Raw genomic sequence first — 72,089 nt, forward strand, 5'->3', positions numbered from 1 at the left:
ACTCTTGTCACCCCTCTCTCCATCTGTGTTATTTCATCATGTTTAAGTTGAGATAACTGAAAGATGACATCAAGCCTTATCTCAAATTCCCTCTCCCCTCCCTTGCTCTCTCTCTCTCAGCAGCTCCGGTCTCATAGACTAGATGTAACATAGTAAATGTGAACACTCAATTTAGTATTATATGTTACGTTTGGTATGCTTGCATAAGGCAGATGGTTACTTAAAGGTTTCGGTTTGAATCTCATCATAGACAACTTTAGCATTTTAGCTAATTAGCAACTAATTAAAGGTTTCGGTTTGAATCTCATCATAGACAACTTTAACATTTTAGCTAATTAGCAACTTCACCTACTTACTACTTTTTAGCTACTTTGCAACTACTTAACCCAACTCCTAAACTAAACTCCTAAACTTAAACAAACTCCATACTCACAAAAAGGTTATTTCTCTCAAAGTTTGTGCACAAATTTGTTTACATCTTTGTTACTGAGGGGGGATTGGCTGGGCCTGGCTGCCCACCCATGGCTGCACCCCTGCCCAGTCATGTGAAATCCATGAATATATTTAGATTGACTGATTTCCTTATATGAACTATAACTCAGTAAAATCTTTGAAATTGTTGCATATTGCGTTTATATATATTTTTCAGTATATTTAGCAGATGTTATTGTGGATGAGGCAAAATGCTTGTCATATTGTACATTTTGCAAATTCGAAACATATTATACGAATTATAATTCGTAACATATTATACGAAATGGGATGACTGCGACAATTTAATACATACCTTACGAAACGTAACATATACAAAATTGAGTGCCTCTGATTTACATAAAGAATAATACGAAATGCTCTGAGACCAGGCTCTCAGACATCGTCTCTTGGATACACAGGCTAAAACACACAATCAGGGGGGCGTTGCCTGCTCGCTTTAAATTCTCGTAGCTCTTGCGCAGTTTGATACTTCCCCATCCTGTTCTCCAACAGCACTCAGTTCGGTAAGTAACCGTTTTTCGCTTATTCTATACAGTAGCGTCCATCGTTTAACGGAGTAGGTTATCTACTGTAATAAACAGGTCTCAAGCAACTTTAATAACTGTTTCGGGTTTATATAGTGTGCCTAGCTAATGATCTGTCTCGTCAATGGCAAACAAACAGTCTTTGCTTGCTTTGATTAAAAAATCAGCTATTATATGGTTTGGTCTGCAGTTTGATGGGCCATACTATTTACTGATTGACATAATGTAGTCTATCTACACCTAAACCTTTTCATGTTTCATTTGTAGGCTATACTGTTTTTGTTTTAGAACTCTGTTAGACCTACAAACGTTTTTCTCTGCCGGTTCATGTCATTTTATAGGCATTACTCACCAATTATCATCAGCCTGATTTCTTTACACTGAACTGTTGCAAAACCAGAGGAAGTCTACACAGCTAGATATGTTGGATGTTCCCAAAAGAAAAGGGGTAGGCACTAAAAGAAAGAGGGGTTGACAGTAGAGGGAATGTGTGATAAGGGGTGGAACAACTTTACAGCAGCCAAGGAATGTGATTACAGAGCCAAAGAAGGCCAACTCCTATCCTCTCTAAAAGTGCATTGTTTGTTTGCATTAAAGACTAATTGTGGGGGTAGGCTATATTATATGTCTAATAGAGATATGAAGTAGTGATTTAATGGCACTGGCCTGAGTTGGGTTTGAACCAGCAGCCTGGCTGTTGCAGGATCTCCAATGTGTAAGTGTACTTAGATACAGGGACTACAGTAGTACACCCACCCTAAATGACATAATCTCTCTCCCGTCCTCAGTGTGTCAATATCTGCAGCCATGCCGTCTGAGTTGGAGCGTTCCATGGAGTCCCTGATCATGGTGTTCCATCGCTATGCTGAAAAGGATGGTGACGGCAACACACTGAGCAAGAAGGAGCTCAAAGAGCTGATGAAGACAGAACTGGCCAGCTTCCTGAAGGTAACACAGGCATCCCTCTCTCTCTCTTTTTATGTCCCTCTACACTTTCTCTCTGTCGCTCATCTCACCCACTTTCCCTCGTTCTGATTTCTCTCTCTCACTTTATTAAAGAGGTATCCAATCTACCCCCCCCCCCTCTCTCTCTTTTACTCATTCTTTCCATCTCTCCTTCCCTCTCAGTCCCAGAAGGATCCAGCCGCCATAGACACGATCATGAAGGATCTGGACCAGAATGGTGATGGGAAGGTGAGCTTCGAGGAGTTTGTCTCTCTGGTTGTGGGCCTCTCCATCGCCTGTGAACAGATCTACCAGCTCCACACCCAGAAGGTTGCTGCCAAGAAGTGAAGGAGGACAGGACAAGGAGAAAGAGAAGCAGAGATGGATGCTTTTCTGTATGTCATTTTGCTTCTCTATACGTCAAATAAGTCATTTTATAAGAAGTCTTACTGTTGTGAATAAACAGTGGCTTTCCCACTCTCTCTGTTTGTCACATGTGTCTGACGTGTGTCTGTCTGTTGTATTTGTCCCGTAAGTGTAAGAAAGAATAGACAGTACCAGTCACTTCTTCTTAGTTCAGTATTGACACAACTTCTTAGTAAAGCTTTGTTAACCTATTGTGCTGTGGAAAATACATGGGTAAATAGCCTAAAGTTAAGGCTTTCTTACAAACTAATATAACTGCAATGTAACAGTATTTATTTAACTTGAGTATTGAGTAACATACACATCCATGTGCACTTTGAGATCACAGTAACAATACATGTCTTATGTAATCATAGAAAGCATGCATGTTCAAGAGCATGCAGAGATCTTCACAATTACTATAATAAACTGAGCAGAATCTCAAATAGCATAAATAACATGCACTATGTACTTTAATGTAATCTCAACTGTAATCCAGGTCATTTGGTTGTGCTATTAGATTAGGCACAGTGATAACACATTAAATTGTTGTATAAATAAACAAAATATCTGACATTGTATTCCCATTTGAACTTTGCTGTGCTTTTAAATGGTTGAAAACACAATGATAACACATTTAGCTGACAACCAAAAATCAAATTGATTTTCCTAATTCATTTGGTTCTGATATTAATGGTTGAAAGCATAGTGAAAACACATTGGAAATTCAACTTCAAATACAAACAGTGCAGTTATGCCCTCCATAAGGCAATCAATCAGGCAAAACTACAGTACAGAGACGACGTGCAGTCGCAATTCAACGGCTCAGACACGAGACGTATGTGGCAGGGCCTCCAGATAGTCCTGGATTACAAACAAACCAGTGGGCACTGACGTCTTGCTCCCAGACAAGCTGGTGAAGGTAGGAAACAACACAACTATGCTGCTGGGAAAAATAACAGTACAGGTGCATCAATGCTGAGACCGAGAAACTGAAAGACAGCTTCTATCTCAAGGCAATCAGACTGTTAAATAGCCATCATTAGCCGGCTTCCACCCAGTACCCTGCCCTGAATTTAGTCACTGTCACTAGCTGGCTACCACCCGGTTACTCAACCCTGCACCTCAGAGGCTGCTGCCCCTGTACATAGTCATGGAATCACTGGTCATGTTAATACTGGAACACTGGTCACGTTAATAATGTTTACATACTGTTTTACTCATTTCATTTGTATATACTGTATTCTACTGTGTTCTGGTCAATTGCTCGTCTTAATATTTATAGATTTCTTAATTCCGTTCTTTTAATTTGAGATTTGTGTGTATTGTTGTGAATTGTTAGATACTACTGCACTGTTGGCGCTAGGAACACAATCATTCAGCTACACCTGCAATAACATCTGCTAAATATGAGCATGTGACCAACATTTTATTTTGATTTGATTTGAAACTTTTGGCTGTCTTTTTGAGTGGGTGAAAATAGGTTGTAATCTTACTGATCAACATATCAACAGAGTATTACCCAATTATCCACGTTGAAATGATGTGGTGGTAAACACAAACATAAACAAACTCATCAGGGAATCCTTAACATGACACATTGAATGTCACACATAGTCTAATCTCTTTTGGGTTTTTTCTGCTTTTTTTGGGGGGGGGGGGTATTCAGCCCGTAACTTGCAAAGAGGGAGGATGGAGCTCCTCGTACCGGTTCTCCTCCTCGTTCTAATAGTCAAGCAGCTGAATAATTACCTGTGTTAACCTAGATTACACATATCCCTTTCTTGCTTGTACTATTAACTCATGATACACAAATCTTTACTAAAAATAATTTCATTTATACTTTATTATACCTTTGTGAGTGTGACTTTGTGGATGAATGTGTGTCAGTGTGTGTGTCTGTCTGCCTGCCTGTCTGCAGGTCTGTCTGTCTGCAGCTGACTGTCTGTCTGCAGCTCCGTGGTTAACGATGTGTTGATTGTGGAGATCAAAATAATCCAAAAATCACCACTAGATGTCATGAGAACTCTTAAAGTACTGCTTGTCCTCCATCTCTCATCCCTCTCTTCCCTTCCTCACACAATGATGATATCGCTAGTTTCTGTTTGTTTGTTATTTTGGGCTATGACAGTCTATTACGAATCAGTCCGACAGTATTTTTGACAGTATTTAAATCTAAAGACATAATGGTTTGAAAGTGACTGAAATGCATCAGAAAGGTATTGGGAAGTTCCAAAGATCATTAGGCAATAATAATGTTGCATGATTTTCTGTGTAGAAAAGAACATCATTGATTATCTTTTCCCCTCAGTCTGATTTATTGCCCGGTTTGCCAACTTGGTGCTAACGACTTGTGGACATAGTAAAGGGACATTTTAGGTAGGTTACTTTTTAAATGTATTCTGTTACAGTTACAAGTTACCTGACCAAAATTGTAATCGGTAACGTAACTTCTGAATTACCCAAATTCAATAACGTAATCTGATTACATTCCGTTATTTTTAGATTACGTTCTGTTTAAGAGGCATTAGAAGAAGACAACATTTATGTTACCAATTGAACAACATCTATTGCAGGATAAATCAATGTTAAAGTTTACATAGCTGGCCAAATATGGATTTTACATTTTACTTACTTGGAAATACGTAAGTATAGATTAGCCAAATTGTTTTACCTGGGCATGACCCCCAAACTAAGGACTTATTACCCAGCCATACTCTGTTGTTTATGATTGTGTTGTCAATGAGGACTGATTGGGCTCATTGATTCAAGTTGAAAAATAAATGTGGCGCTCATGGAATGGCATGCTTTGCCAAGATGTGTGCAAAGCTGTCATCAAGGCAAAGGGTGGCTACTTTGAAGAATCTAAAATATATTTGGATTTGTTTAACAATTATTTGGTTACTACATGATTCCTTATGTGTTATTTCATAGTTCTGATGTCTTCACTATTATTCTACAGTAAATAGTAAAAATAAAGAAAAACACTTGAATGAGTAGGTGTGTCCAAACTTTTGACTGGTACTGTATATATGATTTATATCGCAACTACAGATTGTCCCTTTAAGTCTATCAAACATGTGCAAGTTTGAGCATGTGTCCATTAGGTCTATGGATGAGTTTTTTTAATGAGCATTAATTAGATTGAGCAATAAAAGCCCCACTTTTATTCCATAGGCTTGGATCTGCACTATACAGCTGTTGAAAGAGTGCATATGCATTGATAGGCAGTTTAAACTTCTTGAATTCAACCATTATTGGGTTCAAATACACATATAGATTTGTGAACAGCCATCCACAACAACCACAATCCATAAGGCGCAAATAGCTAAATGAGAGAGCAGCAGTGTGATTCACATCAATGCGCCATGTGGATATCAATAATAAGTGATATCCGTATCGCTGTAAACTACATCGCAGCTGTCATCCTTACCTTTATTCAAGTTGGATAATCTTTGGATGCCGATAGCAGCTTGAACTGGACCCTACAAAAGCCTATTCCTGTTCTTTTCCCGCAATACATCAAACACATTTGGTGTGTCATCATGGTGGTGTCTGACTTTTTTTGGTCAGACTCGCTCAGGTGGAACAAACTTAAATTTGCGCCTTTTTTCAATGCTGATTTGAAAGGCGAACATCCTTTCTGAATTTAAAAGTAACCCTCAAACTAATCATCTTGTTTTTCAAAAGTATCTGTAATCTGATTACAATATTTTAGCTGGTAATGTAACCGATTACAGTTTCCGTTTCTTGTAATCCCTTATATGTAACGGGTTACATGTAATCTGTTATTCCCCAAACCTGCCAACGTGTTCCTGAGTCTTATATTCAGTGATGGCGTCACAATACTTTGTAGCTTGAACCATTCAAAAGGTAGAGCCACACTTGAAGGAAGATGTAACCCCGGTTCCATGAACCAAGTGCACATTTTCTCCCCATTTTCAAATCAGGTGATGGGAAGCACTGCACCATGAGCTCTATTTTGGGCTGACTTTCAGTCAGTGCAGGTGTCAAACACATGCTTGGCCATTTCGACCTGTTAAAGCAGGCACTCTTCTATTTTCTAACGCTAGGATTGATAATTGACCTGTCTCATATGATTTTGCTTGCGCTGAGGTGGAAGGGTTGGCAATATCTGATGTGTGTCCTTAAACACTTTTTATTTTTTTATTTCACCTTTATTTAACCAGGTAGGCTAGTTGAGAACAAGTTCTCATTTACAACTGCGACCTGGCCAAGATAAAGCATAGCAGTGTGAGCAGACAACACAGAGTTACACATGGAGTAAACAATAAACAAGTCAATAACACAGTAGAAAAAAAGGGGAAAAAAGAGTCTACATACATTGTGTGCAAAAGGCATGAGGAGGTAGGCAATAAATAGGCCATAGGAGTGAATCATTACAATTTCGTAGATTAACACTGGAGTGATAAATGATCAGATGGTCATGTACAGGTAGAGATACTGGTGTGCAAAAGAGCAGTAAAGTAAATAAATAAAAACAGTATGGGGATGAGGTAGGTAAATTGGGTGGGCTATTTACCGATGGACTATGTACAGCTGCAGCGATCGGTTAGCTGCTCAGATAGCAGATGTTTAAAGTTGGTGAGGGAGATAAAAGTCTCAAACTTCAGCGATTTTTGCAATTCGTTCCAGTCACAGGCAGCAGAGAACTGGAAGGAAAGGCGGCCAAATGAGGTGTAGGCTTTAGGGATGATCAGTGAGATACACCTGCTGGAGCACGTGCTACGGATTGGTGTTGCCATCGTGACCAGTGAACTGAGATAAGGCGGACCTTTACCTAGCATGGACTTGTAGATGACCTGGAGCCAGTGGGTCTGGCGACGAATATGTAGCGAGGGCCAGCTGACTAGAGCATACAGGTCGCAGTGGTGGGTGGTATAAGGTGCTTTAGTAACAAAACGGATGGCACTGTGATAAACTGCATCCAGTTTGCTGAGTAGAGTATTGGAAGCTATTTTGTAGATGACATCGTCATCTAGGATCGGTAGGATAGTCAGTTTTACTAGGGTAAGTTTGGCAGCGTGAGTGAAGGAGGCTTTGTTGCGGAATAGAAAGCCGACTCTAGATTTGATTTTAGATTGGAGTTTGTTTGATATGAGTCTGGAAGGAGAGTTTACAGTCTAGTCAGACACCTAGGTACCTATAGATGTCCACATATTCTAGTCGGAACCATCCAGGGTGGTGATGCTATTCAGGCGTGCGGGTGCAGACAGCGACCGGTTGAAAAGCATGCACTTGGTATTACTAGCGTTTAAGAGCAGTTGGAGGACACGGAAGGAGTGTTATATGGCATTGAAGCTCGTTTGAAGGTTAGATAACACATTGTCCAAGGAAGGGCCAGAAGTATACAGAATGGTGTCGTCTGCGTAGAGGTGGATCAGGGAATCGCCCGCAGCAAGAGCAAATTCATTGATATATACAGAGAAAAGAGTCAGCCCGAGAATTGAACCCTGTGGCACCCCCATAGAGACTGCCAGGGGACCGGACAACATGCCCTCCGATTTGACACACTGAACTCTGTCTGCAAAGTAGTTGGTGAACCAGGCAAGGCAGTCATTAGAAAAACCGAGGCTACTGAGTCTGCCGATAAGAATATGGTGATTGACAGAGTCGAAAGCCTTGCGAAGGTCGATGAAGACGGCTGCACAGTACTGTCTTTTATCGATGGCGGTTATGATATCGTTTAGTACCTTGAGCGTGGCTGAGGTGCACCCGTGACCGGCTCGGAAACCAGATTGCACAGCGGAGAAGGTACGGTGGGATTCGAGATGGTTAATGATCTGTTTGTTGACTTGGCTTTCGAAGACCTAAGATAGGCAGGGCAGGATGGATATAGGTCTGTAACAGTTTGGGTCCAGGGTGTCTCCCTCTTTGAAGAGGGGGATGACTGCGGCAGCTTTCCAATCCTTGGGGATCTCAGACGATATGAAAGAGGTTGAACAGGCTGGTAATAGGGGTTGCAACAATGGCGGCGGATAGTTTCAGAAATAGAGGGTCCAGATTGTCAAGACCAGCTGATTTGTATGGGTCCAGGTTTTGCAGCTCTTTCAGAACATCTGCTATCTGGATTTGGGTAAAGGAGAAGCTGGGGAGCCTTGGGCAAGCAGCTGCGGGGGGGGCGGAGCTGTTGGCCGAGGTTGGAGTAGCCAGGAGGAAGGCATGGCCAGCCATTGAGAAATGCTTGTTGAAGTTTTCGATTATCATGGATTTATCTGTGGTGACCGTGTTACCTAGCCTCAGTGCAGTGGGCAGCTGGGAGGAGGTGCTCTTGTTCTCCATGGACTTTACAGTGTCCCAGAACTTTTTGGAGTTAGAGCTACAGGATGCAAATTTCTGCTTGAAAAAGCTGGCCTTAGCTTTCCTGACTGACTGCGTGTATTGGTTCCTGACTTCCCTGAACAGTTGCATATCGCGGGGACTACTCGATGCTATTGCAGTCCGCCACAGGATGTTTTTGTTCTGGTCGAGGGCAGTCAGGTCAGGAGTGAACCAAGGGCTATATCTGTTCTTAGTTCTGCATTTTTTGAACGGAGCATGCTTATCTAAGATGGTGTTGAAGTTACTGAATGACCAGGCATCCTCGACTGACGGGATCAAGGTTGATTAGAAAGGCCTGCTCGCAGAAGTGTTTTAGGGAGCGTTTGACAGTGATGAGTGGTGGCCGTTTGACTGCGGACCAGTAGCGGATACCGGCAATGAGGCAGTGATCGCTGAGATCCTGATTGAAGACAGCGGAGGTGTATTTGGAGGGCCAGTTGGTCAGGATAACGTCTATGAGGGAGCCCTTGTTTACAGATTTAGGGTTGTACCTGGTCGGTTCCTTGTGAGATTGAGGGCATCTAGCTTAGATTGTAGGACTGCCGGGGTGTTAAGCATATCCCAGTTTAGGTCACCTAACAGAACAAACTCTGAAGCTAGATGGGGGCGATCAATTCACAAATGGTGTCCAGGGCACAGCTGGGAGCTGAGGGGGGTCAGTAGCAGGCGGTAACAGTGAGAGACTTATTTCTGGAGAGAGTAATTTTAAAAATTAGTAGTTCGAACTGTTTGGGTATGGACCTGGAAAGTATGACATTACTTTGCAGGCTAACTCCTCCCCCTTTGGCAGTTCTATCTTGACGGAAAATGTTATAGTTGGGTATGGAAATCTCAGAATTTTTGGTGGCCTTCCTAAGCCGGGATTCAGACACAGCAAGGACATCAGGGTTGGCAGAGTGTGCTAAAGCAGTGAGTAAAACAAACTTAGGGAGGTGTTGACATGCATGAAACCAAGGCTTTTTTGATCACAGAAGTCAACAAATGAGCGTGCCTGGGGACATGCAGTGCCTGGGTTTACCTCCACATCACCCGCGGAACAAAGGAGGAGTAGTATGAGGGTGCGACTAAAGGCTATCAAAACTGGTCGCTTAGAGCGTTGGGGACAAAGAATAAAAGGAATAGATTTCTGGGCATGGTAGAATATATTTAGGGCATAATGCGCAGACAGGGGTACAGCGGAAGTAAGCCCAGGCACTGGGTGATGATAAGAGAGGTTGTATCTCTGGACATGCTGGTTGTAATGGGTGAGGTCACCGTATGTGTGGGAGGTGGTACAAAGGAGGTATCAGAGGTATAAAGAGTGGAACTAGGGGCTCCATTGTAAACTAAAACAATGATAACTAACCTAAACAACAGTATACAAGGCATATTGACATTTGAGAGAGACATACAGCGAGGCATAAAGTAATCGCAGGTGTTGATTGGGAGAGCTAGCTAAAACAACAGGTGAGACAACAACAGCTAATCAGCTAACACAACAACAGCAGGTAAAATGGCGATGACTAGGCAGAGAGGGTTGGATTAACTACACACAGAGCCTGAGTTCACGGCTGGGGCCGACAGATAGACATAAATAAACAGAATGGAGTACCGTGATTAATGGACAGTCCAGCAGGCATCAGCTATGTAGCCAAGTGATCATAGTGTCCAGAGGGCAGCAGTAGATGGAACAGGGGAGCCGCCACTACGCTAGCACTCGGGCGACATGGCGTTTAAAGTTAGTAGCCCTCCGACGGAGGCCGGTTGAAGGCACAGCGGATGGAGTATTCGTCGGCAGACCAGTCGTGGTGGTGCGGCGGGGGGCCGTGTCGACAGAGAATCCAAACCAGATGGCAAAAGACTTTGCGGTCCTAACTTGGTTGGTTACGGTATGGATTTTGACAGCGGTAGCGCAGCCTATCCAGCTGTGACGCGCAGTGCCTATATGCGCATTGGAACAAGAGAGATGTGTTTTTTGTGCCAGTAAACCTTGTATTTAGGAAAAACAATAACAAATCTTTTTTTGCCATTTATAGTCTCAATGAAGCCGTTTTTTTTGTCCTGCCCAATGTATTTCCAAAGTAGTCAAGACTATCGATAAAGGGCTTTGCTAATGAGACCTCTTTGAAATAAATTATTAATCACCAAAGCTTTATTAAAAAATTAAGTTTGGGAGCAGAAAAACAATGAGTGGACATCCATATTTATCAATGTATTGTACATTATTTTATCTGTGTATTGTATATTATTTATCTATGTATTCTACATTATTTATCTATGTATTCTACATTATTTATCTTTGTATTCTACATATTTATCTATGTATTGTACATTATTTTATCTATGTATTGTACATTATTTTATCTATGTATTGTACATTATTTATCTATGTATTCTACATTATTTATCTATGTATTCTACATTATTTATCTTTGTATTCTACATATTTATCTATGTATTGTACATTATTTTATCTATGTATTCTACATTATTTATCTATGTATTCTACATTATTTTATTTTATCTATGTATTCTACATTATTTTATCTATGTATTCTACATTATTATCTATGTATTCTACATTATTTATCTATGTATTCTACATTATTTTATATATGTATTGTACATTATTTTATCTATGTATTCTACATTATTATCTATGTATTCTACATGATTTAATCTAATCTAATGTATTCTACATTATTTTATCTATGTATTCTACATTATTATCTATGTATTCTACATGATTTAATCTAATCTAATGTATTCTACATTATTTTATATATGTATTGTACATTATTATCTATGTATTCTACATTATTTTATATATGTATTGTACATTATTATCTATGTATTCTACATTATTTTATATATGTATTCTAAATTATTTTATCATTTTGGATGTGCATAAAAACCCTGGTAGTGAAATGGGAAAACTGGAAGAATTTGGGTTGTAAAAAAATTATAAGATGTTTTGCCATTGCATTATTGATGTAAATGATCATAGGATTGGGTTAGGAGAGAGAAAAAACATGGGATGTTTATATATGGTCCCCATTCTGTATGGAGAGCTCTCAGCTCTGTCTATATATGGTCCCCATTCTGTATGGAGAGCTCTCAGCTCTGTCTATATATGGTCCCCATTCTGTATGGAGAGCTCTCAGCTCTGTCTATATATGGTCCCCATTCTGTATGGAGAGCTCTCAGCTCTGTCTATATATGGTCCCCATTCTGTATGGAGAGCTCTCAGCTCTGTCTATATATGGTCCCCATTCTGTATGGAGAGCTCTCAGCTCTGTCTATATATGGTCCCCATTCTGTATGGAGAGCTCTCAGCTCTGTCTATATATTCTGGTCCCCATTCTGTATGGAGAGCTCTCAGCTCTGTCTATATATGGTCCCCATTCTGTATGGAGAGCTCTCAGCTCTGTCTATATATGGTCCCCATTCTGTATGGAGAGCTCTCAGCTCTGTCTATATATGTCCCCATTCTGTATATCTCAGCTCTGTCTATATATGGTCCCCATTCTGTATGGAGAGCTCTGCTCTGTCTATGGTCCCCATTCTGTAGGAGAGCTCTCAGCTCTGTCTATATATGGTCCCCATTATGTATGGAGAGCTCTCAGCTCTGTCTATATATGGTCCCCATTCTGTATGGAGAGCTCTCAGCTCTGTCTATATATGGTCCCCATTCTGTATGGAGAGCTCTCAGCTCTGTCTATATATGGTCCCCATTCTGTATGGTCCCCATTCTGTATGGAGAGCTCTCAGCTCTGTCTATATATGGTCCCCATTCTGTATGGAGAGCTCTCAGCTCTGTCTAGATTCTATATATGGTCCCCATTCTGTATGGAGAGCTCTCAGCTCTGTGGTCCCCATTATGTTCTCAGCTCTGTCTATATATGGTCCCCTGTATTCTCAGCTCTGTCTATGGTCCCCATTCTGATGGAGAGCTCTCAGCTCTGTCTATATATGGTCCCCATTCTTATGGAGAGCTCTCAGTTCTGTCTATATATGGTCCCCATTCTGTATGGAGAGCTCTCAGCTCTGTCTATATATGGTCCCCATTTGTTACGTTCCCCAGATTATGTGTTGTAGTTTGTGTATTTGCATGTGTTTATTTCAGGAAATGGCTTCCTGAAATCCCTCAAGCAGCTGATTGGTCGACTCCAGGGCTAATTGGAGAGCTGACCCCGCCCCCTCGTCAAGACACAGCTGTCTCCAATTACCCATTCCTTCAGAAGCTATATAAAAGCCAGTGTTCTGTTCAGGAGATCTTTTTCTTTTTGTAGAGGATTTTGCTGGAGGTAGATTTGCTAGAGAGATTTGCTGGGAGGTCATTGTAGAGATTTTGCTAGAGAGAGATTTTGCTAGAGGTTGATTTTGCTGGGAGTTCATTGCTGAGAGTTGGTATGTTTTGTGAGTTTGTTGCTCAGATAGAACTTATTTGATGTCCTTTGTCTCTTAGTTTGTTTGTGAAATTGTTTAATATTCTGTTTCATTTGTTCCCAGGGGGGAAGGGGAAGGCACCTAGGGAGTGTTTAGGCAAGAGGCCCGCGGGCATACATATACCCGTAGCATATTCGCTGTCTAGGCACACTAGGTAAGACCTGGGCAGACCACCCCTTGTATTTTGGTTAGGGCACCAGGTGGTGCTAAATTAGGTAAGTAGTGGGTAGGCAGGTAAGATAGGAGAGGGGGGCTTTGAGATTTACTTTCTTTGCTTTGGTTCCGTCCAGCCCCTTTTCCCCATATTACCGTGTAAAGGAATAAAGTCCTTGTAAACGGTACCACATTCTGCTTGTTGTCATTTTTACTCGCACCTACAGTCCATACCTTTTTTTCGCTTCACAGAGAGTTTAGTTTTAGCAGGGTGTTGCGTTCCCTCTTCATAGAGGCGTGCGTAACATAATGGGGGCTCATCTGGGATCTTTCCATTAAACCCACCGGACCCTGCTGCTCTGAGCTCTCTCTGTGGTTAGTGATTGAGGTGTGATGGTAGGTTGTGAGTTTGGATGACTTGTTTAGTTAGTGTGTTCAGGAGACTGCATTGTAAAAGATGGCTGCCTCAGCCATCCAAGTTTTTTGAAGCGCCCTCTATTGATTGTTTGGTGAGGTTTCGTAAAGTAGACCTTGTAGCTATAGCTGACCATTATGGATTTGTATTCCCTGAGAAAGCCCTAAAGGCTGAGCTGTTGGTGCTAGTCAGGGAGGGTTTAGTGAGAGAACGGATTCTCTCATTGCAAGGAGAGGTGACTGGTAGACCTTCTGATGCCAAGTCAGAGGACAGGGCGGAGGAAGTGGTTCCTCGTACCCCCTTTACATTGCCCCGATTCGATCCTTTATCTTCTGCTTCGGGTCGTTCAGATGGGACTGCTAGGCTGAAGGTGAGGCTGGCTCGGTTAGAAATGGAGCAAAAAGATAAAGAGAGACAGATGAATTTTGAACTTGAAATTAGGAAAATAGAAGCTGACAAGGAGGTGAGGATCCGACAACTGGAGCTAGATGCTGGCTCCAGTGCGACTCCACAAGCTGCTCATCATCAAGCCCACTTCGATGTGAGTAAAAACATAGATTTAGTCCCTCCATTCCGAGAGTCGGAAGTTGATTCTTATTTCTCTGCGTTTGAGCGTGTGGCCGCTGCGCTGCATTGGCCACTCGAGGTTTGGCCGCTTCTGTTACAATGTAAATTGTCTGGGAAAGCCCAGGAAGTAGTAGCTGCTCTCTCCCTGGAAGACAGTTTACATTACGATACAGTTAAAACTACCGTGTTGCGGGCTTATGAGTTGGTGCCTGAAGCTTATAGGCAGCGCTTCAGGAACCACAAAAACGTCTCACCGTACATTTGTTGAATTTGCTAGGGACAAAGAGTCTCTGTTTAGTCGTTGGTGTTCAGCCAGCAAAGCTAACACCTTTGCTGATATTCGGGAGTTGATGCTGTTGGAGGACTTTAAAAGCAACCTCCCAGATAGACTTGTAGTTCATTTAAATGAACAGAAAGTGGTGACATTGGCCCAAGCAGCAGTGTTGGCAGATGAGTACGCTTTGACACACAAGACTGTCTTTGGTGCTCCATGTTTTGAAGGCCGGACGATTACGTCATCAGTTCCTCGTTCAGGTCGCTTTTCCTCTAACAACCCTAAGCCTTTTCAAGAAATCCGTGAATGTTATTACTGTCACCAAAAGGGTCACGTGATTGCGGACTGCCCAGTTTTGAAAAATAAACCGACACAGTCCCTGTCACCGTCCCCAAAAATAAAAGGTTTGGGTTTAGTCAAGTCTTTGGCTCTTCCATTGGATTGAGTTGTTGATTCAGCATTTGAGAAACCGGATCCTGTCTATGCTCCGTTTATCTCTGCCGGTTGTGTTTCCTTAACAGGAGAACCAACTGATCAAAAGCCTATCCAAATCCTACGTGACACCAGGGCGGCGCAGTCAGTAATCATTACTGATGCTTTACCCTGGTCTCCTGAAACGTATTGTGGCTCACATGTCATATTACAGGGGATAGAGACAAAAACCGTACCTGTACCATTACACTGGGTCCACTTAGTGTCAGACTTGTTATCAGGACGTTTCCGTGTTGGTGTAGTGTCTACACTGCCAGTATCAGGAGTAAAATTGCTACTAGGGAATGATATTGCTGGTGGTAATGTCACTCCTGTGTTAGAGGTAGTAGACAACCCAGAAATCAGAACTACAGATGAGAAATTGGTTCAAGCATTTCCACATGTTTTTCCTGCTTGTGTGTTAACGAGGGCACAATCTTGCAAGCTAGGAGATGTGGTGGATTTGGCTAGTTCTATTTTTGAGAATGTTGAGGTAGAAGACAATGCACTGAGTTTTCCTTCTGCATTGCCGACAGTTTTTACCCCCGTAAAAACTAAGGCAGGGGAAAACGAAATCGCGCCCCAATTACATGACATTCATTTGTCTGTCACCCCTGAGAAGGTGATTGAATGTCAAAAAGAAGACACCAGTCTTCGCAAGTGTTTTGCTTCGGTAATTTCCATTGAGGAAGCTAAAACTAGAGAGACTGTCTACTTTATGGAAGCAGGAGTTTTGATGCGTAAATGGGCATCTCATGACACCATTAATGACTGGAGTGAAGTGTGTCAAGTGGTTGTTCCTACACCGTTCCGACAGCAGGTGCTGTCACTCGCCCATGACCAGGCGTGGTCTGGACACTTGGGGATCACAAAGACCTATAACCGGGTCCTTCGTCATTTCTTCTGGCCATGTTTGAAGTCTGACGTGGTCTAATTTTGTAAAACATGTCACATATGTCAACTCACTGGGAAAGTGAATCAAACAGTTCCACGAGCGCCACTCTCCCCGATTCCTGTGGTAGGGGAACCGTTTGAAAGAGTGATAATTGATTGTGTAGGTCCATTGCCGAAAACCAGGTCAGGTAACCAGTTCCTACTAACAATAATGTGCAGTGCTACTCGATACCCAGAGGCTATTCCTCTCCGTACTATAACGGCTAAGACTGTGGTGAAGGCACTGGTGAAGTTCTTCTCTACGTTTGGACTCCCTAAAGTAATCCAAACTGATCAGGGATCCAACTTCATGTCTAAACTGTTTTCAAATGTGTTAAAGACATTGTGTATTTCCCATCAGGTCTGCAGTCCGTATCATCCAGAGAGTCAAGGGGCTCTAGAACGCTGGCATCAGACACTGAAGGCAATGCTACGCAAGTATTGTATGGATACCAGTACTGATTGGGATGAGGGGGTGCCCTTTGTCCTATTTGCTATAAGGGAAACGACACAAGAGTCCTTAGGGTTCAGCCCTGCTGACCTTGTGTTTGGACACACCCCACGGGGTCCGCTGAAAGTTTTGAAGGAGCATATCTTATCTCCTACACCCAGTAGCGCCCCTAAAAATGTGTTGGATTATGTCAGTAAGATGCGGGAGAGACTGCACGCCGCATGTGCGTTAGCCCAAAAGTCTCTCTCCTCGACTCAAAAACGCATGAAGTTGCATTACGACAAAAAGGCTGTTGGCCGTTCATTTGCACCAGGGGATCAAGTTTTAGTTTTGTTGCCAATCCCTGGCTCATCTGTCAGCACGTTTTTCTGGACCATATCTGGTGGAAAAGAAACTCAATGACACCAATTATGTGATAAAGACACCAGATCGAAGGCGTTCTTCCCGTGTGTGTCATGTTAACATGCTGAAAACATATTATGTGCGTGATTCTCCCGACAGCTCCTCAGGTAAGCCGGTCCAGCCCGCCGTCTCCAGTGTGGCTGCGGTGGTGCTGAAGCCTGGCTGGGACCTAGATGAGGATAAGGAGGACGGGTTGGAGTTACGCCATACATTACAGCAAGGTGAACGCCTATGTAATTCAGAGATGCTGAAGAAGATACCCTCTCAAATGGAACATTTGGATAATGATCAAACTAAGGATCTTATCCTATTGATAAACAGTTTTCTCAGTGTGTTTCAGGACATTCCAAGTCGCACATCCATCTTGGAACATGATGTGGATGTGGGGAACGCTGTTCCTATACGTCAGCATCCGTACCGGGTTAATGCTAAGAAAGAGGTAATGAAAAGTGAGGTAGCTTATTTATTACAGAATGACATGGCAAAACCCAGTAACAGCTCCTGGAGTTCTCCATGTATTCTTGTTCCTAAGCCTGACGGTACGTCCCGCTTATGTACGGACTTTCGTCGCGTAAATGCAGTTACAAAGTCCGATTCTTTTCCTCTACCTCGCTTAGATGACTATATTGATAGAATAGGCTCTGCTGCTTACGTTAGTAAGTTAGATTTGTTAAAAGGTTATTGGCAGGTGCCTCTGACCTCTCGAGCTTCTGACATATCGGCTTTTGTTACGCCAGATAACTTTGTACAATACACTGATGCCCTTTGGCATGTGTAATGCACCTGCTACTTTTCAGCGGCTAGTTAACATTGTGTTTGAAGATGTGCCAAATTGTACTGCGTACCTTGACGATGTGGTGATTCATTCGTCTACTTGGTCTGATCATCTCTCCACTTTGAAAAGTGTGTTTCAGCGGTTGGAGAAGGCTTCTTTAACCCTCAATTTGGCCAAGTGTGAGTTTGGGAAGGCTACAGTGACTTACTTAGGGAAACAAGTGGGACGAGGTCAAGTGCGCCCAGTAACTGGCAAAGTGGAAGCAATTGTTGCTTTTCCTGCTCCCACTACTCGCCGCCAGTTGCGCAGATTCCTAGGGATGGTAGGGTACTATCGTACATTCTGTAAGAATTTCTCGACGGTAGTTGCTCCCCTTTCATCTCTGCTTAGTCCCAAGGTACCATTCAAGTGGTCCAAGGACTGTAACTACGCTTTTGAGTCCGCTAAAGCGCTACTTTGTAGTGCCCCAGTGCTTGCCGCCCCCAACTTTGACAAACCTTTTAAGTTGGAGGTAGATGCTAGTATTATGGGGGTGGGTGCGGTTCTCTTACAGGAAGATGAAGACTGAGTGGATCGGCCCGTCAGTTTCTTCTCCCGTAAGTTCAACTCGTGTCAGTCAAGGTACTCTAAATTTCGAACAAGAGACGCTGGCTTTATTGCTTGCCTTACAGTTCTTTGAGGTATATGTGGGCTCCAGTGCCTTGCCTGTAGTGGTCTTCACAGACCATAATCCGTTGGTGTTCTTGAAACAAATGTACAACCAGAACCGCCGCCTTATGCGGTGGGCTCTGATTGTGCAAAGATATAATGTACAGATGGCTTATGTGAAGGGCTCGGCGAATGTGGTTGCTGACGCTCTATCACGGGTTTACTAACTGGGGATACGTTGGCATTTATTATTGCTAAACTAGGTTTGCTATTTTTGTGGTGGGCGTGTTACGTTCCCCAGATTATGTGTTGTAGTTTGTGTATTTGCATGTGTTTATTTCAGGAAATGGCTTCCTGAAATCCCTCAAGCAGCTGATTGGTCGACTCCAGGGCTAATTGGAGAGCTGACCCCGCCCCCTCGTCAAGACACAGCTGTCTCCAATTACCCATTCCTTCAGAAGCTATATAAAAGCCAGTGTTCTGTTCAGGAGATCTTTTTCTTTTTGTAGAGGATTTTGCTGGAGGTAGATTTGCTAGAGAGATTTGCTGGGAGGTCATTGTAGAGATTATGCTAGAGAGAGATTTTGCTAGAGGTTGATTTTGCTGGGAGTTCATTGCTGAGAGTTGGTATGTTTTGTGAGTTTGTTGCTCAGATAGAACTTATTTGATGTCCTTTGTCTCTTAGTTTGTTTGTGAAATTGTTTAATATTCTGTTTCATTTGTTCCCAGGGGGGAAGGGGAAGGCACCTAGGGAGTGTTTAGGCAAGAGGCCCGCGGGCATACATATACCCTGTGACGTAGAAGTCTGTCACTGGCCGTGGGCAGCATTTGGTTCTTTAACGCACACACATATTCATCACTCCTCCCTGCGCCATTATACCATAAGTTAACAATGTGGGTCGACACACAATTTAACTTCTGTCTTGGTGCATGCATTTCACACTTGTCAATGTTCATATTTGAGAGATACAATAATTATTATACTTATCAATGTTGTGGATGAGCGCATTGTTTGTTTGTTCTGTTCCTCTCTCTCCTTCTCTGTAGCTTCTGGGTATGCTGGAAAAGGACCCGAGCTAAGGGAATTGGGTTGGCTTTATAGTGCCTGTCCCAAATGGCTCATTAATGCATATGGGCATATTGAAAGATATTGTCAGTAGTGATGTAATGTTGTAAATGTTATGTTGTGATATTGTTTAAAACCGTGTTGCAATGTATATCCTTTAGTATGTTTAGTTCATGGAAAATGTAGGTTTGTATTGTTAATTGATTAATTAATTAGGGTTAATTGTTCTGAGGGGAGGGGCTAGCCCTACAAAAGGAGCCTCTCTCCAGTCTCTAAGGGGGATTTTTTGGATTGAGCTGTGGATGGGGCAGCATTGTTGTTAAGCTGTCCCATAAGGTAGACGTTGATGGCAGTACTGTTATTTTCTGTTCCGGAATCACTTGTAAATAAACACCTTTGCACAGAAGAACTTTTGCGGTTCCGCCATCTTTTTATTTTTATAGAGGTTAGGTTATATAACCAGTTTAGCCATCTGGCCTACTCTACGTGACATATGGTGGCAGTGGTGGGATGGCGTACCGCAAATCAGTGAATTCCAACAAGAGAGGTAAAGGAATGCGTACAGGATTGCGTTCTCAGCAACAGCATCAACTGTCAGAAAAGGTACCTGAAGTTGAACCGGGGTGGAATACCATGGAATCGTCTGGTGAAGAAGAGGTCAAGTATGAGAAACTAGGAGCCCGACCGCGGGGCCAAAGACAACCAGAACTGGGTGAGCTGCTGACTGAAGGAGCAGTTGGGGGACCAGAACCACACCCAACCATGGTAACCCTTTTTCAGCAACTTTTCACCTGCCTTGAGAGGAGGGACGAAGACCTCAAGCAGGAGTTACGTGGCCTACGCCAATCTATCCTCACAGCTCCCCACCAGGCGGAACTCGTCAGTGAGAGCCCAAGATTGGGTCTTCCAACACCAGGACGACAAAGGCTCGATGCAGCAGGGACTTCAACTCCACAGCAGGCACCCCAAGCAGTAATGAGGCCAGCACCAGGAGACCAGTCCAGCAGTGTTAACGTCCATCTTCCAGCATTCCTGAGGAAGGAGCCAAAGATGCCCTCATACCAGCAGGGGAGGACATTGAAAACTACCTGCTGAGGTTTGAGCGCATGGCTAAGACGTGGCAGTGGCCTGAGGTAGAGTGGGCCTGCAGGCTTGTCCCATTGCTCACGGGCAAGGCCTTAGAGGCTTACACAGCAATGGATGAGGGGCTGGCCAATGTCTACAAGGGCTTGAAGGAAGCGCTGCTGGTGAAGTTTGACATCTCACCGGAAACCTACCGTCAACGCTTCAGAGCTGCATCAACGCCATCGGGTGCGTCGCCGACAGAGACGTACCACCGCCTCAAGGGTCTCTACCGACGATGGGTTCGACCGGGGGAGAAGACACAGGACGAAATCGGGGAGGTCCTCATCCTCGAGCAACTTCTACAAGTTCTACCACACGACATTCGAACCTGGGTCCGAGAGCACGAGCCCAAGGACGGGCTTATGGCGGCCAAGCTTGCACTGCAGTATCTTAATGCACGTAAAGGGGGCCCACCACAACCTGCAGCACCCGCTCCAAGGAGTCTCAGAGACACAAGGGACATCAGAAACGCCAGAGATGGTGGAGGTAACTCTGGGGGTTATGTGTCTGGGAGGGAGGTAAGGGATCATGCAGTTCGCTCTGATGGGAGGGGTCTGACCTGTTTTTACTGCCGGCAGCAGGGGCACAAAGCTTCAATGTGTCCGCTACGTAAATCCAAGCTCTCAGGTTACTGTTACGTACCCAGAGAGGGGATGGTGTTCAGAATAGACAGACTCGGGAAGGGTCATGCTTGGTACCTGTAAAAGTGAATGGTAAAAGTCTTACTGCAATGATTGACACCGGCAGTTCCCTGTCATTGATCAGAAAAGGTAATGTACCTGTTAATGACATTGATTATGGTCATCAGACACTGATCCAATGTGTCCATGGTGACCAGTCACAGCAGCCCACAGCTGAGCTCACAGTTGAGATTCAGGGTCAGAAATACCTCCTCAAAGTTGGGGTAATGGAGAAGCTACCTTTTGAGATGATTTTGGGGAGGGATGTGCCTGTACTCTCTGATCTGTTGGGAAGTGTGGGGGTCAGCTATATGAGCAGTCAGTTTGCCAGTCTGATGTTCAGATGGCATGTTCAGTTGTCACTCGTGCCCAGGCCAAAGCTGGTTTACAACCTCTGCCTGACTTGTGTGATAGTCTGTGCGAGGGGGGGAACCAAAGGGCCCAGAAAGTCACGCCGCCAGCGGCGTCTTGAGAAGTATGTGGGAACCCCTGTACCTGTTGCTGATGTGTCTGGGTTAGAGGTGCAATGGGATGTTCCACAAAATGTTGCTACTCTGCAGAAGTCTGACGCAACCTTAATGTTTGTTTGACAAGGCCTTAGCTGGGGACAGTCAATCTTTATGTGGGGGGATTTACACAGTAGACAACCACATACTCTACCTTGGGTCAGAGGCAGATAGCAGGAAGTTGGTGGTGCCATCTACCTGTAGACCACTTGTTCTCAACCTTGCACATACAGTTCCATGGGCAGGCCATCTAGGGCAACATAAGACCTATCTTAGGCTAGGCTCCCGTTTCTTTTGGCCCTCCATGTATACTGATGTACAAAAATACTGCAAATCATGCCCCACGTGCCAGAAAACCAGTGCTGTCCGTAGGTCTGAACGGGCTCCTCTATGTTCACTGCCAGTTATCTCTACCCCATTCAAGAGAATTGCAATGGACATTGTTGGACCCTTGGAGAAGAGTAGTGCAGGTTACAAGTATATATTGGTGATCTGTGACTATGCCACCCGGTTCCCAGAAGCCTTCCCACTCCGTTCCATAACCACTCCAAAGATAATCAGTGCTCTTGTTCAGCTCTTCTCTCGTGTAGGAATCCCAGATGAAATCCTGACGGACCAAGGGACAAACTTCACCTCGCGACTGATGGTTCAACTCCACCGACAGCTGGGCATTAAAGGCTTGAGGACTACTCCCTACCATCCCCAAACGGATGGGCTCGTAGAGAGATTCAATCAAACGCTCAAGAACATGCTGAGGAAGTTTGTGGCTGACACTGGTAAAGACTGGGATAAGTGGTTACCCTTTCTGCTTTTTGCTTACAGGGAGGTGCCTCAGGCATCGACAGGTTTCTCGCCATTCGAACTCCTCTATGGATGGCCAGTGCAAGGACCACTGGACCTGCTGAAGAAGTGCTGGGAAGGTTCCCCAGTAGCTACCTCAGGACAGGGGATTGTCCAGTATGTCCTCCAGATGCGAGACAGGTTGGAACGGTACCGAGAGGAAGCTAGAGCAAACCTTCAGCAAGCCCAGAAGGCCCAGAAGAGAGGCTATGACCAGCACGCTCGCCACAGAGAGTTTGAGCCAGGACAGAAAGTCCTGCTCCTCCTTCCCTCGTCTACCAGCAAGCTCCTTGCCCAATGGCAAGGACCGTACCTAATCGGGAGGAAGATGGGCCCAGTGACCTACGAGGTGCTGCACCCGGACAAGGGTAAGAAGAAGCAAACTTACCATGTGAACCTTCTCAAGGCCTGGGAGGAGAAAGATGAACTCTCCAAAGGAAAGTCCTTTCTGGTCCGCAGAGTAGAAGAGGATGAGTCGGATGGAGTCACAGAGGCATGGAAAGAACGAGCAGAAGTCATACTGGCTCACCTGGAAGAAGACAAGCAAGATGAGCTGAAGCAGCTGTTTGGCAAGTATCCGGCCCTCTTCAGTCAGAGACCAGGAAGAACCAAAGTCCTGGAACACGTCATTCGTTTGAAACCTGGCCAGAACCCTGTCCGCCAGCATCCTTACCGTGTGCCTGAGAGGCTGGTGGTAGCCCTCAAGGAAGAGGTCCACACCATGATAGAGATGGATGTTGTCGAGCCATCTTCAAGTGAATGGAGCAGCCCTATTGTCATTGTCCCAAAGAAGGATGGCTCTTTGCGCGTCTGCATGGACTTCCATAAGGTGAATGCCATCTCCCAGTTTGATGCCTATCCCATGCCCCGCATTGACGACTTACTGGAGAGAATAGGTAGAGCTCATTACATCACCACATTGGATCTCTGCAAAGGGTACTGGCAGGTGCCCCTGGATGAACAATCCAAGGCCTACACTGCATTCCGGACGCCAATGGGCCTGTTCCAGTTCAAGGTCATGCCGTTTGGCCTTCATGGGGCCCCTGCGACTTTCCAGAGGCTGATGGACAAGGTCCTCCAGGACTGTGACGATTACTGTGCTGCTTACTTGGACAACGTGGTGATCTACAGCCACTCCTGGGAGGAGCACATACAGCATCTTAGCAGCGTCCTGGGGAAGATCCATGAAGCAGGCCTCACGCTTAACCTCCTGAAGTGTGAGTGGGCGAAACAGGAGACAAAGTACCTGGGTTACCAGCTGGGTAAGGGTGAAGTTCGGCCTCAGGTGGAGAAAGTGGAGTCCATTAGGAATAGCCCTCAACCCAGAACCAAGACACAGGTGAAGTCCTTCCTAGGTCTGGCAGGGTGGTACCGGAGATTCATTCCACAGTTTTCGACCATCGCTGTCCCTCTGACCAACCTCACTTCGAAGGGGGCCAGCAACCCTGTGAAGTGGACTGAGGAGTGTGAGGAAGCCTTCATGACACTGAAAAAACGACTGTGCTCATTCCCTGTTCTCCAGACCCCTGATTTTAAGAAGAGATTTCTCGTGCAGGTGGACGCTTCGGCTGTAGGAATTGGAGCTGTACTGGCCCAAGGGGAGCCAAGAGAAGAGCTTCCTGTGCTGTACCTGAGTCGGAAGCTGTTGCCCAGGGAAACCAGGTATTCTACAATCGAAAAGGAGTGCCTGGCTATAAAGTGGGCCCTAGATAGCCTCCGTTACTACCTTCTTGGGAGGGAATTTGACCTGCACACGGACCACAGAGCACTGACCTGGATCCAGACCATGAAGGACCGGAATTCTCGTGTGACCAGGTGGTATCTGGAGCTCCAGCCCTTCAGGTTCTGTGTCCGTCACAAGGCAGGAAAAGAGAACGTTACTGCGGACTACCTATCAAGGCTCCCGAACATGGTCGCTTCAGGAGAGGAGGAAGGTAATGTGACGTAGAAGTCCGTCACTGGCCGCGGGCAGCATTTGGTTCTTTAACGCACACACATATTCATCACTCCTCCCTGCGCCATTATACCATAAGTTAACAATGTGGGTCGACACACAATTTAACTTCTGTCTTGGTGCATGCATTTCACACTTGTCAATGTTCATATTTGAGAGATACAATAATTATTATACTTATCAATGTTGTGGATGAGCGCATTGTTTGTTTGTTCTGTTCCTCTCTCTCCTTCTCTGTAGCTTCTGGGTATGCTGGAAAAGGACCCGAGCTAAGGGAATTGGGTTGGCTTTATAGTGCCTGTCCCAAATGGCTCATTAATGCATATGGGCATATTGAAAGATATTGTCAGTAGTGATGTAATGTTGTAAATGTTATGTTGTGATATTGTTTAAAACCGTGTTGCAATGTATATCCTTTATGTTTAGTTCATGGAAAATGTAGGTTTGTATTGTTAATTGATTAATTAATTAGGGTTAATTGTTCTGAGGGGAGGGGCTAGCCCTACAAAAGGAGCCTCTCTCCAATCTCTAAGGGGGATTTTTTTGGATTGAGCTGTGGATGGGGCAGCATTGTTAAGCTGTCCCATAAGGTAGACGTTGATGGCAGTACTGTTATTTTCTGTTCCGGAATCACTTGTAAATAAACACCTTTGCACAGAAGAACTTTTGCGGTTCCGCCATCTTTTTATTTTTATAGAGGTTAGGTTATATAACCAGTTTAGCCATCTGGCCTACTCTACGTGACATACCCGTAGCATATTCGCTGTCTAGGCACACTAGGTAAGACCTGGGCGGACCACCCCTTGTATTTTGGTTAGGGCACCAGGTGGTGCTAAATTAGGTAAGTAGTGGGTAGGCAGGTAAGATAGGAGAGGGGGGGGGCTTTGAGATTTACTTTCTTTGCTTTGGTTCCGTCCAGCCCCTTTTCCCCATATTACTGTGTAAAGGAATAAAGTCCTTGTAAACGGTACCACATTCTGCTTGTTGTCATTTTTCCTCGCACCTACAGTCCATACCTTTTTCGCTTCACAGAGAGTTTAGTTGTAGCAGGGTGTTGCGTTCCCTCTTCATAGAGGCGTGCGTAACACCATTCTGTATGGAGAGCTCTCAGCTCTGTTTATATATGGTCCCCATTCTGTATGGAGAGCTCTCAGCTCTGTCTATATATGGTCCCCATTCTGTATGGAGAGCTCTCAGCTCTGTCTATATATGGTCCCCATTCTGGATGGAGAGCTCTCAGCTCTGTCTATATATGGTCCCCATTCTGTATATGGAGAGCTCTCAGCTAATAATAATAATAATAAATAACAAACAAAACAAGAGTAGCGTACAGACATGAAACACAAACAGAAACAATAACGCCTGGGGAAGGAACCAAGAGGAGTGGCAGATATAGGGGAGGTAATCAGGGAGGTGATGGAGCCCAGGTGAGTCTGATGAGGCGTTGGTGCACCTAACAATGGTGACAGGTGTACGTAATGATGAGCAGACTGGCGACCTCGAACGCTGGAGGGGCAGTATACGTGACACAGAGACTAAGACCATATTGTAACAATGAGGTAGAGGTGGTGGACATGGACAGAGGATAAGACCATACTGTAACAATGAGATAGAGGTGGTGGACAGAGGATAAGACCATACTGTAATAATGAGGTAGAGGTGGTGGACAGAGGATAAGACCATATTGTAACAATGAGGTAGAGGTGGTGGACAGAGGATAAGACCATATTGTAACAATGATATAGAGGTGGTGGACAGAGGATAAGACCATATTATAACAATGAGATAGAGGTGGTGGACAGAGGGGCAGTATACGTGACACAGAGGATAAGACCATACTGTAACAATGAGATAGAGGTGGTGGACAGAGGATAAGACCATACTGTAACAATGAGATAGAGGTGGTGGACAGAGGATAAGACCATACTGTAACAATGAGATAGAGGTGGTGGACAGAGGATAAGACCATATTGTAACAATGATATAGAGGTGGTGGACAGAGGATAAGACCATATTGTAACAATGAGATAGAGGTGGTGGACAGAGGGGCAGTATAGGTGACACAGAGGCTAAGTCCATACTGTAACAATTAGATAGAGGTGGTGGACAGAGGCTAAGACCATACTGTAACAATATGATAGAGGTGGTGGACAGAGGGAGAGTATAAGTGACACAGAGGCTAAGACAATACTGTGCCAATGAGATAGAGATTGTGGACAGAGCGACAGTAGATGGGCCAGGGTGTACATGCACATTTCCAGATATCATCAGCAGTAATACAATCAGGGCACGGCAGAGGACAGGGAGAGCTCTGCAGTGTTTTTAAGACATTTGAATGTGCATCAGATCATATTGTACAGCAGGTAACATAAATACAAAGCTGGTGAGAGGTGGTTAGAATATGATGGGAGGCCAAGACTCTGTGTAACCAATAGAGAGTCAGTCCTGAGAGTGGGAACAAACATAGTCTGTCCCACAGTCGGGTAAACAAGCAAGTCCATAGTCAACAAAGCCTGCAGGAGTCATGAGGCAAATTGCATAAAGATAAGGCTGTGCTCTGTGGTTCTCCCCCTCGATTCTAGTAATCGAGCAGTTGAACAATTACCTGGGTTAAACCAAGATTACACATATCCCTTTCTTGACTGTAATATTAACTCATGATACTCAAACATTTAGTTAAAATCATTTAATTTAAACTTTATTATGCCTTTGTGAGGGTTACTTTGTACACTGCTCAAAAAATAAAGGGAACACTTAAACAACACAATGTAACTCCAAGTCAATCACACTTCTGTGAAATCAAACTGTCCACTTAGGAAGCAACACTGATTGACAATAAATGTCACATGCTGTTGTGCAAATGGAATAGACAACAGGTGGAAATTATAGGCAATTAGCAAGACACCCCCAATAAAGGAGTGGTTCTGCAGGTGGTGACCACAGACCACTTCTCAGTTCCTATGCTTCCTGGCTGATGTTTTGGTCACTTTTGAATGCTGGCGGTGCTTTCACTCTAGTGGTAGCATGAGACGGAGTCTACAACCCACACAAGTGGCTCAGGTAATGCAGCTCATCCAGGATGGCACATCAATGCGAGCTGTGGCAAGAAGGATTGCTGTGTCTGTCAGCGTAGTGTCCAGAGCATGGAAGCGCTACCAGGAGACAGGCCAGTACATCAGTAGACGTGGAGGAGGCCGTAGGAGGGCAACAACCCAGCAGCAGGACCGCTACCTCCGCCTTTGTGCAAGGAGGAGCAGGAGGAGCACTGCCAGAGCCCTGCAAAATGACCTCAAGCAGGCCACAAATGAGCATGTGTCTGCTCAAACGGTCAGAAACAGACTCCATGAGGGTGGTATGAGGGCCTGACGTTCATAGGTGGGGGTTGTGCTTACAGCCCAACACCGTGCAGGACGCTTTGCATTTGCCAGAGAACACCACGATTGGCAAATTCGCCACTGGCGCCCTGTGCTCTTCACAGATGAAAGCAGGTTCACACTGAGCACATGTGACAGACGTGACAGAGTCTGGAGACGCCATGGAGAACGTTCTGCTGCCTGCAACATCCTCCAGCATGACCGGTTTGGCGGTGGGTCTGTCATGGTGTGGGGTGGCATTTATTTGGGCAGCCCTCCATGTGCTCGCCAGAGGTAGCCTGACTGCCATTAGGTACCGAGATGAGATCCTCAGACCCCTTGTGAGACCATATGCTGGTGCGGTTGGCCCTGGGTTCCTCCGAATGCAAGACAATGCTAGACCTCATGTGGCTGGAGTGTGTCAGCAGTTCCTGCAAGAGGAAGGCATTGATGCTATGGACTGGCCCGCCCGTTCCCCAGACCTGAATCCAATTGAGCACATCTGGGACATCATGTCTCGCTCTGGATGCTTTAGTCCAGGTCTGGGAGGTGATCCCTCAGGAGACCTTCCGCCACCTCATCAGGAGCATGCCCAGGCATTGTAGGGAGGTCATACAGGCACGTGGAGGCCACACACACTACTGAGCCTAATTTTTACTTGTTTTAAGGACATTACATCAAAGTTGGATCAGCCTGTAGTGTGGTTTTCCACTTTAATTTTCAGTGTGACTCCAAATCCAGACCTCCATGGGTTGATACATTTGATTTCAATTGATAATTTGTGTGTGATTTGTTGTCAGCACATTCAACTATGTAAAGAAAAAAGTAATTAATAAAAATATTTCATTTATTCAGATCTAGGATGTGTTATTTTAGTGTTCCCTTAATTTTTTTGAGCAGTGTACATGTCTGTCTGTCTGTCTGTCTGTCTGTCTGTCTGTCTGTCTGTCTGTCTGTCTGTCTGTCTGTCTGTCTGTCTGTCTGTCTGTCTGTCTGTCTGTCTGTCTGTCTGTCTGTCTGTCTGTCTGTCTGTCTGTCTGCCTGTCTGTCTGTCTGTCTGTCTGTCTGTCTGTCTGTCTGTCTGTCTGTCTGTCTGTCTGTCTGTCTGTCTGTCTGTCTGCAGGTCTGTCTGCAGGTCTGTCTGCAGGTCTGTCTGCAGGTCTGTCTGTCTGCAGCGCTGTGGTTTACGATGACATCATCAATGTGTTGATTGTGAAAATCAAAATAATCCAAAACTCACCACTAGATGTCATGAGAACTCTTAAAGTACTGCTTGTCCTCCATCTCTCATCCCTCTCTTTCCTTCCTCCCTCAATGATGATATCGCTATGCCACAGTTTCTGTTTGTTTGTTATTTTGGGCTATGACAGTCTATTACGAATCAGTCTGACAGTATTTTTGACAGTATTTAAATCTGAAGACAGTATGACATGCATCAGAAATGTATTAGGAAGTTCAGAAGATCATCAGGCAATAATGTACCTACTAATTCCTGAGTCTTATCTTTCACTGATTGGATCCCAATACTTTGTAGCATAAACCATTCAAAAGATAGAGCCACATTTGAAGGAAGAAAACAGAAACAGCTGTTTATTACAACAGCATCTAGCGGCTACCGGATGTTACTGATGTAACCCTGGTTCTATGATCCAAGCAAAAGGTTCTCTCACAGCCGCATTTTCAAATCAGGTGACCCCATGTAGCGAACCCTACTTTGGGAAACACTTCACTATGGGCTCTATTTTGGGCTGGCTTTCAGTCAGTGCAATTGTCAAACACATGCTTGGCAATTATAACTTGTTAAAGCAAGCACTCCTCTATTTTCTAACGCTAGGATTGGTAATTGAACTGTCTCATATGATCTCGCGCTGAGGTGGGAGGGCTGGCAATATCTGAGGTGTGTCCTTATAAACTTTGCAGTACTAACATGGTTGGTTATGGTACGGATTCAGAGGAAGCGCATTGGAACGAGAGATTTAGAAAAAACAAATGCTAAATGTTTTTGTAGCCATTTCATTTCATTTGATTAAAAAAACAAGCCTATTCTCAATTATATACATTTATATAAATGATCATAGGATTGGGTTAGGAGAGAGAAAAAACATGCGATATTTATATATGGTCCCCATTCTGTATGGAGAGCTCTCAGCTCTGTCTAAATATGGTCCCCATTCTGTATGGAGAGCTCTCAGCTCTGTTTATATATGGTCCCCATTCTGTATGGAGAGCTCTCAGCTCTGTCTATATATGGTCCCCATTCTGTATGGAGAGCTCTCAGCTCTGTCTATATATGGTCCCCATTCTGTATGGAGAGCTCTCAGTTCTGTCTATATATGGTCCCCATTCTGTATGGAGAGCTCTCAGCTCTGTCTATATATGGTCCCCATTCTGTATGGAGAGCTCTCAGCTCTGTCTATATATGGTCCCCATTCTGTATGGAGAGCTCTCAGCTCTGTCTATATATGGTCCCCATTCTGTATGGAGAGCTCTCAGCTCTGTCTATATATGGTCCCCATTCTGTATGGAGAGCTCTCAGCTCTGTCTATATATGGTCCCCATTCTGTATGGAGAGCTCTCAGCTCTGTCTATATATGGTCCCCATTCTGTATGGAGAGCTCTCAGCTCTGTCTATATATGGTCCCCATTCTGTATGGAGACCTCTCAGCTCTGTCTATATATGGTCCCCATTCTGTATGGAGAGCTCTCAGCTCTGTCTATATATGGTCTCCATTATGTATGGAGAGCTCTCAGCTCTGCCTATATATGGTCCCCATTCTGTATGGAGAGCTCTCAGCTCTGTCTATATATGGTCCCCATTCTGTATGGAGAGCTCTCAGCTCTGTCTATATATGGTCCCCATTCTGTATGGAGAGCTCTCAGATCTGTCTATATATGGTCCCCATTCTGTATGGAGAGCTCTCAGCTCTGTCTATATATGGTCCCCATATGGTCCCCATTCTGTATGGAGAGCTCTCAGCTCTGCCTATATATGGTCCCCATATGGTCCCCATTCTGTATGGAGAGCTCTCAGCTCTGCCTATATATGGTCCCCATTCTGTATGGTCCCCTGCCTATTCCCCATTCTGTATGGAGAGCTCTCAGCTCTGTCTATATATGGTCCCCATTCTGTATGGAGAGCTCTCAGTTCTGTCTATATATGGTCCCCATTCTGTATGGAGAGCTCTCAGCTCTGTCTATATATGGTCCCCATTCTGTATGGAGAGCTCTCAGCTCTGTCTATATATGGTCCCCATTCTGTATGGAGAGCTCTCAGCTCTGTCTATATATGGTCCCCATTCTGTATGGAGAGCTCTCAGCTCTGTCTATATATGGTCCCCATTCTGTATGGAGAGCTCTCAGCTCTGTCTATATATGGTCCCCATATGGTCCCCATTCTGTATGGAGAGCTCTCAGCTCTGCCTATATATGGTCCCCATATGGTCCCCATTCTGTATGGAGAGCTCTCAGCTCTGTCTATATATGGTCCCCATTCTTCTGTATGGAGAGCTCTCAGTTCTGTCTATATATGGTCCCCATTCTGTATGGAGAGCTCTCAGCTCTGTCTATATATGGTCCCCATTCTGTATGGAGAGCTCTCAGCTCTGTCTATATATGGTCCCCATTCCCCATTCTGTATGGAGAGCTCTCAGCTCTGTCTATATATGGTCCCCATATGGTCCCCATTCTGTATGGAGAGCTCTCAGCTCTGCCTATATATGGTCCCCATATGGTCCCCATTCTGTATGGAGAGCTCTCAGCTCTGTCTATATATGGTCCCCATTCTGTATGGAGAGCTCTCAGTTCTGTCTATATATGGTCCCCATTCTGTATGGAGAGCTCTCAGCTCTGTCTATATATGGTCCCCATTCTGTATGGAGAGCTCTCAGCTCTGTCTATATATGGTCCCCATATGGTCCCCATTCTGTATGGAGAGCTCTCAGCTCTGCCTATATATGGTCCCCATATGGTCCCCATTCTGTATGGAGAGCTCTCAGCTCTGCCTATATATGGTCCCCATATGGTCCCCATTCTGTATGGAGAGCTCTCAGCTCTGTCTATATATGGTCCCCATTCTGTATGGAGAGCTCTCAGCTCTGTCTATATATGGTCCCCATTCTGTATGGAGAGCTCTCAGCTCTGTCTATATATGGTCCCCATTCTGTATGGAGAGCTCTCAGCTCTGTTTTGTAACTGGTGTTCTCATGATTTGCTCTTATCTATTCAGTTATGGAGGTTTACAGTTGGACACCCACTCTGCTGTACGATGGACAGTTTAGTTTGAGTTAAATCAGGTCTCTCTCTCTCTGTCCTTCTCCCCTCTCTTATAGGCAGCGTGTGAGTTTCGGGAAGCTAATGTTCACCATAAAATGCACCTTAATAATAAAGAATTCCATGCATCTGTCTGTCATCACATTTGTAGACTTATGTAAAATATCCTAGTAAGCCAACTATTCCTAATGTGATGAGTAGATTAGATCATTTAGGCTAATAACACAACTCAATCACTGTTTGCGTTAAAAGACTGCAGTGGTCAATGTATGGCTGCCTCTGTATTGGCGTAGAGGAGGCCTAAGCTATAGGCTATGTCAGATACCTTTCTTCTCCTTTCTTTCTGTGTTTATAAACACATTTCATGCAATTCTACGACACTTTATATGACTGGAGACATTAGCAGAATCTTTTATAATATGACAAAAATGACAGGGTAGTATAGACCTATAGGATTCTGCTGACTCTGATTAAAATCAATTGTATAGCTAATAGGCTATGTGTTTGTAGATCGACTGAGCTGAATGAACCTATAGCAGCCAAGGTGATAGTAGCTGGGGTCAAATTGCTTGTTTTTGCTGTTCTCCAAATAGCATTTGAAATTGGGAACGGCCCAGCTTCTACCACAGACACATGGAGAGATCCAGAGAGAACCAGCAGACCCACCCTCCTACCACAGACACATGGAGAGATCCAGAGAGAACCAGCAGACCAACCCTCCTACCATAGACACATGGAGAGATCCAGAGAGAACCAGCAGACCAACCCTCCTACCACAGACACATGGAGAGATCCAGAGAGAACCAGCAGACCCACCCTCCTACCACAGACACATGGAGAGATCCAGAGAGAACCAGCAGACCCACCCTCCTACCACAGACACATGGAGAGATCCAGAGACAACCAGCAGACCCACCCTCCTACCACAGACACATGGAGAGATCCAGAGAGAACCAGCAGACTCACCCCTCCTACCACAGACACATGGAGAGATCCAGAGAGAACCAGCAGACCCACCCTCCTACCACAGACACATGGAGAGATCCAGAGAGAACCAGCAGACCTACCCCTCCTACCACAGACACATGGAGAGATCCAGAGAGAACCAGCAGACCCACCCTCCTACCACAGACACATGGAGAGATCCAGAGAGAACCAGCAGATCCACCCCTCCTACCACAGACACATGGAGAGATCCAGAGAGAACCAGCAGACCCACCCTCCTACCACAGACACATGGAGAGATCCAGAGAGAACCAGCAGACCCACCCTCCTACCACAGACACATGGAGAGATCCAGAGAGAACCAGCAGACCCACCCTCCTACCACAGACACATGGAGAGATCCAGAGAGAACCAGCAGACCCACCCTCCTACTACAGACACATGGAGAGATCCAGAGAGAACCAGCAGACCCACCCCTCCTACCACAGACACATGGAGAGATCCAGAGAGATCTGTCAGGACCTCCCCTCCCAGCTGTCCCAGTCCAGTAAGAGAAGCAGTGAGGGTGGGGAGGAACATCAGACCTCCACATATTCCAAGAGAAGCATGGATGAACGCTCTTACACAATCCACAGGATGTCCCCAGGCACTGAAATTACTTTGAAGTTGATATGCAATTTGTCATGCTTGATACCTTTACTAATGAGTTTCCTGATAATTTAGTAAGAATTTAAATACATATGTTTCTTGTTCTTTAACACTTGAGTGTTGTAATACAGTCACATACAGTCGGCTAGTTAATGTGTGTTTTGCAGAATGAAAGAGAGATAGAAGAAGAGGTCAATAATATCTGGATATAGAAAGAGGTAAGGGGCAGCCCATTACTGCACTGGGATACATCAGGGTCAAGACTGTTTCTTGGTAGTCTTAAACAAATCTACTTTGAAACAAAAGTATACACCTAACACACATGGTTATAGGCTTGTGTCAATATATTCCATTTTGAGGTTGCATCCCAATATTACACGTTTTATACATTATAGAAGACTGAAATATAACAAAACCGTTTGACATAGAAACACCAGACTTTGTGTTTTAATTTGTATTTATTAATGATCAAATATGAAATGATGAAAAATATGAATAACATTACATGAGACCACTAGAGGGCGCTTTGAATCATTTGACTGTAGGAAAGGCTACTTATACTACTGTGTGTAACACAAGACCCAGAAGAGGGAGAGTCTCATGACTATCAGTGACTGGCTGTAATGTTATGTATTATTTGTTTATTTAACCTTCATTTAACAAGGCAAGTCAGTTAAGATCAAATTATTATTTACCATGATGGTCTACTAAATGACCGGCAGCAACAGGACATCAGCTTTGAATATCCATCACGTGTGTCAGAAGAACACATGCTTTGCCTATTACTTATGCCCAGGTTTCTTCTTCTGGTCAGGAGGACTACTGATGGTGCCAAACATGATTAATATACAGCCAACTCGTGATAAGTGTACATAGTGCATTACAGTTTACCAATCAACATTTTGGAGACTGAAGAATCTTTTGGCGATTGTGTTGCTTTTTATCTGAATCTGTTTGTGCCAGTTAAATGCAAGCCTTCATGACCGTCTCAAAGCCAATGCTATGCCAACATTAGGAGTTGAGTCCGGAGTGGCTGAGTTTTCCTGTTTTTCTGCATGTTTCAGCCTGCAAGAGAGAGTCATGCTCCCATCTCTCTCTCTCGGTTCTCTGTATGGTGTTGCCAAGCTGACTGTTCTAGAAAATAGTAGATACTGATCTGCTTGACTGTTCCATAACACACAGGGAGTGGTAGGCCACTGTGTGCTGAGGCAGAGTGTAACTTGTGGACGCTGGGTGTCGGGATGCAAGTACAGGGAGTGACTTTAATAATAAATAACAAACAAACAAAACAAGAAACACAAGTAGCGTACAGACATGAAACACTGAAACAGAAACAATAACGCCTGGGGAAGGAACCAAGAGGAGTGGCAGATATAGGGGAGGTAATCAGGGAGGTGATGGAGCACAGGTGAGTCTGATGAGGCGTTGGTGCACCTAACAATGGTGACAGGTGTACGTAATGATGAGCAGACTGGCGACCTCGAACGCTGGAGGGGCAGTATACGTGACACAGAGACTAAGACCATATTGTAACAATGAGGTAGAGGTGGTGGACATGGACAGAGGATAAGACCATACTGTAACAATGAGATAGAGGTGGTGGACAGAGGATAAGACCATACTGTAACAATGAGATAGAGGTGGTGGACAGAGGATAAGACCATACTGTAACAATGAGATAGAGGTGGTGGACAGAGGATAAGACCATACTGTAACAATGAGATAGAGGTGGTGGACAGAGGATAAGACCATACTGTAACAATGAGATAGAGGTGGTGGACAGAGGATAAGACCATACTGTAACAATGAGATAGAGGTGGTGGACAGAGGATAAGACCATACTGTAACAATGAGATAGGGGTGGGGGACAGAGGATAAGACCATACTGTAACAATGAGATAGAGATGGTGGACAGTGACTAAGACCATACTGTAACAATGAGATAGAGGTGGTGGACAGAGGATAAGACCATACTGTAACAATGAGATAGAGATGGTGGACAGTGACTAAGACCATACTGTAACAATGAGATAGAGGTGGTGGACAGTGACTAAGACCATACTGTAACAATGAGATAGAGATGGTGGACAGTGACTAAGACCATACTGTAACAATGAGATAGAGGTGGTGGACAGAGGATAAGACCATACTGTAACAATGAGATAGAGGTGGTGGACAGAGGATAAGACCATACTGTAACAATGAGATAGAGGTGGTGGACAGAGGATAAGACCATACTGTAAAAATGAGATAGAGGTGGTGGACAGAGGATAAGACCATACTGTAACAATGAGATAGAGGTGGTGGACAGAGGATAAGACCATACTGTAACAATGAGATAGAGGTGGGGGACAGAGGATAAGACCATACTGTAACAATGAGATAGAGATGGTGGACAGTGACTAAGACCATACTGTAACAATGAGATAGAAGTGGTGGACAGTGACTAAGACCATACTGTAACAATGAGATAGAGATGGTGGACAGTGACTAAGACCATACTGTAACAATGAGATAGAGGTGGTGGACAGTGACTAAGACCATACTGTAACAATGAGATAGAGGTGGTGGACAGTGACTAAGACCATACAGTACCAATGCGATAGAGGTGGTGGACAGAGGATAAGACCATACAGTACCAATGAGATAGAGATGGTGGACAGAGGATAAGACCATACTGTAACAATGAGATAGAGGTGGTGGACAGAGGATAAGACCATACTGTAACAATGAGATAGAGGTGGGGGACAGAGGATAAGACCATACTGTAACAATGAGATAGAGATGGTGGACAGTGACTAAGACCATACTGTAACAATGAGATAGAGGTGGTGGACAGTGACTAAGACCATACAGTACCAATGCGATAGAGGTGGTGGACAGAGGATAAGACCATACAGTACCAATGAGATAGAGATGGTGGACAGAGGATAAGACCATACAGTACCAATGAGATAAAGGTGGTGGACAGAGTGGGAGAGATGAGCCATGAAGGAAACAACATAGTGAATCTCTAACTGATCTAAATGTGTTCTCTCTCTGGGGAGTATTAAGATGTAACTGAATAAAATGGTATTTCATTCAAGAAACATCATCCCATCTTTTTCATCCATAGATCTATTCTTCCAAACATTCTAGTGTGTACTCTTGTCACCCCTCTCTACATCTGTGTTCAGCATCTTTGGAAAATATTCAGCATCACTGGTATATATTCAGAATCATTAGCATATTTTCAGCATCATTAGCATATATTCAGCATCATTTCTATATATTTAGCATCATTGGTATAGATTTAGCACCATTGGTATATATTTAGCATCATTGGTACATTTTCAGCATCATTGGTATGTATTTAGCATCATTGGTAAATATTCAGCATCATTGGTATAGATTCAGCATCATTGGTATGTATTCAGCATCATTGGTAAATATTCAGCATCATCGGTATAGATTCAGCATCATTGGTATAGATTCAGCATCATTCTATAGATTGTGTGAATGAGATCAGTGAGTTCTCAGTGTATCTTAATTAGATCAGTGAGTTATCAGTGTGTGAATGAGATCAGTGAGTTCTCAGTGTGTGAATGAGATCAGTGAGTTCTCAGTCTGTGAATGAGATCAGTGAGTTATCAGTGTGTTAATTAGATCAGTGAGTTCTCAGTGTGTTAATTAGATCAGTGAGTTCTCAGTGTGTTAATTAGATCAGTGAGTTCTCGGTGTGTTAATTAGATCAGTGAGTTCTCAGTGTGTTAATTAGATCAGTGAGTTCTCAGTGTGTTAATTAGATCAGTGAGTTCTCGGTGTGTTAATAAGATCAGTGAGTTCTCAGTGTGTTAATAAGATCAGTGAGTTCTCAGTGTGTTAATTAGATCAGTGAGTTCTCGGTGTGTTAATAAGATCAGTGAGTTCTCAGTGTGTTAATTAGATCAGTGAGTTCTCGGTGTGTTAATTAGATCAGTGAGTTCTCAGTGTGTTAATGCGATATGAAAACATTCTATGTGATCCATGTCTATTTTATCATGTTAAATTCAAAGATGAGGACTCAAAGACATCATGCATAAACTCTAACCCCCCCCTCCCTTCCTCCCTCTCACACACACACACCTCCACTATAGGCTATAAACACTCACAATTAGGCAGGCGTTCTGTTCTCTATAAATTCTTTGTCTTTATAAAATCTTGCCCACAGTTTATGCGCAGTAGATTCAGCATCATTGGTATATATTCAGCAGTACGCTACTTCCCCACCCTGTTCTGTTAGCATCTCTCCTCTGTTTGGTAAGTAACCGTTCTTCACCTATCCTACTATTACTATTGGTGTCTTTGGTTTAACAGAGGAGGTTATCTAGTGTAATAAACAGGTCTCACACAACTGTAACAACTGTTTCCAAGTGTGACTAGCTACTGATCTGTCTCGTCCGGCAAACTTGTAGGCTATAATGTTCATTAGTCTTCGCTTGCTTTGATTGAAAAATATGTTCTTCTATGGTTTGTTATGCAGGATGGGAGGGGTGGGGTGATAGAGGGAGGACATTCTATTACTGATGAAGACATAATGTAGTCTATCTATACCCTGTAGTCTATCTATCTATACCTAAACCTTTTCATGTTTCATTTGTAGGCTACAATGTTTTTGTTTTAGAACTCTGTTAGACCTACAAACGTTTTTCTCAGTCGGTTTATGTCATTTTATAGGCATTACTCACCAATTATCATCAGCCTGATTTCTCTACACTGAACTGTTGCAAAACCCTTTCCTCTCCTGTCACACCCCTTTCCATCCCCAACTCCCCAAACTTTCACACTTATGATGTGTCACATGGTCAAGCTATGACAGAGGTTATTTAACCTCTATTTAACTAGGCAAGTCAGTTAAGAACAAATTCTTATATACAATGACGGCCTACCCCAGGCCAAACTTGGTTAAAGGACAGTCTACACAGCTAGAGATGTTGGATGTTCCTAAAGAAAGTGGGAGGCACCAAAAGAAAGAGGAGGAGTCAGAGGTAGAGGGAATGTGTAAAGGAGTGGAAGATGACAGCTTAAATGTCACTAAGTAACAGACTGTGCTTACAGAGACAAAGAAAGCCAACTCCCATCCTCCCTGAATGTGCATTGTTAATTTGTTTGCTTCAAAGGGATAGTTTGCTATTAGTCAGCATATTAGTACCATCTATCAGGTATGAAGGGAAGAACCAGATGCAGATCATGTCGAATAAACAATAGTTTGATGTTGCAAACAGGGGCAGGCAATAAACAGGGCAAGGCAGGGGTCAGAAAACCAGAGCCTGGCAACGGTACCGGACGGCAGGCAGGCTCTGGGTCAGGGCAGGCAGGGGTCAGTTACCAGAGCTGGGGTAACGGTACCGGACGCCTTGCAGGCTCAGGGTCAGGGCAGGCAGGGGTCAGTAAACCAGAGCTGGGGCAACGGTACCGGACGCCAGGCAGGCTCGGGGTCAGGGCAGGCAGGGGTCAGAAAACCAGAGCTGGGGCAACGGTACCGAACGCCATGTAGGCTCAAGGTCGGGGTAGGCAGGGGTCAGAAAACCAGAGCTGGGGCAACGGTACAGGACGGCAGGCAGGCTCAGGGTCAGGGTAGGCAGGGGTCAGTAAACTAGAGCTGCGGCAACGGTACCGGACGCCAGGTAGGCTCAAGGTCAGGGTAGGCAGGGGTCAGAAAACCAGAGCTGGGGCAACGGTACCGGACGGCAGGTAGGCTCAGGGTCAGGGTAGGCAGGGGTCAGAAAACCAGAGCTGGGGCAACGGTACAGGACGGCAGGCAGGCTCAGGGTCAGGGTAGGCAGGGGTCAGTAAACTAGAGCTGCGGCAACGGTACCGGACGCCAGGTAGGCTCAAGGTCAGGGTAGGCAGGGGTCAGTAAACCAGACCTGGGGCAACGGTACCGGACGGCAGGCAGGCTCAGGGTCAGGGTAGACAGAGGTCAGTAAACCAGAGCTGGGGCAACGGTACCGGACGGCAGGCAGGCTCAGGGTCAGGGTAGGCAGAGGTCAGTAAACCAGAGCTGGGGGCAACGGTACCGGACGCCAGGTAGGCTCAAGGTCAGGTTAAGGCAGAGATCGGTAATCCTGGCGGGGTCAGAGGTACAGATCGGCAGGCAGGCTCAGGGACAGGCAGAGAGGTCAGGCAGGGTGGCTCGGAGTCAGGACAGGCGAGGGTCAAAACCGGGAGGGCGAGAAAAGAGAGACTGGAAAAACCAGGAGCTGAGACACAAAACGCTGGTTGACTTGAACAAACAAGATAAACTGGCACAGACAGACAGAAAACTCAGGTATAAATACACAGGAGATAAACGGAGAAGATGGGCGACACCTGGAGGGGGGTGGAGACAAGCACAACGACAGGTGAAACAGATGAAACACATCAGGGTGTGACACCATCAAGACACTCACTTTACTGAGCATGTATCAAATCAAATCCATTTTTATCAGTCACATGCACCGAATACAACAGGTGTAATAGACCTTACAGTGAAATGCTTACTCACGAGCCCCTAACCAACAATGCAGTTAAAAAAATAAGAATAAGAAATAAAAGTAACAAGTAATTAAAGAACAGCAGTAAAATAACAATAGCGAGACTATATACAGGGGGTACCGGTACAGAGTCAATGTGCTGAGGCACCGGTTAGTCGAGGTAATATGTACATGTAGGTAGAGTTATTAAAGTAACTTTTGAGGATCTGATGACCCATGCCAAATCTTTTCAGTCTCCTGAGGGGGAATCGGTTTTGTCGTGCCCTCTTCACGACTGTCTTGGTGTACTTGGACCGTGTTAATAATTTTTTGGTGAAGTGGACACCAAGGAACATGAAGCTCTCAACCTGCTCCACTACAGCCCCGTCGATGAGAATGGGGGCCTGCTCGGTCCTCTTTTTCCTGTAGTCCATGATCATCTGCCTTGTGAAAGTTGACCTGTTTAAAGGTCTTACTCACATCGGCTACGGAGATCGTGATCACACAGTCATCCGGAACAGCTGATGGCTCTCATTTATGCTTCAGTGTTGCTTGCCTCGAAGTCTGCATAGAAGTCATTTAGCTCATCTGGTAGGCTTGTTACATACAAGCCTGTCAACAGAGAAAATAATGTTGACCTGTTTAAAGGTCTTACTCACATCGGCTGCGGAGAGTGATCACACAGTCTTCCAGAACAGCTGGTGTTCTCATGCATGTTTAAGGGTTATTTGCCTCGAAGTGAGCATAGAAGTAGTTTAGCTCATCTGGTAGGCTCGTTTCACTGTGCTTCCCTTTGTAGTCTGTAATGGTTTATAAGCCCTGCCACATCCGGCGAGTGTCAGAGCCGGTGTAGTACGACTCGATCTTAGTCTTAATCTTAATCTGCCACTGTAATTTCCACCCCCCTCATCCCTCTCTCCCCTCCCATCTCCCCCTTCCTCGCTCCCCTCCTCAGTGTATCCTTCTCTCTGCAGCCATGCTGTCTCAGTTGGAGAGATCCATGCAGTCCCTGATCACGGTGTTCCATCGCTATGCCGACAAGGACGGTGACTGTAACACACTGAGCAAGAAGGAGCTGAATGAACTCATGCAGTCAGAACTGGGCAGCTTCCTGAAGGTAACCCTGACATCTCTCGCTCTCTCTCTCTCTCTCTCTCCCTCTCTCTCTCTCTCTCACTCTCTCTTCTATCCCTCTGTTTTTATCTCACTGTCCAGCAACACTTTCTCTGTCTTTCTCATCTCACGCCCTTTCCCTCTCGTTCTGATTTCTCTCTCTCACTTTATTAGAATAAAGAGAATCCAAAGTCAATCTAACCCCCCCTCTCCCCTCCTCCCATCTCTCTCTCTTTCTCACTCTCTTCATCTCCTCCATCTCTCCTTCCCTCTCAGTCCCAGAAGGACCCAGCCGCCATAGACAAGATCATGAAGAATCTGGACCAGAATGGTGATGGGAAGGTGAGCTTCGAAGAGTTTGTCTCCCTGGTGGTGGACCTCTCCATCGCCTGTGAACAGATCTACCAGCTCCACATCATGAAGGCTGCCGCTAAGAAGTGAGGGAGGACAGGACAAGGAGAAAGAGAAAGAGAAGCAGAAATGGATGCTTTTCTATGTCGTTTTGCTTTTCTATATGTCAAATAAGTCACTTTATAAGAAGTCTTACTGTTGTGAATAAACAGTGACTTTCCCACTCTCTCTGTTTGTCACATTTGTCTGATGTGTCTGTCTGTTGTATTTGGCCTGTAATTTGTCCCGTAAGTGTAAGAAATAGACAGTACCAGTCACTTCTTCTTAGTTCAGTATTGACACAACTACTTAGTAAACCTTAGTGCAAAGCCTTTCTAGATCCTATGCTAAAACTACCCATCAACGTTGTTTCAATTTGTCAACCTATTGTGATGTGGAATCTAAGTGGAAAGTACGTTGGATTGGCAAAAAGTAATTGTTGTGAACTGTTTTGAGGGTGAAATTCCAACCACAGGATTAAACCATCATCATGTTAGGTGGCAAATTTCAACAGACAAATCGTATAAATCTGTTGAATGTATTACTTTGAAACAACATCAGATCTCCAATGTAATATCCACTACTATCAGAACCAAGGTAAGGCCCAGATGCAGACTGTCAAAGTAACAATGTTTATTGTAGCAACAGGGCAGGCAAAGACAGGTCAATGCAGGCAGGGGTCGATAATCCAGAGAGGGACAGAGGTAAAGGTCGGCAGACAGGCTCAGGGACAGGCAGGGGTCGATAATCCAGAGAGAGACAGAGGTAAAGGTCGGCAGACAGGCTCAGGGACAGACAGGGGTCGATAATCCAGAGAGGGACAGAGGTAAAGGTCGGCAGGCAGGCTCAGGGACAGGCAGGGGTTGATAATCCAGAGGGGGACAGAAGTAAAGGTCGGCAGATAGGCTCAGGGACAGGCAGGGGTCGATAATCCAGAGGGTTGCTGGTAGGCTCGAACAAACAAGACGAACTGGCAACCCTCGGGACTGAGAGGAAGCTCAGGCAGGTTGATGGCTCTGGCAGATCCTGGCTGGCTGGCAGCTCTGGCGGATCCTGGGTGACTGGCGGATCCTGGCTGAATGGCGGATCCTGGCTGAATGGCGGATCCTGGCTGACTTGCGGATCTGGAAGATCCTGGCTGACTGGCGGATCCTGGAAGAATAGCGGAGACTGGTGGATCCTGGCTGACTGACGGCTCTGGCAGATCCTGGCTGACTGGCAGTTCTGGCAGATACTGGCTGACTGGCGGATCCTGGCTGACTGGCAGATCCTGGCTGACTGGCAGTTCTGGCAGATCCTGGCGGCTCCTGGCTGACTGGCGGCACTGGCGGCTCCTGGCTGACTGGCGGCACTGGCGGCTCCTGGCTGACTGGCGGCACTGGCGGCTCCTGGCAGACTGGCGGCACTGGCGGCTCCTTGCAGACTGGCGGCACTGGCGGCTCCCTTGCAGACTGGCGGCACTGGCGGCTCCTTGCAGACTGGCGGCACTGGCGGCTCCTTGCAGACTGGCGGCACTGGCGGCTCCTTGCAGACTGGCGGAACTGGCGGGCGGACGGAAAGCTCCTGCAATGCTGGAGAGGAAAGCTCTGACAGCGCTGGACTGAGGAGCTCTGGCGCCTCTGGGATGAGGGGCTCTGGCGCCTCTGGACTGAGGGGCTCTGGCGCCTCTGGACTGAGGGGCTCTGGCGCCTCTGGACTGAGGGGCTCTGGCACCTCTGGACTGAGGGGCTCTGGCGCCTCTGGACTGAGGGGCTCTGGCGCATCAGACTCCGGCAGCGCCGGATAGGCGGGAGACTCCGGCGGCACCGGACAGGCGGGAGGCTCCGGCGGCGCCGGGCAGACGGCCAGCTCAGGCGGCGCCGGGCAGACAGCCAGCTCAGGCGCCCCTGGACTGAGGGGCTCTGGCGCCTCTGGACTGAGGGGCTCTGGCGCCTCAGACTCCGGCAGCGCCGGATAGGCGGGAGACTCCGGCGGCGCCGGACAGGCGGGAGGCTCCGGCGGCGCCGGGCAGACGGCCAGCTCAGGCGGCGCCGGGCAGACAGCCAGCTCAGGCGCCTCTGGACTGAGGGGCTCTGGCGCCTCTGGACTGAGGGGCGCCAGAGCGCCTCTGGACTGAGGGGCGGGAACTCTGGTAGTGCCGGACAGGCGGGAGCACCTGTGTTGATGGGACGGAGAGACAGCCTGGTGCGGGGAGCCAGCACTGGTGGTACCGGGCCGGGGACACGCACCTCCGGGTGAGTGCAAGGAACAGGAGACACCGGGTTGTGAAGGTGTACTGGAGACCTGGTGTGTATAGCCGGCATCAAATCCCCCGGAACTCCAACACACGTTTCAGGCTGAGTAGGAGGAACTGACACAGGTGGCATCAGACAGCTAACACGCTCCTCAGGGCGAAAGCCGTGCATACTATGCCAAACCAACAGCTTTCTCTCTACTCTGTCCAATACATCCTCAACACTCTCAGACTCAGCCCTCAGCTTCGCCGACAGCTCCAATTCCATCCATGACTCCTTACGGTAAACAGGGGGAGTTGGCTCAGGTCTGACTCCTGACTCTGCCACACTCTCCCTGTGCCACCCCCACCAAGAAATTTTTGGGGCTGCCTCTCGGGCTTCCAGCCGCTCTGCCGTGCTAGCTCCTCATAATGCCGCCTCTCTGCTTTCGCTGCCTCCAGCTCGGCTTTGGGGCGGCAATATTCCCCTGGCTCTGCCCAGGGTCCTCTCCCGTCTAGGATCTCCTCCCAAGTCCATACTTCCAAATAGTGCAGCCTCTCCCACTGCTGCTGCTGCTGTTGCTCCTGCATCTGTTGCTTCTCCTGCTGCACCTGTTGCTTCTCCTGCTGCTGCTTTTGCCTCTGTTTGCCACGCTGCTTGGTCCTTGGTTGGTGGGTGATTCTGTAAATCAGATACCACCCGGAGCTTCTCTCCTGACACATAGACATCTGGCTCAATAGCATCTGTTGCCCTCTTTGTGAAGAACATGCAAACAGTTTTTTGCACATTGAGATGCAAACACGAGTCACTGAGCCACTTTGTAACCTGGACCATTACAGTAGTGAGTTCTTGTGCAGCTTGTTGTTTGCTCTCTTTATGTTGGATTCACATCTCCATCTCAACCATCAATACAAGTTAAAGAATAGGATTAAGGCTGTGTCTCAGAAGGAACTATCCAAGCAGTAGTTACAGTGCATTCGGAAATTAATGACAAAGCAAAAACAGTTTTTTTAGTAATATTTGCAAATCCTCTCAAGCTCTGTTTGTTTGGCTGGTCGATCGGGTTCAAGTCCGGGCTCTGGCAGGGCCACTCAAGGACATTCAGAGACTTGTCCCAAAGCCACTCGTGCGTCGTCTTGGCTGTGTGCTTAGGGTCGTTGTCCTGTTGGAAGGTGAACCTTCGCCTCAGTCTGAGGTCCTGAGCTCTCTGGAGAAGGTTTTCATCAAGGATCTCTCTGTACTTTGCTCTGTTCATCTTTCCCTCAATTCTGACTAGTCTCCCAGTCCCTGCCACTGAAAGACATCCCAACAGCATGATGCTGCCACCACCATGCTTCACCGTAGGGATGGTGCTTTTCCTCCAGAAGCTGGTTTCCTCCAGAAGTGACGCTTGGCATTCAGGCCAAATAGTTCAATATTGGTTTCATCAGACCAGAGACCAGAATCTTGTTTCTCATGGTCAGAGTCCTTTAGTTGCCTTTTTGCCAAACTCCAAATGTCATGTGCCTTTTACTGAGGAGTGGCTTCTGTCTGGCCACTCTACCATAAGGGCCTGATTGGTGGAGTGCTGCAGAGATGGTTGTCCTTCTGGAAGGTTCTCCCATCTACACAGAGGAACTCTGGAGCTCTGTCAGAGTGACCATCGGGTTCTTGGTCACCTCCCTGACCAAGACCCTTCTCCCTCGATTGCTCAGTTTCTCAGAGCGGCCAGCTCTAGGAAGAGTCTTGGTGGTTCCAAACTTCTTCCATTTAAGAACGATGGAGGCCACTGTGTTCTTGGGAACCTTCAATGCTGCAGATATTTTTGGTACCCTTCCCCAGATCTGTGCCTCGACACAATCCTATCTCGGAGCTCTACAGACAATTCCTTCGACCTCATGGCTTGGTTTTTGCTCTGACATTCCCTGTCAACTGTGGGACCTTAGATAGACAGGTGTGTACCTTTCCAAATCATGTTTAATCAATTGAATTTATCACAGGTGGACTCTCATAGCAAAAGGTCTGAATACTTGTGTATTTAAGGTATCTGTCTTTAATGTTTAATAAATTAGCAAAAATGTCTAAAAAACTGTTTTGCTTTGTAATTACGGGGTATTGATGAGGAATTGTTTGCATGTATTTTAGAATAAGCCTGTAACGTAACAAAATGTGGAGAAAGGGAAGGGGTCTGAATACTTTTCTAATGCACTGTACATGTCCTTTAAATGTTATTATTTGGTTGCGTTGTCAACCATACACAATTCAATATTACTTTTGTAATACAGTAAATAGCCTAAAGTTGAGGCTTTCTTACAAACTAATTTAACTGCAATGTAACAGTATTTATTCAACTTGAGTATTGAGTAACATACACATCCATGTGCACTTTGAGATCACAGTAACAATACATGTCTTATGTAATCATAGAAAGCATGCATGTTCAAGAGCATGCAGAGATCTTCACAATTACTATAATAAACTGAGCAGAATCTCAAATAGCATAAATAACATGCACCATGTACTTTAATGTAATCTCAACTGTAATCCAGGTCATTTGGTTGTGCTATTAGATTAAGCACAGTGATAACACATTAAATTGTTGTATAAATAAACAAAATATCTGACATTGTATTCCCATTTGAACTTTGCTGTGCTTTTAAATGGTTGAAAACACAATGATAATACGTTTAGCTGACAACTAAACCAAAAAGATTTTCCAAATTAATTTGGTTAAAAGCATAGTGAACACATTGGAAATTCAACTTCGTATACAAACACTACAGTTATACCGTCCGTAAGGCAATCAAACAGGCAAAATGTCAGTACAGAGGCAAAATGAAGTCGCAATTCAACGGCTCAGACACAGGATGTATTTGGTAGGGACTCCAGACCATCACAGATTACAAAGGGATGACCAGCCACATCGCGGACACCGATGCCTTGCTCCCGTACAAGCTAAACACCTTCTCTGCCTGCTTTGAGGATAACACAGTGCCACCATTGTTCCTGTACCCAAGAAAGCAAAGGTAACTGAATTAAATGACTATCGCCCCGTACCACTCACTTCTGTCATCATGAAGTGCTTTGAGAGGCAAGTTAAGGATCATATCACCTGTTGTACGTGGAACAAGGAAGAGCTTGGATTTGTTTGTTTGTAAAGTTTGTTGTTTAAAAGTTTATTGGAAAGTTCTTGGTAGCCACCTAGCTTCTTATGATGGCGCGACGCAGTTGGAATCAGTTGCTGGGACTGCTTGTATCTTTCCAGTGATCCTGCCGACCAAGGACAGGTCTGAGGAGCTATTTGGCGTCGCAGCAAGCCTAGCTGCTAGCTAGCTGGACATCAAGCTAGCTAGGTGTTATTGATGGCAGCCCGTGAGCTAGCTAGGTGTTATTGATGGCAGCCCGTGACGCGGTTAGCCATTGTGGCTGGGACCGCGGATTGTCCTGGGTTTGTGGCTGTCTAGATCCCTGCTGTTTGTTGTTTTCAATTTTCCCCGTGACCTGCCCTGTCTGGAACTGCGAGGAGTAACAGCCTAACATCCGTTGCTAGTTACCATGACAAAGACCAAAGCCGGCGGGAGTACCGTTGAGTACCGTTGTCTCTCTGTCACACGTGAAGGATCTTTTAAACTAACAAAAAGAGACCTGCAAGTAGTTTTTAATCAACAAGAAAATAGTTTCAAGTGTTTTGTCCAAATACTCTTGGATTCTACTAATGAAATAATGGATGACCTGACCAGAGAGGTCCAGGACCTGAAGAACAGTTTGCAGTTCTCCCAGGGTCAGCTCGATGAGTTGAAAGAGGAGAACGGCAAGATGGCAGCAATCTGTAAGTCATTGAGAGAGGACATCAGTTCTGTGTGTGAATCCATGATAAATTAGACTATCTCGACGGACAATCAAGGCGAAACAACATGGTTGTGGACGGAATTGCAGAATCTCCACATGAGACCTGGATGGAGTCTGAGGGCAAAGTGAGGGAAATGATCTCTGAGAAATTGAAGATGGACCACAGGAAGATTGAGGTGGAGCGCGCCCACAGGATTGGAAAACCCACCACCGGCCCAGGTGATAGGCCCAGGCCGATAGTGGTTAAGTTCCTGAGGTTCAAGGACAAGGTAGCTGTTCTGGAAAGAGCCAAGAACTTGAGAGAAACGTATATCTTCCTCAATGAGGACTGTCCTGAAGCTGTGCGCCAGAAGAGGAAAGAACATATCCCAGCCATGAACACTGCCAGAGCGCGTGGGGACATTGCTTACATCCCCTACGACAGACTCATTCTCCACCCTCCCTCCCAGAAGCCTGGATGGGATGAGAGAACCAAGCCTATGGGTTCGTAGCCTCAACCCCGCAGCACACACACACCAATTGCTTAATGGACTGCTGAATGTATATGTTTTTTCTCTTGCTTTGTCTGCTCTTTTCAATATTATGTCTATCTCTGATAAGCTTCCCAGGAAAGGGCTGAAAATAGCCCATATTAATATATGTAGCCTTAGAAATAAGGTTCATGAAATCAATAACTTGCTAACATCAGATAACAGTCATATATTAGCCATTTCTGAGACTCGCTTAGATAATTGCCTAATGATCTCCCTCACTAGCTTTAAGCACCAGCCGTCAGAGCATTTTACAGATCACTGCACCTGTACTTAGCCTATCTGTAAACAGCCCATCTATCTACCTACCTCATCCCCATACTGGTATTTATTTATTTATTTATTTATTTTGCACCCCAGTATCTCTACCTGCACATTCATCTTCTGCCGATCTACCGTTCCAGTGTTTAATTGCTATATTGTAATTACTTCGCCACCATGGCCTATTTATTTCCTTACCTCACCTCATTTGCACTCACTGCATATAGACTTTTTTTCTTTTTTTCTACTGTATTATTGACTGTATGTTTTGTTCATTCCATGTGTAACTCTGTGTTGTTGTATGTGTCGAATTGCTACGCTTTATCTTGGCCATGTCGCAGTTGCAAATGAGAACTTGTTCTCAACTAGCCTACCTGGTTAAATAACAGGATATAACATCTATAGAAGAGACAGAAATGCTTATGGGGGAGGTGTTGCTGTATATATTCAGAGCCATATCCCTGTAATGTCTAGAGAAGATTTTATGTCGAGTGTTATTGAAGTGTTGTGGTTGCAGGTTCCCTTGGCACATCTAAAGCCTTTTCTTTTGGGGTGTTGCTATAGGCCACCGAGTGCTAACAGTCAGTATCTAAATCATATGTGTGAAATGCTTGAGTGTTACATCACATCACAAGTGTATGTGATGTAAACAGAGGGGTCTACTTTCTTGGGGACCTGAATATTGACTGGTTTTCATCAAGCTGTCCGCTCAAGAGGAAGCTTCTTACTGTAACCAGTGCCTGTAATCTGGTGCAGGTTATTAATCAACCTACCAGGGTATTTACAAACACTACAGGAACAAGATCATACACATGCATCAATCACATTTTTACTAATGCTGTAGAACTTTGTTCTAAAGCTGTATCCATACCCATTGGATGCAGTGATCACAATATAGTAGCTATATCCAGGAAAGACAAAGTTCCAACAGCTGGGCCTAAAAAGTAACATGTGGGTGATGTTACAAATATTTGTTGGTCTGATGTGATTCATGAGGAGCATCCGGATTGCTTCTTCCAATTATTGACAAGCATGCACCTGTTAAGAAACTGACTGTTAGAACTGTTAAGGCTCCATGGATTGATGAGGAATTGAAAAACTGTATGGTTGAAAGAGATGAGGCAAAAGGAGTGGCTAATAAGTCTGGCTGTACATCTGACTGGTTGATTTACAGCAAATTGAGAAATTATGTGACTAAACTCAACAAAAAGAAGAAGAAACTTTATTATGAAGCCAAGATCAATGATATAAGAATGATGGAAAAAAACTTTGGAGTACTTTAAATGAAATGATGGGCAGAAGGACAAATTCAACTCCATTTTTCGTCGAATCAGATGGCTTGTTCATCACAAAACCATTTGATGTTGGCAATTATTTTAATGATTATTCAATTGGCAAAGTGGGCAAACTTAGGCAGGAAATGCCAACAGCGAACAGTGAACAATTATATTCATGCATTAAAAACAAATAATGAAAGAAAAGCAGTGCAAGTTTGAATTTTCTAAAGTTAATGTGGGAGAGGTGGAAAAAATATTGGTAACAATCAATAATGACAAACCTCCTGGCATTGACAACTTAGATGAAACCTACTGAGGATGATAGCTGACTCTATAGCCATTCCTATCTGTCATATTTTTAATCTGAGCCTGGAGGAAAGTATTTGTCCTCAGGCCTGGAGGGAAGCCAAAGTAATTCCACTACCCAAGAGTGATAAAGCGGCCTTTACTGCTTCTAACAGCAGACCTATACGCTTGTTGCCAGCTCTTAGCAAACTGTTGGAAAAAATAGTGTTTGACCAAATACAATGCTATTTCTCTGTAAACAAATTAACAACAGGCTTTCAGCATGCTTATAGAGAAGGGCAATCAACATGTACTGCACTGACACAAATGACTGATGATTGGTTGAAAGAAATTGATAAGAAGAAGATTGTGGGAGCTGTATTGTTAGATTTCAGTGCAGCCTTTGATATTATTGACCATAACCTGTTGTTAAAAAATATTGTGGATTCAGAGCTATCTATCTAATAGAACTCAAAGGGATTTATTTAATGGAAGCGTCTCTAATGTCAAACATGTAAAGTGTGGTGTACCGCAGGGCAGCTCTCTAGGCCCTCTACTCTTTTCTATTTTTACAAACAACCTGCCACTGGCATTTAACACATCATGTGTGTCCATGTATGCTGATGATTCAACCATATACAAATCAGCAACCACAGCTAATGAAGTCACTGAAACCCTTAACAAAGAGTTGCAGTCTGTTTTGGAATGGGTGGCCAGTAACAAACTGGTCCTGAACATCTCTAAAACTAAGAGCATTGTATTTGGTACAAATCATTCCTTAAGTGCTAGACCTCAGCTGAATCTGGTAATGAATGGTGTGGCTGTTGAACAAGTTGAGGAGACTAAATTACTTGGCGTTACCTTAGATTGTAAACTGTCATGGTCAAAACATATAGATTCAATGGTTGTAAAGATGGGGAGAGGTCTGGCTGTAATAAAGAGATGCTCTGCTTTTTGACACCACACACCAAAAAGCAAGTTCTGCAGGCTCTAGTTTTGTCTAATCTTGATTATTGTCCAGTCGTGCGGTCCAGTACGGCAAGGAAAGACCTAGTTAAGCTGCAGCTGGCCCGGAACAGAGTGGCACGTTTTGCTCTTAATTGTAATCAGAGGGCTGATATACATAGTATGTATGCCAGTCTCTCTTGGCTAAGAGTTGAGGAGAGACTGACTACATCACTTCTTCTTTTTATAAAAAACATTAATGTGTTGAAAATCCCAAATTGTTTGCATAGTTAACTTACACACAGCTCTGACACACACACGTATCTCACTAGACATGCCACCAGGGGTCTTTTAATAATTCTCAAATGCAGAACAAACTTCCTACCATCTCATATTGCTCAAATAAACAGCAAACCTGGTTTCAAAAAACAGATTTTATTTATTTATTTTTATTTTACCTTTATTTAACCAGGTAGGCAAGTTGAGAACAAGTTCTCATTTACAATTGCACCTGGCCAAGATAAAGCAAAGCAGTTCGACAGATACAACGACACAGAGTTACACATGGAGTAAAACAAACATACAGTCAATAATACAGTATAAACAAGTCTATATACAATGTGAGCAAATGAGGTGAGAAGGGAGGTAAAGGCAAAAAAGGCCATGGTGGCAAAGTAAATACAATATAGCAAGTAAAACACTGGAATGGAAGTTTTGCAATGGAAGAATGTGCAAAGTAGAAATAAAAATAATGGGGTGCAAAGGAGCAAAATAAATAAATAAATTAAAATTAAATACAGTTGGGAAAGAGGTAGTTGTTTGGGCTAAATTATAGGTGGGCTATGTACAGGTGCAGTAATCTGTGAGCTGCTCTGACAGTTGGTGCTTAAAGCTAGTGAGGGAGATAAGTGTTTCCAGTTTCAGAGATTTTTGTAGTTCGTTCCAGTCATTGGCAGCAGAGAACTGGAAGGAGAGGCGACCAAAGAAAGAATTGGTTTTGGGGGTGACTAGAGAGATATACCTGCTGGAGCGTGTGCTACAGGTGGGAGATGCTATGGTGACCAGCGAGCTGAGATAAGGGGGGACTTTACCTAGCAGGGTCTTGTAGATGACATGGAGCCAGTGGGTTTGGCGACGAGTATGAGCGAGGGCCAGCCAACGAGAGCGTACAGGTCGCAATGGTGGGTAGTATATGGGGCTTTGGTGATAAAACGGATTGCACTGTGATAGACTGCATCCAATTTGTTGAGTAGGGTATTGGAGGCTATTTTGTAAATGACATCGCCAAAGTCGAGGACTGGTAGGATGGTCAGTTTTACAAGGGTATGTTTGGCAGCATGAGTGAAGGATGCTTTGTTGCGAAATAGGAAGCCAATTCTAGATTTAACTTTGGATTGGAGATGTTTGATATGGGTGTGGAAGGAGAGTTTACAGTCTAACCAGACACCTAAGTATTTGTAGTTGTCCACGTATTCTAAGTCAGAGCCGTCCAGAGTAGTGATGTTGGACAGGCTGGTAGGTGCAGGTAGCGATCGGTTGAAGAGCATGCATTTAGTTTTACTTGTATTTAAGAGCAGTTGGAGGACACGGAAGGAGTGTTATATGGCATTGAAGCTCGTTTGAAGGTTAGATAACACATTGTCCAAGGAAGGGCCAGAAGTATACAGAATGGTGTCGTCTGCGTAGAGGTGAATCAGGGAATCGCCCGCAGCAAGAGCAAATTCATTGATATATACAGAGAAAAGAGTCGGCCCGAGAATTGAACCCTGTGGCACCCCCATAGAGACTGCCAGGGGACCGGACAACATGCCCTCCGATTTGACACACTGAACTCTGTCTGCAAAGTAGTTGGTGAACCAGGCAAGGCAGTCATTAGAAAAACCGAGGCTACTGAGTCTGCCGATAAGAATATGGTGATTGACAGAGTCGAAAGCCTTGCGAAGGTCGATGAAGACGGCTGCACAGTACTGTCTTTTATCGATGGCGGTTATGATATCGTTTAGTACCTTGAGCGTGGCTGAGGTGCACCCGTGACCGGCTCGGAAACCAGATTGCACAGCGGAGAAGGTACGGTGGGATTCGAGATGGTTAATGATCTGTTTGTTGACTTGGCTTTCGAAGACCTAAGATAGGCAGGGCAGGATGGATATAGGTCTGTAACAGTTTGGGTCCAGGGTGTCTCCCTCTTTGAAGAGGGGGATGACTGCGGCAGCTTTCCAATCCTTGGGGATCTCAGACGATATGAAAGAGGTTGAACAGGCTGGTAATAGGGGTTGCAACAATGGCGGCAGATAGTTTCAGAAATAGAGGGTCCAGATTGTCAAGACCAGCTGATTTGTACGGGTCCAGGTTTTGCAGCTCTTTCAGAACATCTGCTATCTGGATTTGGGTAAAGGAGAAGCTGGGGAGCCTTGGGCGAGTAGCTGCGGGGTGGGCGGAGCTGTTGGCCGAGGTTGGAGTAGCCAGGAGGAAGGCATGGCCAGCCATTGAGAAATGCTTGTTGAAGTTTTCGATTATCATGGATTTATCTGTGGTGACCGTGTTACCTAGCCTCAGTGCAGTGGGCAGCTGGGAGGAGGTGCTCTTGTTCTCCATGGACTTTACAGTGTCCCAGAACTTTTTGGAGTTAGAGCTACAGGATGCAAATTTCTGCTTGAAAAAGCTGGCCTTAGCTTTCCTGACTGACTGCGTGTATTGGTTCCTGACTTCCCTGAACAGTTGCATATCGCGGGGACTACTCGATGCTATTGCAGTCCACCACAGGATGTTTTTGTTCTGGTCGAGGGCAGTCAGGTCAGGAGTGAACCAAGAGCTATATCTGTTCTTAGTTCTGCATTTTTTGAACGGAGCATGCTTATCTAAGATGGTGAGGAAGTTACTTTTAAAGAATGACCAGGCATCCTCGACTGACGGGATCAAGGTCGATTAGAAAGGCCTGCTCGCAGAAGTGTTTTAGGGAGCGTTTGACAGTGATGAGTGGTGGCCGTTTGACTGCGGACCAGTAGCGGATACCGGCAATGAGGCAGTGATCGCTGAGATCCTGATTGAAGACAGCGGAGGTGTATTTGGAGGGCCAGTTGGTCAGGATAACGTCTATGAGGGAGCCCTTGTTTACAGATTTAGGGTTGTACCTGGTCGGTTCCTTGTGAGATTGAGGGCATCTAGCTTAGATTGTAGGACTGCCGGGGTGTTAAGCATATCCCAGTTTAGGTCACCTAACAGAACAAACTCTGAAGCTAGATGGGGGCGATCAATTCACAAATGGTGTCCAGGGCACAGCTGGGAGCTGAGGGGGGTCAGTAGCAGGCGGCAACAGTGAGAGACTTATTTCTGGAGAGAGTAATTTTAAAAATTAGTAGTTCGAACTGTTTGGGTATGGACCTGGAAAGTATGACATTACTTTGCAGGCTAACTCCTCCCTCTTTGGCAGTTCTATCTTGACGGAAAATGTTATAGTTGGGTATGGAAATCTCAGAATTTTTGGTGGCCTTCCTAAGCCGGGATTCAGACACGGCAAGGACATCAGGGTTGGCAGAGTGTGCTAAAGCAGTGAGTAAAACAAACTTAGGGAGGTGTTGACATGCATGAAACCAAGGCTTTTTTGATCACAGAAGTCAACAAATGAGTGTGCCTGGGGACATGCAGTGCCTGGGTTTACCTCCACATCACCCGCGGAACAAAGGAGGAGTAGTATGAGGGTGCGTCTAAAGGCTATCAAAACTGGTCGCTTAGAGCGTTGGGGACAAAGAATAAAAGGAATAGATTTCTGGGCATGGTAGAATATATTTAGGGCATAATGCGCAGACAGGGGTACAGCGGAAGTAAGCCCAGGCACTGGGTGATGATAAGAGAGGTTGTATCTCTGGACATGCTGGTTGTAATGGGTGAGGTCACCTTATGTGTGGGAGGTGGTACAAAGGAGGTATCAGAGGTATAAAGAGTGGAACTAGGGGCTCCATTGTAAACTAAAACAATGATAACTAACCTAAACAACAGTATACAAGGCATATTGACATTTGAGAGAGACATACAGCGAGGCATAAAGTAATCGCAGGTGTTGATTGGGAGAGCTAGCTAAAACAACAGGTGAGACAACAACAGCTAATCAGCTAACACAACAACAGCAGGTAAAATGGCGATGACTAGGCAGAGAGGGTTGGATTAACTACACACAGAGCCTGAGTTCACGGCTGGGGCCGACAGATAAAACATAAATAAACAGAATGGAGTACCGTGATTAATGGACAGTCCAGCAGGCATCAGCTATGTAGCCAAGTGATCATAGTGTCCAGAGGGCAGCAGTAGATGGAACAGGGGAGCCGCCACTACGCTAGCACTCGGGCGACATGGCGTTTAAAGTTAGTAGCCCTCCGACGGAGGCCGGTTGAAGGCACAGCGGATGGAGTATTCGTCGGCAGACCAGTCGTGGTGGTGCGGCGGGGGGGCCGTGTCGACAGAGAATCCAAACCAGATGGCAAAAGACTTTGCGGTCCTAACTTGGTTGGTTACGGTATGGATTTTTGACAGCGGTAGCGCAGCCTATCCAGCTGTGACGCGGAGTGCCTATATGCGCATTGGAACAAGAGAGATGTGTTTTTTGTGCCAGTAAACCTTGTATTTAGGAAAAACAATAACAAATCTTTTTTTGCCATTTATAGTCTCAATGAAGCCGTTTTTTTTGTCCTGCCCAATGCATTTCCAAAGTAGTCAAGACTATCGATAAAGGGCTTTGCTAATGAGACCTCTTTGAAATAAATTATTAATCACCAAAGCTTTATTAAAAAATTAAGTTTGGGAGCAGAAAAACAATGAGTGGACATCCATATTTATCTATGTATTGTACATTATTTTATATATGTATTGTACATTATTTTATCTATGTATTGTACATTATTTATCTATGTATTCTACATATTTATCTATGTATTGTACATTATTTTATCTGTGTATTGTACATTATTTTATCTATGTATTGTACGTTATTTTATCTATGTATTCTACATATTTATCTATGTATTGTACATTATTTTATCTGTGTATTGTACATTATTTTATCTGTGTATTCTACATTATTTATCTATGTATTCTACATTATTTATCTTATTGTATTGTACATTATTTTATCTGTGTATTCTACATTATTTATCTATGTATTCTACATTATTTATCTTTGTATTGTACATTATTTTATCTATGTATTGTACATTATTTATCTATGTATTCTACATATTTATCTATGTATTGTACATTATTTTATCTGTGTATTGTACATTATTTTATCTGTGTATTGTACATTATTTATCTATGTATTCTACATATTTATCTATGTATTGTACATTATTTTATCTATGTATTGTACATTATTTTATCTATGTATTGTACATTTTATCTATGTATTCTACATTATTTATCTATGTATTGTACATATTTATCTATGTATTCTACATTATTTTATCTATGTATTCTACATTATTTATCTATGTATTGTACATTATTTATCTATGTATTCTACATTATTTTATCTATGTATTCTACATTATTTTATCTATGTATTCTACATTATTATCTATGTATTCTACATTATTTTATCTATGTATTGTACATTATTTTATCTATGTATTCTACATTATTATCTATGTATTCTACATTATTTTATCTATGTATTCTACATTATTATCTATGTATTCTACATTATTATCTATGTATTCTACATTATTTTATATATGTATTGTACATTATTATCTATGTATTCTACATTATTTTATATATGTATTCTAAATTATTTTATCATTTTGGATGTGCATAAAAACCCTGGTAGTGAAATGGGAAAACTGGAAGAATTTGGGTTGTAAAAAAATTATAAGATGTTTTGGCATTGCATTATTGATGTAAATGATCATAGGATTGGGTTAGGAGAGAGAAAAAACATGGGATGTTTATATATGGTCCCCATTCTGTATGGAGAGCTCTCAGCTCTGTCTATATATGGTCCCCATTCTGTATGGAGAGCTCTCAGCTCTGTCTATATATGGTCCCCATTCTGTATGGAGAGCTCTCAGCTCTGTCTCTCATATGTCTATATATGGTCCCCATTCTGTATGGAGAGCTCTCAGCTCTGTCTATATATGGTCCCCATTCTGTATGGAGAGCTCTCAGCTCTGTCTATATATGGTCCCCATTCTGTATGGAGAGCTCTCAGCTCTGTCTATATATGGTCCCCATTCTGTATGGAGAGCTCTCAGCTCTGTCTATATATGGTCCCCATTCTGTATGGAGAGCTCTCAGCTCTGTCTATATATGGTCCCCATTCTGTATGGAGAGCTCTCAGCTCTGTCTATATATGGTCCCCATTCTGTATGGAGAGCTCTCAGCTCTGTCTATATATGGTCCCCATTCTGTATGGAGAGCTCTCAGCTCTGTCTATATATGGTCCCCATTCTGTATGGAGAGCTCTCAGCTCTGTCTATATATGGTCCCCATTCTGTATGTCTCAGCTCTGTCTATATATGGTCCCCATTCTGTATGGAGAGCTCTCAGCTCTGTCTATATATGGTCCCCATTCTGTATGGAGAGCTCTCAGCTCTGTCTATATATGGTCCCCATTCTGTATGGAGAGCTCTCAGCTCTGTCTATATATGGTCCCCATTCTGTATGGAGAGCTCTCAGCTCTGTCTATATATGGTCCCCATTCTGTATGGAGAGCTCTCAGCTCTGTCTATATATGGTCCCCATTCTGTATGGAGAGCTCTCAGCTCTGTCTATATATGGTCCCCATTCTGTATGGAGAGCTCTCAGCTCTGTCTATATATGGTCCCCATTCTGTATGGAGAGCTCTCAGCTCTGTCTATATATGGTCCCCATTCTGTATGGAGAGCTCTCAGCTCTGTCTATATATGGTCCCCATTCTGTATGGAGAGCTCTCAGCTCTGTCTAGCCCCATTCTGTCTAGCTCTGTCTATATATGGTCCCCATTCTGTATGGAGAGCTCTCAGCTCTGTCTATATATGGTCCCCATTATGTATGGAGAGCTCTCAGCTCTGTCTATATATGGTCCCCATTCTGTATGGAGAGCTCTCAGCTCTGTCTATATATGGTCCCCATTCTGTATGGAGAGCTCTCAGCTCTGTCTATATATGGTCCCCATTCTGTATGGAGAGCTCTCAGTTCTGTCTATATATGGTCCCCATTCTGTATGGAGAGCTCTCAGCTCTGTCTATATATGGTCCCCATTTGTTACGTTCCCCAGATTATGTGTTGTAGTTTGTGTATTTGCATGTGTTTATTTCAGGAAATGGCTTCCTGAAATCCCTCAAGCAGCTGATTGGTCGACTCCAGGGCTAATTGGAGAGCTGACCCCGCCCCCTCGTCAAGACACAGCTGTCTCCAATTACCCATTCCTTCAGAAGCTATATAAAAGCCAGTGTTCTGTTCAGGAGATCTTTTTCTTTTGTAAGGATTTTGCTGGAGGTAGATTTGCTAGAGAGATTTGCTGGGAGGTCATTGTAGAGATTTTGCTAGAGAGAGATTTTGCTAGAGGTTGATTTTGCTGGGAGTTCATTGCTGAGAGTTGGTATGTTTTGTGAGTTTGTTGCTCAGATAGAACTTATTTGATGTCCTTTGTCTCTTAGTTTGTTTGTGAAATTGTTTAATATTCTGTTTCATTTGTTCCTAGGGGGGAAGGGGAAGGCACCTAGGGAGTGTTTAGGCAAGAGGCCCGCGGGCATACATATACCCGTAGCATATTCGCTGTCTAGGCACACTAGGTAAGACCTGGGCGGACCACCCCTTGTATTTTGGTTAGGGCACCAGGTGGTGCTAAATTAGGTAAGTAGTGGGTAGGCAGGTAAGATAGGAGAGGGGGGGGCTTTGAGATTTACTTTCTTTGCTTTGGTTCCGTCCAGCCCCTTTTCCCCATATTACCGTGTAAAGGAATAAAGTCCTTGTAAACGGTACCACATTCTGCTTGTTGTCATTTTTACTCGCACCTACAGTCCATACCTTTTTCGCTTCACAGAGAGTTTAGTTGTAGCAGGGTGTTGCGTTCCCTCTTCATAGAGGCGTGCGTAACATAATGGGGGCTCATCTGGGATCTTTCCATTAAACCCACCGGACCCTGCTGCTCTGAGCTCTCTCTGTGGTTAGTGATTGAGGTGTGATGGTAGGTTGTGAGTTTGGATGACTTGTTTAGTTAGTGTGTTCAGGAGACTGCATTGTAAAAGATGGCTGCCTCAGCCATCTCCAAGTTTTTTGAAGCGCCCTCTATTGATTGTTTGGTGAGGTTTCGTAAAGTAGACCTTGTAGCTATAGCTGACCATTATGGATTTGTATTCCCTGAGAAAGCCCTAAAGGCTGAGCTGTTGGTGCTAGTCAGGGAGGGTTTAGTGAGAGAACGGATTCTCTCATTGCAAGGAGAGGAGACTGGTAGACCTTCTGATGCCAAGTCAGAGGACAGGGCGGAGGAAGGGGTTCCTCGTACCCCCTTTACATTGCCCCGATTCGATCCTTTATCTTCTGCTTCGGGTCGTTCAGATGGGACTGCTAGGCTGAAGGTGAGGCTGGCTCGGTTAGAAATGGAGCAATAGATAAAGAGACACAGATGAATTTTGAACTTGAAATTAGGAAAATAGAAGCTGACAAGGAGGTGAGGATCCGACAACTGGAGCTAGATGCTGGCTCCAGTGCGACTCCACAAGCTGCTCATCATCAAGCCCACTTCGATGTGAGTAAAAACATAGCTTTAGTCCCTCCATTCCGAGAGTCGGAAGTTGATTCTTATTTCTCTGCGTTTGAGCGTGTGGCCGCTGCGCTGCATTGGCCACTCGAGGTTTGGCCGCTTCTGTTACAATGTAAATTGTCTGGGAAAGCCCAGGAAGTAGTAGCTGCTCTCTCCCTGGAAGACAGTTTACATTACGATACAGTTAAAACTACCGTGTTGCGGGCTTATGAGTTGGTGCCTGAAGCTTATAGGCAGCGCTTCAGGAACCACAAAAACGTCTCACCGTACATTTGTTGAATTTGCTAGGGACAAAGAGTCTCTGTTTAGTCGTTGGTGTTCAGCCAGCAAAGCTAACACCTTTGCTGATATTCGGGAGTTGATGCTGTTGGAGGACTTTAAAAGCAACCTCCCAGATAGACTTGTAGTTCATTTAAATGAACAGAAAGTGGTGACATTGGCCCAAGCAGCAGTGTTGGCAGATGAGTACGCTTTGACACACAAGACTGTCTTTGGTGCTCCATGTTTTGAAGGCCGGACGATTACGTCATCAGTTCCTCGTTCAGGTCGCTTTTCCTCTAACAACCCTAAGCCTTTTCAAGAAATCCGTGAATGTTATTACTGTCACCAAAAGGGTCACGTGATTGCGGACTGCCCAGTTTTGAAAAATAAACCGACACAGTCCCAGTCACCGTCCCCAAAAATGAAAAGTTTGGGTTTAGTCAAGTCTTTGGCTCTTCCATTGGATCGAGTTGTTGATTCAGCATTTGAGAAACCGGATCCTGTCTATGCTCCGTTTATCTCTGCCGGTTGTGTTTCCTTAACAGGAGAACCAACTGATCAAAAGCCTATCCAAATCCTACGTGACACCAGGGCGGCGCAGTCAGTAATCATTACTGATGCTTTACCCTGGTCTCCTGAAACGTATTGTGGCTCACATGTCATATTACAGGGGATAGAGACAAAAACCGTACCTGTACCATTACACTGGGTCCACTTAGTGTCAGACTTGGTATCAGGACGTTTCCGTGTTGGTGTAGTGTCTACACTGCCAGTATCAGGAGTAAAATTGCTACTAGGGAATGATATTGCTGGTGGTAATGTCACTCCTGTGTTAGAGGTAGTAGACAACCCAGAAATCAGAACTACAGATGAGAAATTGGTTCAAGCATTTCCACATGTTTTTCCTGCTTGTGTGTTAACGAGGGCACAATCTTGCAAGCTAGGAGATGTGGTGGATTTGGCTAGTTCTATTTTTGAGAATGTTGAGGTAGAAGACAATGCACTGAGTATTCCTTCTGCATTGCCGACAGTTTTTACCCCGTAAAAACTAAGGCAGGGGAAAACGAAATCGCGCCCCAATTACATGACATTCTTTTGTCTGTCACCCCTGAGAAGGTGATTGAATGTCAAAAAGAAGACACCAGTCTTCGCAAGTGTTTTGCTTCGGTAATTTCCATTGAGGAAGCTAAAACTAGAGAGACTGCCTACTTTATGGAAGCAGGAGTTTTGATGCGTAAATGGGCATCTCATGACACCATTAATGACTGGAGTGAAGTGTGTCAAGTGGTTGTTCCTACACCGTTCCGACAGCAGGTGCTGTCACTCGCCCATGACCAGGCGTGGTCTGGACACTTGGGGATCACAAAGACCTATAACCGGGTCCTTCGTCATTTCTTCTGGCCAGGTTTGAAGTCTGACGTGGTCCAATTTTGTAAAACATGTCACATATGTCAACTCACTGGGAAAGTGAATCAAACAGTTCCACGAGCGCCACTCTGCCCGATTCCTGTGGTAGGGGAACCGTTTGAAAGAGTGATAATTGATTGTGTAGGTCCATTGCCGAAAACCAGGTCAGGTAACCAGTTCCTACTAACAATAATGTGCAGTGCTACTCGATACCCAGAGGCTATTCCTCTCCGTACTATAACGGCTAAGACTGTGGTGAAGGCACTGGTGAAGTTCTTCTCTACGTTTGGACTCCCTAAAGTAATCCAAACTGATCAGGGATCCAACTTCATGTCTAAACTGTTTTCAAATGTGTTAAAGACATTGTGTATTTCCCATCAGGTCTCCAGTCCGTATCATCCAGAGAGTCAAGGGGCTCTAGAACGCTGGCATCAGACACTGAAGGCAATGCTACGCAAGTATTGTATGGATACCAGTACTGATTGGGATGAGGGGGTGCCCTTTGTCCTATTTGCTATAAGGGAAACGATACAAGAGTCCTTAGGGTTCAGCCCTGCTGACCTTGTGTTTGGACACACCCCACGGGGTCCGCTGAAAGTTTTGAAGGAGCATATCTTATCTCCTACACCCAGTAGCGCCCCTAAAAATGTGTTGGATTATGTCAGTAAGATGCGGGAGAGACTGCACGCCGCATGTGCGTTAGCCCAAAAGTCTCTCTCCTCGTCTCAAAAACGCATGAAGTTGCATTATGACAAAAAGGCTGTTGGCCGTTCATTTGCACCAGGGGATCAAGTTTTAGTTTTGTTGCCAATCCCTGGCTCATCTCTGTCAGCACGTTTTTCTGGACCATATCTGGTGGAAAAGAAACTCAATGACACCAATTATGTGATAAAGACACCAGATCGAAGGCGTTCTTCCCGTGTGTGTCATGTTAACATGCTGAAAACATATTATGTGCGTGATTCTCCCGACAGCTCCTCAGGTAAGCCGGTCCAGCCCGCCGTCTCCAGTGTGGCTGCGGTGGTGCTGAAGCCTGGCTGGGACCTAGATGAGGATAAGGAGGACGGGTTGGAGTTACGCCATACATTACAGCAAGGTGAACGCCTATGTAATTCAGAGATGCTGAAGAAGATTACCCTCTCAAATGGAACATTTGGATAATGATCAAACTAAGGATCTTATCCTATTGATAAACAGTTTTCTCAGTGTGTTTCAGGACATTCCAAGTCGCACATCCATCTTGGAACATGATGTGGATGTGGGGAACGCTGTTCCTATACGTCAGCATCCGTACCGGGTTAATGCTAAGAAAAGAGGTAATGAAAAGTGAGGTAGCTTATTTATTACAGAATGACATGGCAAAACCCAGTAACAGCTCCTGGAGTTCTCCATGTATTCTTGTTCCTAAGCCTGACGGTACGTCCCGCTTATGTACGGACTTTCGTCGCGTAAATGCAGTTACAAAGTCCGATTCTTTTCCTCTACCTCGCTTAGATGACTGTATTGATAGAATAGGCTCTGCTGCTTACGTTAGTAAGTTAGATTTGTTAAAAGGTTATTGGCAGGTGCCTCTGACCTCTCGAGCTTCTGACATATCGGCTTTTGTTACGCCAGATAACTTTGTACAATACACTGTGATGCCCTTTGGCATGTGTAATGCACCTGCTACTTTTCAGCGGCTAGTTAACATTGTGTTTGAAGATGTGCCAAATTGTACTGCGTACCTTGACGATGTGGTGATTCATTCGTCTACTTGGTCTGATCATCTCTCCACTTTGAAAAGTGTGTTTCAGCGGTTGGAGAAGGCTTCTTTAACCCTCAATTTGGCCAAGTGTGTTTGGGAAGGCTACAGTGACTTACTTAGGGAAACAAGTAGGACGAGGTCAAGTGCGCCCAGTAACTGGCAAAGTGGAAGCAATTGTTGCTTTTCCTGCTCCCACTACTCGCCGCCAGTTGCGCAGATTCCTAGGGATGGTAGGGTACTATCGTACATTCTGTAAGAATTTCTCGACGGTAGTTGCTCCCCTTTCATCTCTGCTTAGTCCCAAGGTACCATTCAAGTGGTCCAAGGACTGTAACTACGCTTTTGAGTCCGCTAAAGCGCTACTTTGTAGTGCCCCAGTGCTTGCCGCCCCCAACTTTGACAAACCTTTTAAGTTGGAGGTAGATGCTAGTATTATGGGGGTGGGTGCGGTTCTCTTACAGGAAGATGAAGACTGAGTGGATCGGCCCGTCAGTTTCTTCTCCCGTAAGTTCAACTCGTGTCAGTCAAGGTACTCTACAATCGAACAAGAGACGCTGGCTTTATTGCTTGCCTTACAGTTCTTTGAGGTATATGTGGGCTCCAGTGCCTTGCTTGTAGTGGTCTTCACAGACCATAATCCGTTGGTGTTCTTGAAACAAATGTACAACCAGAACCGCCGCCTTATGCGGTGGGCTCTGATTGTGCAAAGATATAATGTACAGATGGCTTATGTGAAGGGCTCGGCGAATGTGGTTGCTGATGCTCTATCACGGGTTTACTAACTGGGGATACGTTGGCATTTATTATTGCTAAACTAGGTTTGCTATTTTTGTGGTGGGCGTGTTACGTTCCCCAGATTATGTGTTGTAGTTTGTGTATTTGCATGTGTTTATTTCAGGAAATGGCTTTCTGAAATCCCTCAAGCAGCTGATTGGTCGACTCCAGGGCTAATTGGAGAGCTGACCCCGCCCCCTCGTCAAGACACAGCTGTCTCCAATTACCCATTCCTTCAGAAGCTATATAAAAGCCAGTGTTCTGTTCAGGAGATCTTTTTCTTTTTGTAGAGGATTTTGCTGGAGGTAGATTTGCTAGAGAGATTTGCTGGGAGGTCATTGTAGAGATTTTGCTAGAGAGAGATTTTGCTAGAGGTTGATTTTGCTGGGAGTTCATTGCTGAGAGTTGGTATGTTTTGTGAGTTTGTTGCTCAGATAGAACTTATTTGATGTCCTTTGTCTCTTAGTTTGTTTGTGAAATTGTTTAATATTCTGTTTCATTTGTTCCCAGGGGGGAAGGGGAAGGCACCTAGGGAGTGTTTAGGCAAGAGGCCCGCGGGCATACATATACCCTGTGACGTAGAAGTCTGTCACTGGCCGTGGGCAGCATTTGGTTCTTTAACGCACACACATATTCATCACTCCTCCCTGCGCCATTATACCATAAGTTAACAATGTGGGTCGACACACAATTTAACTTCTGTCTTGGTGCATGCATTTCACACTTGTCAATGTTCATATTTGAGAGATACAATAATTATTATACTTATCAATGTTGTGGATGAGCGCATTGTTTGTTTGTTCTGTTCCTCTCTCTCTTCTCTGTAGCTTCTGGGTATGCTGGAAAAGGACCCGAGCTAAGGGAATTGGGTTGGCTTTATAGTGCCTGTCCCAAATGGCTCATTAATGCATATGGGCATATTGAAAGATATTGTCAGTAGTGATGTAATGTTGTAAATGTTATGTTGTGATATTGTTTAAAACCGTGTTGCAATGTATATCCTTGAGTATGTTTAGTTCATGGAAAATGTAGGTTTGTATTGTTAATTGATTAATTAATTAGGGTTAATTGTTCTGAGGGGAGGGGCTAGCCCAACAAAAGGAGCCTCTCTCCAGTCTCTAACGGGATTTTTTTGGATTGAGCTGTGGATGGGGCAGCATTGTTGTTAAGCTGTCCCATAAGGTAGACGTTGATGGCAGTACTGTTATTTTCTGTTCCGGAATCACTTGTAAATAAACACCTTTGCACAGAAGAACTTTTGCGGTTCCGCCATCTTTTTATTTTTATAGAGGTTAGGTTATATAACCAGTTTAGCCATCTGGCCTACTCTACGTGACATATGGTGGCAGTGGTGGGATGGCGTACCGCAAATCAGTGAATTCCAACAAGAGAGGTAAAGGAATGCGTACAGGATTGCGTTCTCAGCAACAGCATCAACTGTCAGAAAAGGTACCTGAAGTTGAACCGGGTGGAATACCATGGAATCGTCTGGTGAAGAAGAGGTCAAGTATGAGAAACTAGGAGCCCGACCGCGGGGCCAAAGACAACCAGAACTGGGTGAGCTGCTGACTGAAGGAGCAGTTGGGGGACCAGAACCACACCCAACCATGGTAACCCTTTTTCAGCAACTTTTCACCTGCCTTGAGAGGAGGGACGAAGACCTCAAGCAGGAGTTACGTGGCCTACGCCAATCTATCCTCACAGCTCCCCACCAGGCGGAACTCGTCAGTGAGAGCCCAAGATTGGGTCTTCCAACACCAGGACGACAAAGGCTCGATGCAGCAGGGACTTCAACTCCACAGCAGGCACCCCAAGCAGTAATGAGGCCAGCACCAGGAGACCAGTCCAGCAGTGTTAACGTCCATCTTCCAGCATTCCTGAGGAAGGAGCCAAAGATGCCCTCATACCAGCAGGGGAGGACATTGAAAACTACCTGCTGAGGTTTGAGCGCATGGCTAAGACGTGGCAGTGGCCTGAGGTAGAGTGGGCCTGCAGGCTTGTCCCATTGCTCACGGGCAAGGCCTTAGAGGCTTACACAGCAATGGATGAGGGGCTGGCCAATGTCTACAAGGGCTTGAAGGAAGCGCTGCTGGTGAAGTTTGACATCTCACCGGAAACCTACCGTCAACGCTTCAGAGCTGCATCAACGCCATCGGGTGCGTCGCCGACAGAGACGTACCACCGCCTCAAGGGTCTCTACCGACGATGGGTTCGACCGGGGGAGAAGACACAGGACGAAATCGGGGAGGTCCTCATCCTCGAGCAACTTCTACAAGTTCTACCACACGACATTCGAACCTGGGTCCGAGAGCACGAGCCCAAGGACGGGCTTATGGCGGCCAAGCTTGCACTGCAGTATCTTAATGCACGTAAAGGGGGCCCACCACAACCTGCAGCACCCGCTCCAAGGAGTCTCAGAGACACAAGGGACATCAGAAACGCCAGAGATGGTGGAGGTAACTCTGGGGGTTATGTGTCTGGGAGGGAGGTAAGGGATCATGCAGTTCGCTCTGATGGGAGGGGTCTGACCTGTTTTTACTGCCGGCAGCAGGGGCACAAAGCTTCAATGTGTCCGCTACGTAAATCCAAGCTCTCAGGTTACTGTTACGTACCCAGAGAGGGGGATGGTGTTCAGAATAGACAGACTCGGGAAGGGTCATGCTTGGTACCTGTAAAAGTGAATGGTAAAAGTCTTACTGCAATGATTGACACCGGCAGTTCCCTGTCATTGATCAGAAAAGGTAATGTACCTGTTAATGACATTGATTATGGTCATCAGACACTGATCCAATGTGTCCATGGTGACCAGTCACAGCAGCCCACAGCTGAGCTCACAGTTGAGATTCAGGGTCAGAAATACCTCCTCAAAGTTGGGGTAATGGAGAAGCTACCTTTTGAGATGATTTTGGGGAGGGATGTGCCTGTACTCTCTGATCTGTTGGGAAGTGTGGGGGTCAGCTATATGAGCAGTCAGTTTGCCAGTCTGATGTTCAGATGGCATGTTCAGTTGTCACTCGTGCCCAGGCCAAAGCTGGTTTACAACCTCTGCCTGACTTGTGTGATAGTCTGTGCGAGGGGGGGAACCAAAGGGCCCAGAAAGTCACGCCGCCAGCGGCGTCTTGAGAAGTATGTGGGAACCCCTGTACCTGTTGCTGATGTGTCTGGGTTAGAGGTGCAATGGGATGTTCCACAAAATGTTGCTACTCTGCAGAAGTCTGACGCAACCTTAATGTTTGTTTGACAAGGCCTTAGCTGGGGACAGTCAATCTTTATGTGGGGGGATTTACACAGTAGACAACCACATACTCTACCTTGGGTCAGAGGCAGATAGCAGGAAGTTGGTGGTGCCATCTACCTGTAGACCACTTGTTCTCAACCTTGCACATACAGTTCCATGGGCAGGCCATCTAGGGCAACATAAGACCTATCTTAGGCTAGGCTCCCGTTTCTTTTGGCCCTCCATGTATACTGATGTACAAAAATACTGCAAATCATGCCCCACGTGCCAGAAAACCAGTGCTGTCCGTAGGTCTGAACGGGCTCCTCTATGTTCACTGCCAGTTATCTCTACCCCATTCAAGAGAATTGCAATGGACATTGTTGGACCCTTGGAGAAGAGTAGTGCAGGTTACAAGTATATATTGGTGATCTGTGACTATGCCACCCGGTTCCCAGAAGCCTTCCCACTCCGTTCCATAACCACTCCAAAGATAATCAGTGCTCTTGTTCAGCTCTTCTCTCGTGTAGGAATCCCAGATGAAATCCTGACGGACCAAGGGACAAACTTCACCTCGCGACTGATGGTTCAACTCCACCGACAGCTGGGCATTAAAGGCTTGAGGACTACTCCCTACCATCCCCAAACGGATGGGCTCGTAGAGAGATTCAATCAAACGCTCAAGAACATGCTGAGGAAGTTTGTGGCTGACACTGGTAAAGACTGGGATAAGTGGTTACCCTTTCTGCTTTTTGCTTACAGGGAGGTGCCTCAGGCATCGACAGGTTTCTCGCCATTCGAACTCCTCTATGGATGGCCAGTTTAAGGACCACTGGACCTGCTGAAGAAGTGCTGGGAAGGTTCCCCAGTAGCTACCTCAGGACAGGGGATTGTCCAGTATGTCCTCCAGATGCGAGACAGGTTGGAACGGTACCGAGAGGAAGCTAGAGCAAACCTTCAGCAAGCCCAGAAGGCCCAGAAGAGAGGCTATGACCAGCACGCTCGCCACAGAGAGTTTGAGCCAGGACAGAAAGTCCTGCTCCTCCTTCCCTCGTCTACCAGCAAGCTCCTTGCCCAATGGCAAGGACCGTACCTAATCGGGAGGAAGATGGGCCCAGTGACCTACGAGGTGCTGCACCCGGACAAGGGTAAGAAGAAGCAAACTTACCATGTGAACCTTCTCAAGGCCTGGGAGGAGAAAGATGAACTCTCCAAAGGAAAGTCCTTTCTGGTCCGCAGAGTAGAAGAGGATGAGTCGGATGGAGTCACAGAGGCATGGAAAGAACGAGCAGAAGTCATACTGGCTCACCTGGAAGAAGACAAGCAAGATGAGCTGAAGCAGCTGTTTGGCAAGTATCCGGCCCTCTTCAGTCAGAGACCAGGAAGAACCAAAGTCCTGGAACACGTCATTCGTTTGAAACCTGGCCAGAACCCTGTCCGCCAGCATCCTTACCGTGTGCCTGAGAGGCTGGTGGTAGCCCTCAAGGAAGAGGTCCACACCATGATAGAGATGGATGTTGTCGAGCCATCTTCAAGTGAATGGAGCAGCCCTATTGTCATTGTCCCAAAGAAGGATGGCTCTTTGCGCGTCTGCATGGACTTCCGTAAGGTGAATGCCATCTCCCAGTTTGATGCCTATCCCATGCCCCGCATTGACGACTTACTGGAGAGAATAGGTAGAGCTCATTACATCACCACATTGGATCTCTGCAAAGGGTACTGGCAGGTGCCCCTGGATGAACAATCCAAGGCCTACACTGCATTCCGGACGCCAATGGGCCTGTTCCAGTTCAAGGTCATGCCGTTTGGCCTTCATGGGGCCACTGCGACTTTCCAGAGGCTGATGGACAAGGTCCTCCAGGACTGTGACGATTACTGTGCTGCTTACTTGGACGACGTGGTGATCTACAGCCACTCCTGGGAGGAGCACATACAGCATCTTAGCAGCGTCCTGGGGAAGATCCATGAAGCAGGCCTCACGCTTAACCTCCTGAAGTGTGAGTGGGCGAAACAGGAGACAAAGTACCTGGGTTACCAGCTGGGTAAGGGTGAAGTTCGGCCTCAGGTGGAGAAAATGGAGTCAACCCAGAACCAAGACACAGGTGAAGTCCTTCCTAGGTCTGGCAGGGTGGTACCGGAGATTAATTCCACAGTTTTCGACCATCGCTGTCCCTCTGACCAACGTCACTTCGAAGGGGGCCAGCAACCCTGTGAAGTGGACTGAGGAGTGTGAGGAAGCCTTCATGACACTGAAAAAACGACTGTGCTCATTCCCTGTTCTCCAGACCCCTGATTTTAAGAAGAGATTTCTCGTGCAGGTGGACGCTTCGGCTGTAGGAATTGGAGCTGTACTGGTCCAAGGGGAGCCAAGAGAAGAGCTTCCTGTGCTGTACCTGAGTCGGAAGCTGTTGCCCAGGGAAACCAGGTATTCTACAATCGAAAAGGAGTGCCTGGCTATAAACTGGGCCCTAGATAGCCTCCGTTACTACCTTCTTGGGAGGGAATTTGACCTGCACACGGACCACAGAGCACTGACCTGGGTCCAGACCATGAAGGACCGGAATTCTCGTGTGACCAGGTGGTATCTGGAGCTCCAGCCTTTCAGGTTCTGTGTCCGTCACAAGGCAGGAAAAGAGAACGTTACTGCGGACTACCTATCAAGGCTCCCGAACATGGTCGCTTCAGGAGAGGAGGAAGGTAATGTGACGTAGAAGTCCGTCACTGGCCGCGGGCAGCATTTGGTTCTTTAACGCACACACATATTCATCACTCCTCCCTGCGCCATTATACCATAAGTTAACAATGTGGGTCGACACACAATTTAACTTCTGTCTTGGTGCATGCATTTCACACTTGTCAATGTTCATATTTGAGAGATACAATAATTATTATATTTATCAATGTTGTGGATGAGCGCATTGTTTGTTTGTTCTGTTCCTCTCTCTCCTTCTCTGTAGCTTCTGGGTATGCTGGAAAAGGACCCGAGCTAAGGGAATTGGGTTGGCTTTATAGTGCCTGTCCCAAATGGCTCATTAATGCATATGGGCATATTGAAAGATATTGTCAGTAGTGATGTAATGTTGTAAATGTTATGTTGTGATATTGTTTAAAACCGTGTTGCAATGTATATCCTTTAGTATGTTTAGTTCATGGAAAATGTAGGTTTGTATTGTTAATTGATGAATTAATTAGGGTTAATTGTTCTGAGGGGAGGGGCTAGCCCTACAAAAGGAGCCTCTCTCCAGTCTCTAAGGGGGATTTTTTTGAGCTTTGAGATTTACTTTCTTTGCTTTGGTTCCGTCCAGCCCCTTTTCCCCATATTACCGTGTAAAGGAATAAAGTCCTTGTAAACGGTACCACATTCTGCTTGTTGTCATTTGTCCTCGCATCTACAGTCCATACCTTTTTCGCTTCACAGAGAGTTTAGTTGTAGCAGGGTGTTGCGTTCCCTCTTCATAGAGGCGTGCGTAACACCATTCTGTATGGAGAGCTCTCAGCTCTGTCTATATATGGTCCCCATTCTGTATGGAGAGCTCTCAGCTCTGTCTATATATGGTCCCCATTCTGTATGGAGAGCTCTCAGCTCTGTCTATATATGGTCCCCATTCTGTATGGAGAGCTCTCAGCTCTGTCTATATATGGTCCCCATTCTGGATGGAGAGCTCTCAGCTCTGTCTATATATGGTCCCCATTCTGTATATGGAGAGCTCTCAGCTCTGTCTATATATGGTCCCCATTCTGTATGGAGAGCTCTCAGCTCTGTCTATATATGGTCCCCATTCTGTATGGAGAGCTCTCAGCTAATAATAATAATAATAAATAACAAACAAAACAAGAGTAGCGTACAGACATGAAACACAAACAGAAACAATAACGCCTGGGGAAGGAACCAAGAGGAGTGGCAGATATAGGGGAGGTAATCAGGGAGGTGATGGAGCCCAGGTGAGTCTGATGAGGCGTTGGTGCACCTAACAATGGTGACAGGTGTACGTAATGATGAGCAGACTGGCGACCTCGAACGCTGGAGGGGCAGTATACGTGACACAGAGACTAAGACCATATTGTAACAATGAGGTAGAGGTGGTGGACATGGACAGAGGATAAGACCATACTGTAATAATGAGGTAGAGGTGGTGGACAGAGGATAAGACCATATTGTAACAATGAGGTAGAGGTGGTGGACAGAGGATAAGACCATACTGTAACAATGAGGTAGAGGTGGTGGACAGAGGATAAGACCATACTATAACAATGAGATAGAGGTGGTGGACAGAGGATAAGACCATACTGTAACAATGAGATAGAGGTGGTGGACAGAGGGGCAGTATACGTGACACAGAGGATAAGACCATACTGTAACAATGAGATAGAGGTGGTGGACAAAGGGGCAGTATACCTGACACAGAGACTAAGACCATACTGTAACAATGAGATAGAGGTGGTGGACAGAGGATAAGACCATACTGTAACAATGAGATAGAGGTGGTGGACATAGGCTAAGACCATACTGTAACAATGAGATAGAGGTGGTGGACAGAGGATAAGACCATATTGTAACAATGATATAGAGGTGGTGGACAGAGGATAAGACCATACTGTAACAATGAGATAGAGGTGGTGGACATAGGCTAAGACCATACTGTAACAATGAGATAGAGGTGGTGGACAGAGGATAAGACCATATTGTAACAATGATATAGAGGTGGTGGACAGAGGATAAGACCATACTGTAACAATGAGATAGAGGTGGTGGACAGAGGGGCAGTATACGTGACACAGAGGCTAAGACAATACTGTGCCAATGAGATAGAGATTGTGGACAGAGCGACAGTAGATGGGCCAGGGTGTACATGCACATTTCCAGATATCATCAGCAGTAATACAATCAGGGCACGGCAGAGGACAGGGAGAGCTCTGCAGTGTTTTTAAGACATTTGAATGTGCATCAGATCATATTGTACAGCAGGTAACATAAATACAAAGCTGGTGAGAGGTGGTTAGAATATGATGGGAGGCCAAGACT

General features: G+C 45.1%; 1 protein-coding gene across 4 annotated transcripts; it reads left to right on the forward strand.

Annotated features, from left to right (window-relative positions):
* The first annotated feature begins 883 nt into the window (after positions 1–883).
* On the forward strand, positions 884–41,748 carry LOC112239000 (protein S100-A1). 4 transcript variants are annotated; one of them, XM_042307580.1, is made up of 3 exons: positions 884–998; positions 1,808–1,967; positions 2,148–2,446. In XM_042307580.1, exons 2-3 carry the CDS (start codon positions 1,827–1,829, stop codon positions 2,310–2,312), a joined length of 306 nt encoding a protein of 101 aa, XP_042163514.1. In that variant the 5' UTR covers positions 884–998; positions 1,808–1,826; the 3' UTR covers positions 2,313–2,446. The 4 variants fall into 4 exon arrangements, with proteins under 4 accessions (XP_042163514.1, XP_042163507.1, XP_042163506.1 ...); XM_042307573.1 differs by lacking the exons at positions 884–998; positions 2,148–2,446 and adding exons at positions 1,207–1,467; positions 41,477–41,656; XM_042307572.1 differs by lacking the exon at positions 884–998 and adding an exon at positions 1,433–1,467.
* Positions 41,749–72,089: the final 30,341 nt, after the last annotated feature.

The sequence above is a fragment of the Oncorhynchus tshawytscha genome, linkage group LG03 (assembly GCF_018296145.1).
Source record: "Oncorhynchus tshawytscha isolate Ot180627B linkage group LG03, Otsh_v2.0, whole genome shotgun sequence".
NCBI lineage: Eukaryota > Metazoa > Chordata > Actinopteri > Salmoniformes > Salmonidae > Oncorhynchus > Oncorhynchus tshawytscha.

Coding starts and splice junctions, on each gene's coding strand:
- LOC112239000 (XM_042307573.1), top strand. CDS start 1,448: ATGTTCCCAAAAGAAAAGGG. Junction 1,468..1,807: donor ATGTTCCCAAAAGAAAAGGG/GTAGGCACTAAA, acceptor TCCCGTCCTCAG/TGTGTCAATATCTGCAGCCA. Junction 1,968..41,476: donor AACTGGCCAGCTTCCTGAAG/GTAACACAGGCA, acceptor CTTCCCTCTCAG/TCCCAGAAGGACCCAGCCGC.